We start from the raw sequence: 72089 nt of genomic DNA on the forward strand, positions 1-72089 counted from the left end.
GACCTATTTAATACGTTTTTAAATCGATTAGCGTGTTTTTATTCAATAAACATATTTTTTTTATTATTTGGAAAATAAATTATAATAAAAAAATGTTGAAAAAAATAATAAGTTAAAAATATAAATTTAAAAAAAAAATCACATTTATTTTAGTAATCTATTTCTAAGTAAGTTTATTTTATTTTTATAACTTTTAAATTTTATTATAATTTAATTAATGTGATTAAGGTTTATTTTGATTTAATGTGATTAATATTATTTAATAAATTATAAAATAATAAATAGGTTAAATATATTATTTAAAATAAATTATACAAAATTTATAAGTATAAAAAAAATTGTAATAATAATAATAATAATATTTTTGAGATGAATCGAGCGAACAATTGAACAATGAGAATTATATATATATTGCTTTATTTGCTAATAAAATATATAATTGGCTTGATCTGCAAGACTACTTACAGTTCCTTCTTCTTCTTCTTACCTCACGACCTGATTCCATCGGCGATTGAAAATTCACGATGAGTAGCGAGAATGAAGAAGCCGGCCGCCGCCGTATTGTAGTCACTGAGTATCGCAAAAAGCTTCTCCAGCATAAGGAACTCGAATCCAGAGTCCGTGGAGGTTTGATTTCCTCACCGAAACCCTAACTAATCAATCTCCTTCCATTTTGATGCGATTTTGATCGCTCTCTTGTTTTCTTTACTATTCTCCATTTTCTATGTCGTTTGAATTCCATTGATGTCTAAAACTTAACTAGTTCGAGTTCATTTGTCTAGGTTTTGCTTACTGAGAACTACATTTCAGTCATTTCTTCCTTCTCCTTCATATAACGATTGCTTCATCTGTATGAGCTGGTTTTATGTTACAGATGCTAAGATCTGGTATCAAAATCTTGTTTATGTTTTCGGATTTGTCCTTCTAAGATCATACTCTTAATGTTAAGAAGTAGAACCTAGAATCTTACAACTACTGCTGATTTCGAAAGCTAAGAATCTGTGTTAAGCTTTTCACCATTCTGTAGTTCTAAAGAACTAGATGTTTAGTTGAGACATTTAATTGCTTCTTCTGTATGATTTGGTTGTGTTCCATATGCTAAGACCTGGTTCTCAAAAGCTTGTTTATGTTTTCTGTTTTGCATTTCATATTGTGAAATTATTATACTCAAATGTTACAACTGCTGTTTCTGTATTTAAGCTATTGTTGATTTTGAAACTAAGGGGTTGTATTAAACCTTTCACCTTCTCAAAGTATTAACAATCCAGAGTTCTAAAGAACTTGATGTTTCAACATGAATGCTCTGGAAGCTGTTTTACTTTTAGCATGTGGTAGTCAATAGTTTGGTTTGTGTTCCAGATGCTAATCTGCTACTCAAAAGCTTGTTTATATTTTATGGTTTGCACTTCAGATTGTAAAATTATACTCCTAATGGTAACAAGTAGAACCTCTAATCCTACAAACTATTGGTTGTGTATTTAAGCTACTGCTGGTTTTGAGAATTAGAGGTTTTACTTCTAAGATGAGCATTCTAGAAGATGATTTTTTTTTTTTCATAAATGTTCTGGAGTTCTAAAGATTGAAGTGTTTTGTTTTTAACATACTCAACACGTACAAAATCAAGTACAAAATCAAGCGCTTTAGGTACAAAGGAAAGTTAGTCCCTTGAATAAGTGGTAATATAAGTTGTTTATAATATTAGATTTACTCATGCTGCACAAAATTTACATTTATGTTTTAGAAAATTCACTCATTTGGATTTACAAATTAAACATCATCAGAAAGGGATTCTATTTGTACTAGGGAACTTTTGACATTTTCGGTGGAGCCAATTTTCCTCATGTAAGCAATTGAGCCTAATTATGGTGTAGATAGTTCACTCATTTGGATTTGCAAATTAAAAACTGGTATTTTGTCACAATCAGTCACATAGGAAATTGCCAAAAGATACAATTGCAGAGTGATTTTTTTTCTTTTGATATAAGATTGTGTTCTCTTATCTAGTTTAGTGTGATTATTTTTTACTTTATTTGGTATATATATAATTTTATGGTAATGATTCAAATTATAGTGTGTAATTTTGGGGTTTATTTTGTATTATTATAACTTTTATGGATTATGATCCAAGTTATATTGTGATTTTTAGCTTCATTGGTTTAAAATATATAACTTTTTGGATCATGATCTAGATTATTTTGAAAAATTGTTGTGATTTTCCCATGTCATAACAATTATAGATTTTTTGGGACCATGACTGGATCATAAAATGTGATATAAATAGGCTCATTGCCATTATTCTTAATGGAAAAACCTATTACTTTGAGTAGTGTACATTTGAACTATTTTTTAATGATTGATTAGCTATTACCTTATTCATTAATCTTGTAGAGACTGCTAACATGTTTTTTTATTCCTTGTCTATAGTTAGGGACAGTTTAAGAGGGGTGAAAAAGGAATTTGCTAAAACAGAAGATGATCTGAAGTCTCTTCAAAGTGTTGGACAAATCATTGGCGAAGTCCTAAGGCCTCTTGATAATGAACGACGTAATACTACTTTCTTATACTCCACATATTATTTGGGCATGACCTCTAGCTGTTTTTTTTGACATATCTTGCCATTAACTACACGGCCAACACATTGCAGATTTCCTCACTAAACTATCTGACTAAATTGCAATTATGCTGGTTTTCATGGTCATGTGGTTTTATTTATTTCTTGTTTTATCTTGGATTATTTGAAAAAAAAATCATGTTTGATTTAAAAATTAAATTATTCAGGTTCACTTGCAAAACTAGCATTTTCTTTGTCACAAACACGATCTCAAAATCACCAAGTTAAAATTCGAAGTGGTTTTTTGTTTGTCTGGTATTTGATTTTTTTGGATCATGATCTAGATTATAGTGTGTTTGTTGTTTCATTTGATATACAAATTATTTTTTACATCATGATCCTAATTATGGTGTATTTTTTTTTGCTTCATTTGATATCTAAATTTGTTTTTCTCCATCACTATCATATTATCTTTTAGATCATTGTGATTTTTGACTAACATAGCAAATGTAGATTTTTCCGGATCATGAAAAACATGAAAAATTTATACAAAAACATCCACTATTTTAGTCTTCAAATTTATAATAAACAAAGTTTAAAAAATGAACTGTATCGTAGTTGATGTTTTGAATGACATAATTGAAAAAGTGATGTTTGATGAGAGAGGATTATTTCAAAAATAATCCCACATCAAACAAGCACTTAGCATCTAAAGACGTGTATACCATCATGAAATGTTGTTCTATCAAAAGCTCTTTGGTTGAAGAAAAGGGTATTTTAGAAATTTGTTCTTAGTTAAACCATTTCTGCATTTTCTTAGGGCAGATGGGGGAGGAAAGGGTGATACTAGGAATGGGTGATACTAATATGAAACTTTTTTATGCTGTTTCAGTGATAGTGAAAGCTAGTAGTGGACCTAGGTATGTCGTTGGTTGCCGTAGTAAAGTGGACAAGGAGAAGCTAACTTCAGGGACGAGAGTTGTCCTTGATATGACTACTCTCACAATTATGCGAGCTCTTCCTCGTGAGGTTAGTCCTTTTCAAATGCTTGAAATAGTTTATTTGTTTTCCTACAAGGGTGTGTTTAGAGAGGGCAATTCCAGTTATATTGTTTGTTTAAGGACATAGAATTGAATTCTTATGGAATTGATAAGCTTATATTTTCTAGTTTGAATTCCACTTATTAAGTAAGAAAAAAGGAGAAAATCAAACCAATCTCTTAAGAATTACAATTCTACAATTTTACAAACATAATAGAATTGGAGTTAGAAATCTAATTCTAATTTCCTCCATCCAAACACAGCTTAAGTATATCTCCCCTCTGGAAACTTATGGTCATTTGTACATGGCATACCTCTGAATTATGTAGGTTGATCCTGTAGTATACAACATGCTTCATGAAGATCCAGGTAATATTAGCTACTCTGCAGTTGGAGGGCTTTCTGATCAGATCAGAGAGCTAAGGGAATCTATTGAACTGCCTTTGATGAACCCTGAACTCTTCATCAGAGTTGGGATCAAGCCTCCAAAGGTATAATGTTGATTCAATTTAATCTTTTAGGGATTGTTTGATTTGTTTTTTTTTTTTTCAAAAAAAAAATATTGTTTAATCAAAAAAGTGGGTTATTATGGTTATTTGACCAAAACAAATATCCATAGTATTTAATATTTGAAAATGTTATAGAGTAAAGTAAGGGTATTTTGATTGATGTGGATTATTTGGAAATAATCCACTGTCCTATCAAACATCACTTTTTCAATCCTATCATTGTAATCATTAACTATAATACTTAAATATTATTTTCTTAAACTTTTTTTTATTATAAATTTAAGGTAAGGATTAATTTCAAATAACCCACTATCCAATTAACAATTTGCTCATCAATTGTATCATTCAATTCACCAACCAAATATATATATTATTTTTCAATATATATTTATACCCCAAATGTCTTTTTACCCAAATAACTTGATTTTCAATAACCTGCATCAAACAAGATTATTTGGAAATAGCCACTTGATTATTCAAATAACCTTATATCAAACAAGCTGTTCATGATTTGATGGAAGAAGTGAATGTTTATGAGATATTGAATCACATCAGACAATCCGTTAGATTATATATCAGATTGACACTTTTAACTGGTGGTAATCATTTCATCAGGGTGTGCTTCTGTATGGGCCTCCTGGAACAGGGAAGACATTGTTAGCAAGAGCAATAGCAAGCAACATCGATGCCAGCTTTCTTAAGGTACAATTTTGCTTTATTAATATGTTATCCTGTAAAATCCTTTATAGATGCTGACAAAAGCTTGTCCTAACTGTTTATTATTGATGTCAGGTCGTGTCAAGTGCCATCATCGACAAATACATTGGGGAGAGTGCTAGATTGATTCGAGAAATGTTTAACTATGCGCGTGAGCACCAAGTAAGAGAAAAGATCTTTCATTTGTCAAACATTCTTCTCCCATTTCAAGAATTCTTTTATTTTAGCAAAATATTTTCTTCCTTTTAACATGTTCAATGAAACCATTTATCATCTTTCTTTTGTATGGCTGTAAATGTAGCCCTGCATCATCTTCATGGATGAAATTGATGCCATTGGTGGACGCCGTTTTAGTGAAGGAACAAGTGCTGATCGTGAAATTCAAAGAACTCTTATGGAATTGCTTAACCAGCTTGATGGTTTTGATCAACTTGGGAAGGTTTGTCATTGTTCACATTTATCTCATCTAGGTGGTCGTTTGAAGTATGTTGTTAGTATTTTTAATAAACCATTCTTTTGAAAAATGAAAAAATGTATTATTTGGTTTAATCAAATGGCACATCAAAGAAGGCCTAATTCTATGGATTAGATTGGGTTTAATCCATGGTTTTAATAAGAATCGTATTCAGGGGTGGGGAGTGTTGGTGTACTTAAATTGATTTTAAATCTCCAGATATTTTTCTGTACTTTGTCAGGTGAAAATGATAATGGCGACAAACAGGCCAGATGTTCTGGATCCTGCACTTCTTAGGCCTGGTAGACTTGATAGGAAGATTGAGATTCCTTTGCCAAACGAACAGTCGAGAATGGAGATTCTCAAGATTCATGCTGCTGGAATCGCTAAACATGGTGAAATTGATTACGAGGCAGTTGTTAAGCTTGCTGAGGTACTACTGTCAACAATTATAAATTGGATTTACAGTCCGTCATTTTTACTTATATTTTATTTTATTCTATTATTATTATTATTGTTAGGGATTTAACGGGGCTGATCTTCGAAATGTATGCACTGAGGCTGGTATGTCTGCCATAAGAGCTGAGCGTGATTATGTCATCCATGAGGATTTCATGAAGGTATATTTTTTCCCCATATATCAGTTAGAATATTTATCAACTTTGGATTATATTAAAAGTAATTGAATTTTGATGGTATTATTTGTAGGCCGTCCGGAAGCTGAATGAAGCCAAGAAACTTGAATCAAGTGCTCATTACAATGCTGATTTTGGTAAAGATTAGAAGTGATTTATATTATTCATAGAGAAACAGCTCCAGTTGGTGTGGTTTGGTTTGGTCTGAAGTTGAAAAAGCAAAATCTCGACAAGATTCCTAACCTTTTTCTTTATATTAGTTGTTCAAGAATCGAAAAACTATTTTCCCCTCTTGTTTGTTTCTGATTTTCATTTTAAACATGTAATGAATCAAATCAAATCACTTTCATGAATTTTAAATGTTATTTATCCAAATCAAATTAGAAGAAAGGATTCAATTATTTATGAAATCTGGAACAAAATCAGAATTTGAGAAGATTAAATTAAAATTTGTTTCAAGCTACTACTGCCATTCTAATTCCTCTTGAGCCAACTTGTGAAGGTTCTTATCTCCAGATGCAATTATATTGAAACCTGTAAGCACAACAAAAAAATTTATTATGCAATTTTAAATGTTTAATAGTGTTTGTTTGTTATAAGTTATACTTTTTGGTTGTGATTCTGAAGAAGGTTCCCAATGAAGTTCTTTCCCACTCCAATCACTTATAATTCCACCTGCTCCTTCTATTACTGGTATTAGTGCAAGGAAATCATAGGGCTGAAAAACAAAATAAGAAAAAATAAATTAGTGCTTGTTTTTATTTATATTTTTTAAGAAGAAAAACACATTTATGGTTTACTACTAACCTTAAGACCAGATTCGATCACGAGATCGACAAAACCCGAAGCCAGGAGAGCATAGGCATAACAGTCGCAACCATAAAGGGGAACCTTTACCTTATTCCTAACTCTTTCAAATGCTACTACAGCTTCTCCGCTAAACAGGTGAGGGCTAGTTGTGTACCTGAAATTTCATCGAAAGGAAATTAAGCAACTGATTTTGGTACAACTTTATTCATCTAGATCATGATTCAGACAAGAAAAATGAACATACAGATAAGCTTGTGAAAGCTTAGAACAAGTTCGTGTGGAGATTTCTTCCCCATTTAATATAGTTTTCCTTCCCTTCATTCCAATCCATCTCTCCTTTAGAATAGGCTGATCAATTATGCCCATGATCTGAAACCATATAAATCAATGATAGAATGGTGACAGTTATAAAATATCCAAGATGTGTATTGTCTGTCCTTAGTAAATATATGAACCAGTTTAAAGAATTTAATACTCGGGATTGACCAAAAGAAACAGTCCATGCTATAGTATAGGGAAACTACAAGGCTCCTTTTGTAATTTTAACAATTGAATTGAGTGCATTTATTAAGTCGAGAAGTTATCATGAAAAATTACAAGGAAAAAACACTTCAGGCCTTGATGAGAATCTAGTCTTTTATACATTTTCTTTTTCATATAGATTATCATTGGAAAACTATGCACCTTAAATCACAATTTCTAGAAACCCACAAAAGTCTTGTCTTCGTGCTAAAAACAGAGAAGGTGACAATAACAGTTTCCAAATAGACTCGAGACAAACTTAAAGAACAAATCTTTACAGCAACACACATTTCATAACATTGTTACTTATTTGGTTTTCACACGGGAGAAATTGCTGTTAAAATAACAGAGGGCAAGTGAAACGTACCGGTTTACCTTTGTGTAACAAAGCAATGAGGGTTCCAAATAATGGCTTCCCTGTTGAAAATAGAAAAAGTTACCACACTCTTGTTCATTTATGAAATAAAACATCATTAAAAACCAAACATGAAATACCTGTGATGAAGCTTTTAGTACCATCTATTGGATCTAACACCCAAACATATTCTGCAAACTTCTCTTTACACCTCCAACCATTTTCCTCACCATAACTGCAATTTTAAACCTCCACAATTGTCACAGCCAATAAATTAAACCCTTTTCTCCCCTATTGCCTTTCCATACTTACAAATCAATGAATTCAAATGCATAATATTATCAATTGTAGTTCTAAACTTGAACACAGAATAGTAACAGTCAGCTTGTTCTTTCTTCTGAAATCAGTTTAAGAAATTGAAATTTTCTTGTATAAAATCTTACATTGCATGAGAAGGGAAGTGTTGTTGTATGAGGGAAATCATAGATTCTTCAGCAGCTTGATCCGCAATCGTCACAGGACCTGTGCAGTATTATTCATCACCATAATCAAATCAAATCAAATCAAATGAAATCAAATTAACTAAGTTATTCCCAATTGATCATATACTGACTCGAGTCTTCTTTATCCATAATATCAACACGCTTGCGGAAGTACTTTCGAATGACCTCGCCAGCGGCGTCGGCCAGCTCGTTACCCACTTCGAGGAATCGATCGAATTCGGAATCGACGGGAGAAATCTGAAGGGAGAGATCGGAATTTGAATTCATGATTGGTGAGATCTGACGGTGAAGAAGAGGACGGAAGGTGAGATTGGAGAGAGAAGGATTGGAAGGAAAGTGTATGGTTGTTCCGTTGAAGAGCGAGGGTGGAGACCTTGAAGAGAGGTGAAGAAATGAAGGATTTTGCGAGAGAATGTTGGATTGAGAGATCATTTTGTTGTTTAAATAGGCGGGAAAATGAAGAACCTGGAAGAAGAAGAAGAAAGATGCGGCTGAAGAAGGAAGAACAAGAAGGCAAGTGGAAGTCAGACGTGTTTTATAGTGAGTGACCTTAAAAGAAAATCTCAAGTTTGGTTCTTTATTTTTTTGTTAAATAAGTTTAATTTTACCCTTTAACTTTTTTTCCTATTTCTCAAATTTGGGATTTTTATTTGTCAATTGAATCTCATCAATTTGGAGTTTGAGGTTTTCACTACCGATTTTGTTGTGACGATTTCAAACGTCAATAACTCAGTATACAATTTCAACCAATCGAGAGTTTTGATACTAGATCCTTTAAAATTAGGTAGTCAAAATACTCAAAACCCTTCAATTCTCTAAAATTCGTAAGGTAAATCTTTTATTTATATATTTATAAATATTATATATATATATATATATAGTGTTTGAAATCGTTAAAACAAAATCTATTTTTCTTTTAAAAATTTAACCATAAAACCTCAAATTTTATAAAGGGAGACTCAAATTACAATTACTTAGAACCCATCTTTAAAAGAAATAAAATTGTATAGCTTTTTATCATAAATATTAATTTTAATAATTATTAACTTTTATTTTATTTATTTATTTAAAAAATAACTCACATGACTCACGAAAATAGCAAGTGCTAGCATCCTCTTTTTTTTAATTGCTTTCTCCCCCACTATAAAAAGTACTTATAAAAAAAATGATAAAAATATAAGTGTCCATTTAAAAACTCAAGTCATTCAATTTTTATTTCAACCAAACATTATTGAGGATGAATTTTACAAATTATTATTTTTTAATAAAAACTTTAAAAAGACTATCTCATTTAATTAATATTAATTCAGAATATTAAAAAATATTAGAGAAGACTATGGTGTAAGTTTTTGAATTACCTCAATTGTAATTAAAATGAAAAATTATTAACAAAATAAACAACATTTTCAAATAAATTAAAAATTAACCACGGAGTAAATTCTTGAAAAACATATTTTAATCTAGAAATGTAATTATTGAATTGCTTTGAATTATCTTGATAATTACTATGAATGATTAGAGCTTGTTAAGCACCTCTTACAAACCTAGGAAGTTATGTGTATGATCTATATGCTTAGTAACTTCCACACAAAAAAAACTTCATTTCAAGATAAAGACTAAATCGAACTTTTATGTGTAAACCCACGGAGATTGGGCCGTTTTGACGGATCACGATACCGATACCGTGAGAAAACGCTTTGATCTATTTATGGTAACTTATGTGCTTGATAAACTATTTAATTGCATGTAATTCATGCAAAGCCCATTAAGATTTGAGTCAAGTTAACTTAGGAATATATTGTAAAATAATTTGTATTAGGCAGTTAAAATCTCGAGTCAACTCTTAAAATCTTACGATTTCAGATAAGATTAACGAGTCTGATTTTAGGTAAATAATTTACGATAAAATAATTTTACGAGTTTATAAATAATTTTGATTTTACGATTTTATATTATTTACATTATAAAATAAATTTATATTTATAAATTTTTAAAAAAGTTATTATTTATTCAAATAAACTAATTAATATAATTAATTTTATAAATATATATTTTTTTAGTGTTATTTACTTATTATTATTTTTTAAATTTATTTTATATTTAAATATATAAAATTTTAAAGTTGATTAGGTATAATACTTAATTATATAATAATAATAATAATGTATATAATTAGTACTTTTCAAATTAAGGTATAACTAATTTAAGTAAATTTTAGATTTTACGAGTTTACGATTTTATGTAAACTCTCGATATAATATTTAAAATATAAATTTTAGGTTTATTTGCAATTTGTAACTATATTCAACTTGCAAATATTATTGATAGAAGAATGATTTAGTAAAATTTGTTTATATATATCTTATTTCTAAGATGCTATGCAACTTATTTTGCCTTTAATCTTTTATAGTTTTTATCCACCAACTAACTTTTACTCTAAAACAGAACTACTCTCCAACGATGAATCTCTCAAACAACACTATTTTAGTGAATTTTGAGTCAACTCTACGTTGTGAAGACAATGAAGTCTCTACAATATTTAGGTCCCTTGAAGTAACAGGCCTAAGACCCTTCCTTGAGAATCGTTATTCCATAAACAACGAAGTTGTTCTCGATTTCTTCAGAACCGCACAAGTAATTCGTGAGGATCTTATTCTTGTTACTGTTCGAGGTCAACAATTCGTATTTAGTGAGATAGACTTTGCACAAAGCTGTGAGCTACCCACTGAAGGCTTCTCCAACCTCTCTTTCTCCAACACTGTTATTAACGAGATACACCATCACTTTTCCAACACTCTAAATTCGGTTGAAACGTATGGAGCGAAAGCGTCCCTACAAACTGAATTTCAAAATCCTTAGTGAAATCATTGACAAAAATATTCTTGGCAAGGAATCCACTCAATCTTATCCCAAAAAAAACCTTCAAAAGGATGGTTGCCATCACAGAAGGAACTCATGTGAACTGGTCGAAGATCATCTTTGATAATTTGAAGAAAATGATCTCTTCGGACAAAATGATGACCGGATATGCTCCCCAGCTATGCGGTCTATTATTTGATATTGATATCTTTCTTGGTCGAGGGAATATATACTCTCTATCCAACTCAACTCCTTTCTAGGGAAAGACTGCAAGCATACATCGACCGTGTGGAAAAAGCTAGAGTCAGAAAAGAATCAACTCTTGGATCCTCAAACCGGCATAATTAGGATCAAATTTTATTAAGCTATTCCGAAAAACAAACCGATTATTTTGCTCCATAAATCGGTAATTAATGTCTTAATCTTTTTAATGAAATTTCGGCTTTAGTAAAATCTTAGTTTTTAAAAATGATTAACTCCAAAAATTTCAATATGCTTATCATATAAACCGGGCACACTCTCAGTGAGAAGCAATCGCTTCTCATAATCGGTCGTTTCAAACTTTGGCTCTATTTCAAAATTGGTTACTAAAATAACCTAGCGTTTTGAAACCAGTCAATTACTCTTGACTGGTCAGTTACTCCAACACCCTTCTCTTGATATTCTCTGAAAAAGATAAGCTCCTTTCCAATGCTCAAAAAGTGTCATTTCAGGGAATGTGAAAATATATCTCATAACGGGTAGATATCTCCATTCAATATACTTTTAAATACCTCTCAACCAACTCTCTGTTTATTGAGCAACTCATCCAAGATCAAACCACAACAAACTCAGATCATATCTCTCTTTCTCAATGTCTGAAGCCTCTTTCTTTAGAAATCCACCCCTCAAAATGAATCTGGCATCCATCCGCACATCTCTCATCGTCGATTTCGACTCTGTTCTAACTGTTGTCGATAATAAAGCTAGAGATATCGTTTTTGAATCTCTGGAGAGCTCTGGTTTGCGGAAGTTTCTTGAAGGATCCCGAATGATCCTTGAAGAAGAAGTCATTGAGTTCTTCTCTAATACTAGAATAATAGATGGTTCAATCGTATCCCGGGTAAGAGGAGAACCCATCACGATTGACGAAGAAGTACTCATTTAGTTCTTCGATCTTCCCTATGAAGGTTTTTCCGATTTTCCTCCATCACCAAACAACATCAACCAAGAAATGACCTTTTTCTTTTCAAACTCAATGATTCCGGTCGAAAATCATGGGATCAAGTCCAGATTATGTCCTCACATCCAGATTCTTAACGACATAATCGGTAGATCCATTCTGGCTAAGGAAATGACCCACTTCTACACTAGGAAAATCTTCGAAATGATGATCGCCATAGTATGCGGTCATCCGATCATCTTCGAAAATCTGAAAAAGATGATCTCCTCTCCTCAAAGGAAGATCGGATAAGCTCCTCAGATCAGCGGCTATCTTATCTCCCTTAATCTCAATTTCAGACCAGGATCTCTTGTGAGCCCATCCAACATTCTGACCAAGCAAAATGCGGAAAGTTGGATCCACAGGGTAGTTAGTTCCTAAGGACTGATTATTTTTCTTTATTGTATTAATCATCGGTGATGAAAATCGATTATTTTGTTCCAAAACCGGTTTTTACATCATAAAACCGAATGTTCTATCTCAGTAGTAATAAAATTAACACTTAGTCAAATTTATTAAATGTCCTTCCATACTTAGACTTTAAGTCGGCTTTGTTCAAAATCGTCATTTATCATATTGATTACTACTTACTCATTAAATCACCATTATTATTTTAACCGCCATTTTTACATTGAAAATGGACAAAATTTTGAATAACGCGCCTTTATTGCCTATTTTGGGGGAACGTGGGGTCGTACAACCATAAGTGACGGTTCGATGATCATTAGGAAAATAACCGACACTCCTATCCTTTAAAAAGGCAGAACCGTCGAATCTTAAATCATTATCTTCACTGTAGAAACCCTAGAAAACCGACTTTCCTCTACTCTCTCTATAAAATCTCCCTTATTGTCTTCAATCTATCACCATGAGAAGGGATAACGCATTATTTACCCATATTGTTCAGGTGGATTTCAATTGCATCGAGGATACAGGTTAAATTGAGATACGGAAGGTTATGGAGGGTATCAAGGAATCCGGATTGCAGCACTTTCTTGACGGACCGATGATATGCAAGAGGTTGTTTGAGAGTTCTTTAAAACAACGAAGCCAAAGAACAAGGTTATCAATGCAAAGGTAAATGGGGTAGAGTTCTCTATCTCTGAATGTGTGTTTGTCGATGCCTTAAAACATCCGACGACGGGCAGAGATTTTTCTGTGGCTCTATCAAACACATAAACATACAACTTTCAGATGATACTCTCAGACACTAGTGTGCTGGTACAGTTCAACGGAAAGAAGAAATACTTGGGATGCGATTACAGGGTTCTATGAGATGTCGTCTCTAAGGCGCTTCAGGCGAGATGAGGAAATTTTGACAGTCTTACTCGGTCAAAATTCGACATGATGGGTGGTATTCTGAGAGGCGACCGAATCAACTGGGGTCGTATTCTATTCGGAATCCTATGTGAAATGGTCACTCTTAAGTCCACTAGGAGTTTTGGCTATGCTATGCAGATCGACAAGATTCTAGGTCATCTGAACATCCTTACTGGTCCAGGTATTCCCTTCATGAACTGCAAAATCTTAAACTCCAGTAATATTGGGAAATACTTTGTTAAAGCCAGCAAGGGTAAAGACTTCGTGCCCGAGATACCTGTGAGAAAACCGGTTGTTGAAGGAACCGTTAATGAAAAGACCGATACCGGCTCCAAACTCCCTCCTCCAGAAAACCGCACGGAATCACTGCTCAACCTTCAGGCTAATGCCGAGTCCACTGCAGTGCTTTCAGTCTAAATAAGAAAAAAAATAAAAATACTCCCCTTCTTGAACAAACCGCTTCACTTGAGATAAATATACTCACTCCATCTCCTACTATCTCTCCTAAGGATGCCTTAATACTTCCACTTGAGCTTGTAGTTTTAGAAGCTCAACCGGTAGTATCTAACATTATAAATGATGTTGTGGTTGGGATCGATCAGTTGGATGAGACCGATCAGACAAATGATGTTGGTGAGACCGGTCGAATTGCTAAAACCGACCGGACATATTTTGTTAATGAAGCAGATCAGTTGGCCGATAATAATCAGGAAAGAGATGAAACCAAGCAGCCTACCGAGTTTGACACCGGTCATCAAGAGAACGATATCACTGATCACTCAAATAAAGGAAATTAATAAAAAGTCCAGACCAAAACTGGGGCCATTCCAAGTCTACATGAGGAGGAAATTGAAACAATTATTCTAGACTCTAATGAAGCATCGGGCCTCTGCAGAGACGAGAAAGAAGCTGAGAACATTGTGAATAATATTCTCAAAGAAGTCGATGAGAAGACAATTGAGACTACTGACTTCTTCTATACATGGGAAAATGAAAGATTGGAAACAAGTTTTAAAGAGGTACTCCCTGAAGTTCTAGAAGATAAGAAGTGGTCAGCCCTTCTGTCCCTAGAAGAGGTGGTTTTCGGTTTAACAAAAACAACATCTGTACATGAAGCTCTATCAAGAATCAATATTGCCGAAGAAAATGCCAAACGGAGAGCATTGTTGCCAATCATTGCAAAAAGGGAGGAGGATCTTATTTCGAGTGGGGCTACCACATGAGTGGATGATATTGTGCTCACATTGCTAAAAACCGTTATGGAGGACCTTCTGGAATCTATATCTAAGTTTGAAAGCATACCTGTAACGACTGAGGAAATACCGGTTGAAGAAGAGCATATTAACTAGGATAAAACACGACAGGTTGAGGTCGTAAAGCCATGCGTTGAAACAGGTCAATCCTCTAAACCTACATGGACTCCATTGGAAGAAAGAGAAATGTTTGACGGGTTCGAGGCTAAAGAAGAATGTCGAATTGAGTCAGAAGAAGAGCACAATTCCGGCTCACCGAGTTCAACTAACAATAAGTCTGAGAATGAAGAAGTGAGGGACAATGCAAACTCCAACCCATCTTTTTCTGGAAATGAAATGGATAAATCTCCATCGGGTAAGTCTTCTGACCACAATAAAACAAGAGAGAGCAATATTAACAGATTGGCCGACACCGAAATATCCCTCCGCGTCAACTCTCATGGGGAGATCCCTTTACAATCCCGAGCTCTCGCCTCACCGCGACACTTTTATGAAGAATTCCTAAGGGCGACCATTGAAGAGTTAATCCATAAGGCTCTAGCTCCATGGCAGACATCCATGGAAGCTTAAGTAACCGAAGCACTCAGAGAGCGTGCATCATCATCAAATCCCACTATCATAAATTGGTGCAAGTATGGGAGGAAGTAGGCCGGATACAGCCTATCGTCTCTAAGACACAACTCTATGAGCTAGTAAAATCTCAAGGTTCTGCCGATGTTGAAAGACTAAGGGTTCATGAAGAGGCTGTCCGTCGGTTCTAAGAGGAAGAAGATGTGAAAGTCAAGGCAGCTGAACTGGCCAATGAAGAAGCGACACGAAAAATTCAGTAGGACATCAATAAAGAAAATGATGTTCCTACTCCTACTACCAAGAAGACTAGGACGACTAAATGGAAAAGAACTAAGAAGTCTGAGACGGTAAATATGCAACCGAAAACTGACACACCGGTGAATACTCTTCCAGAAACTGAAAGGCCGAATTCCGAGGAATATGAAGAGGATGAAGAACCGCTGACTCGAAGAACAAGAATAATGTCCCAGCTTCTCCTAGTTGCAGCTCCACAAAATGTTCCCCACAGTTCTTGGTCAAACCAGAGAATCCGTAGAGGTGGTGGGAGCTTGGTTGATAATGCTAATACAAGTGAAAGAAATGTCGAGTTCAATGTTCCTAGTCAACCGAAAAGGAGTCCTGAACACAATACCCTTGGAAAACCAGCTATCGGTTTTATGCGCAGCTTCGTGAACGAAGTTCTGGCCAAACCAAATCAAGGGAGACACTAAATTCTATTCCTATGCTTATCCTTATTTTACAATGTTTCTTTTTACAGTTATGATTTTGGGATTAAATTAAAAACTTTCAATTATATTCACTAACTCTACTTATGACTATTAAACATGAATGTCACTTGATGATCCTGCTTTATTTTTAATATGCTGGTTTTGATAATTTTATAATTTAAAAATATCAAAAAGGGAGAAATTGCTAAAGAAATCAACTCACAAAATTTTCTGAATCAAATTTTGAACCAAAACTAAACTTAAGCGGCCAACAATTACAAGTTTTGAATATTTAAATTAAATAATCAAAAAGGGAGAAATTGTTAGATAAAATAGATAGTTAATTAGTAAGTAATTAACTATTTAAAGAACTTAACCAATTCCACCGTCTGTGCAGGATAAAAGAAATCCGGAAAGACCAAAGAAGTTCGGAAATATAGGAATCAGTTTTACTCCATATCTACAAATCGGTTCTTACCGCTTAAGCCCGGTTGACCGATATTAAAAAGATGACGCAAACCGGGATCATCTAAACAAACTCTTTATTCGGTTATCTTTACAAGAAACAGAACTAGTAGAGAATCAGCTCAGTAGTGAAAAACGGTTTTACCGCTCAACTTTATGATCGGTAAACTCATCAGTTATACCTCAGGAAGAGAAATCGGTTTCTATACTTTGACAGTGTGACCGGTTGACCGATATAAAAAAGACGGCGCAACCGGTGGTTTGTCCGATAAACTATTTGGTATAATCCTAAACTACTATACAAGACAATCTGTAAAATGATCGGTAGCTTGACCGATCAGATCCAAGAGACGAAACCAGTTTTATGCTAAGACTAATTTATACTGAGAGCGGCTGGCAGTTTCCATTTCAATGCAATACATAACACTTTTGGAAAATACAGAAGGGGGCCTTTAAACGTACAGACTGTATTATTGCCATTTTAATACAAGTCTGATAATATCTTTTGGGAAGTAGAAGATTGTCAAAATATTTAGATACCTATTTTGGTATAAGTCTAACAACAGTCCACTTAGAGAAAATATTTGTCACATTACTCTAGATAATCAAATCAGTAGAAGATAAAGATGCATGCTCCTTGGGAAGTATTAAACTCATTAAATGCCCTGTTGTACCTCCCTAATCAACCAATCAGAATCAAGAAACAAAGAGCTACCATGCAAGTATCCGTTGAAGATGAAAATATGATCGTTGTCATATTCACTATTTAAGAGATCAGATTACAACCAGAACAATAAATAACAACAATACGAACGAACACAGACAACCAACCTATGAACCGGACCAGAAATCTCAAATCACATCTTCTCATATATTGTGTAAAGAAGTTCAAAGTATGTTCTAGAACTTCACGTGTATTACAAGTTCATCTATTATGTGTGAGTAGTGAGTGTTGTAAGTCAAAACGAGCTGTAAATAAGTCTCAATTGTTCGACGTATTGTAAACTGTTTTGAATATTCTGAGTGAATATCCTTCTCAACGTTTGAGAAGAAGGGGTAACGTAGGAGCATTCTGAGTGAATATCCTATTCAACGTTTGAATATTGTGTAAGCATTCTCCCTAGCTAGACCCCCAGTCTCCTTCGACGATCCCGATCCTAATAGTAACAAACATTAGTGTGAATATTTAAGGGTTCATCCACGAAGGGTAAGTTAGAGCCTATATAATGCCAAAAAGTGTAGTCGAATGTTTAAGAATGTATCCTTGAAAACCACAATGTTTGTCCACTAAGGGTGAGTCAAGGCCTTAAATAAAATGCATAATCAAATGTTTAAGAATGCCATCCTTAAAGATAATGTATGGTGGGAATTGAGAATGGTAAGATGTTCATCCACGAAGAATGAGTCAGGGTCTAAGATTATATTGAAAGTCGTAGTCAAATATATGTCAAAAGGCATAATCGAATGTCATCCTTGAAAATAATGTATGGTGGGAATTGAGAATGGTGAGGGGGTTCATCCATGGAGGGTGAGTTAAAGTATAAGATCATGTCGAAATGCGTAATCGAATGTTTAATGATCTATCCTTTAAGACCGTAAGATTCGTCCATGGAGGGTGAGTTAAGGCCTAAAATAATGCCAAAATGTGTAATCGAATGTTTAAGAATGTCATCCTTGAAAATATTGTATGGTGAGAATTGAGAATAGTGAGAGGTTCATCTATGGAGAGTGAGTCAGGGACCTAAGATAATGTTGAAAGGCGTAGTTAAATGTATCTTTGAAGACAACAAGATTCATCCACGGAGGGTGAGTTAGAGCCTAAGATAATGACGGAAGGCGTAGTCAAATGTTTAAGAATGTATCCTTGAAGACCGCAAGGTTCGTCCACGGAAGGTGATTCAAGGCCTTTAATCATGCCAAAATGCATAATTGAATAATTAAGAATGTCATCTTGAAAAGATAATGTAGGGTGAGAATTGAAAATAGCTTGAAAAGATAATGTAGGGTGAGAATTGAAAATAGCGAGAAAATCGAATGTTTAAGATTGTTATTTTTAAATAAATGTATATCATGAGAATTGAGAAGATTACGATAATGTATGTGTATCAATTTTTATAGATTAATAATACTTTTTTTTTCCTTTTTAGTATTAAAAGTATTAATTATTTATATATATAAATTATAAAATACGACAACATGTCATTCATATCCAATGTAAGGTAACCTACTAGTTACATTTAAAAAAACAACCAACCCAATTGATCTTATCTTTTAAAAATAAAAACCACTATTTGTGACTTCTACTATTAAACAACCTTAATCGGTTAAATACTAAAATTAAAATATTATTACTTGAAAACATAGTCCTTTGAAAATATGAGCCCAAAATATACAAGTCACCAAAACATCATTATTCCAAAAACAGCTTTAAATGAACAATTCCATTTATTCCAAAAACAGCTTAACAACAATTTCACTTATTACAAAAACATAAAACTTACATTATATACACAAAATAGAAATTACAGTAAATTAAAGATCAACAAACAAGGCCAGCTACCTTCATATTATTATTATTATTTTTATTATTATTATTATTGATCTAGGTAGCTAGTGCCCATGGTGTCCTGGAAGCTTTTCCTTAATCTTCTCAAGCATACTCTTCTTCTCATGCAGTGGCTCCGCCGGATAAGTAGTAACCTTCGCCGCCGGAACAGTCGCCGGAAATGCAACCGGAGCAGCAAACGCTCCCTCTTCCTTCTCCTTCTCCTTTCCCAGATTCAGTTTCTCCCTCAGCTTCTCTTTCAGTCCCTTCTTCCTTCTTCCACCCATACCATCATCCTCCTCCGACTGCAATTAATTCCAAATTAATAAATTATTATTATTATCTAAAAAAATAAAGGGTTAGAGAATAATTTAAACTTGCCGAGCTAGAACTTGAACTGGATGAACGATCAAGCTTAGTCTTCATCGAGGAGGGCTTATCAATCTTCTCCACCGGATGACGACCGCCGCTTAGAGCGGCACCGCTCATAACGGCGGAAGACTCTTCTTTCTTAAAGAAATCTACGGGCTCATCTTTCTTAAACAAATCCACGGGCTCATCTTTCTTAAACATGTCTTTCAGTGTTCCTCCGGCGCCTACGGGGGTTGCAACTCCGGTGATATGAACTGGGTTGCCGTGTTCGTCGGTCAGTTTAACTGGATTGCCAAGTTCATCGGTTAGCTGAATTGGGTTTCCGAATTCGTCGCGTAATTCTGCCATTTGATCGAGAAATTAAGAAAATTAATTGTGTAATAGTTTGGATGAGGAGATGAGAAGAGGAAGAAGGATGTTTTATAACGGTGAGAAGAGAGAAAGTATGTCGGTGAAGAGATGAGGATTTTGATTTGCATGTAGATGGTAAGGTGAGAATGGGACACGTGTTGGAGAAAATAGGACACGTTTCAATATGTCTGGCAGATAACAATGATCTCGCGCCGATTATTTTATTCGGATTTAGACGATCAATTTCAATTTATTTATTTATTTTTTGAAATCAAGATTATTATATGATACAAATATTTGAGAACTATTTACCAACTAAATACAAGATTTGATTTTGAATTTAAATATATATGTAGAATATATTATTAGATTAAAGTCATGAGTTTAATGATTATTAAATGAATAATTATAGATACTCGTTTAGTATTTGTTTATTTGGTGACGTGACAGAACAAGTATTAATAATATGATGGACCTTCATATATTGTAGGCTTTGGTTTCAACTAGGGTGAGGTCCCTAAGACAAATATTATTTAAGAAACATGAGAGGGAGATTCAAAAAAGAACTCTCACGCATTCTCTCTCAACTCTCCTCCGTTTTCTTGTCCATTGATTTCCCCGTCAATATCATAGGAGAACGGATAATACTTAATCTTTGAAGACCTAGCCGTTCCTTTCAAAAACAGATCAATCCGGATCTACAATGAGATCATCTTCAGGTACGTTTCCGCTGCGTTATAATTATAGTTTATATTCATGATTAGGATAATGATAAACTTTTTATAATGATCATATTTAAATCTGGATTGATTTATTATTTTTTTAATTAATAATAAATAAAATATATTATTTTATTTTTATTATCATTACTATTAAATTACAAGATAAATAAGGAAATAATATTCTCTATTATTTATGAATCAATAATTTTTATAATGATCGTATTTGAATCTGGATTGGATTGGTTTATTTATTTATTTTTTAATTAATAATAAATAAAATATATTATTTTATTTTTATTATCGTTACTATTAAATTACAAATAATTATTAAGAAAATAAAATAAATAAGGAATTGATAATATAATATTTTATTATTATTATTAAATAAATAAGGAATTGATAATATAATAATTTTTTTATTATCATTAAATAAATAAGGAATTGGTAATATAATATTTATTTTTTTATCATCATTAATAAAGAATTTATATTATATTAAATAATATTAACGGCTAAGAAATGAATTATTAGAATCTGTTTTATTAAATTAGATAATAATATTAATAATCTAATATTTATTCTATTTAAATAAAATAATTTTATCTCATCAAATTGACCTTTATTTCGTAATTATTTTATTTAAATTTTTAAGAATGATTGTATATTTTTTTTTTATTTCATGTGTTTATTGATTTACCCAAAGGTTGATCAATACTTGACATAAATATAAATATACTCTGGTAATAAATGTGTGACAATTATTAAATTTTCATGTGAATTATACTTTTATCTAAAGATAAATTTATTAGTTTTACAGAATTTATTGTTAAGATTTTATTATTGCAACAAGAGTATCGTTTACAATTAAAATTATTATCCAAAGATTTGGTTTTAATGCTGTGTTTGGTATCTTGCGATGAGGTTAACCATAATTTGTTTATTATTTAAATATTTGTAATAATGTGAGTGTTTTTATTTCTTTGTTAACTTCAGGATCTGGTTCTTTGATATCTGCTAACTATTCAGTCCCCATTTTATTGGGGGACAACTTTAAGAACTGGAAAAAATCTATTTTGATTCATTTGGGCTGTATGGATCTGGACTTAGCATTAAGGATAGACCAACCCACTCCTCTTACGGATGTAAGCACTACTGATCAAAGGCAGATGTTTGAGAAGTGGGAAAGGTCTAATCGTTTAAGTCTGATGATCATAAAGAAAAGCATTCCAGAAATATTTCGAGGTACGATATCTGATGATATCACTAAGGCTGAAGAATTTCTTATCGAGATAGAAAAACGCTTTACTAAAAGCGATAAGGCGGAAATGAGTACTTTTCTTAAGTCACTCATTACCATGAGGTATCTCGGGAAGGGGAACATAAGGGAGTACATCCTTAATATGTCCAATGTCGCTTCAAAACTGAGAGCACTCAAGTTAGACCTTTCAAAGGACATGTTAGTCCTATTGGTCCTGCTCAATACGATTAGTTCAAAATTAGTTATAACTGTCAAAAGGAGAAATGAACTCTTAATGAACTCATTTCTCACTGTGTTGAAGAGGAAGAAAGAATGAAGCACAAAAGGACTGAGGAGGTACATATGATTGGAACCTCGAAATATGTCGGCGGTAATAAATGAAAGTTTAAGGCCATGAAGATTGAGACTGCTAAGGCTCCAGTTCCAGCTCCTCAGGCTCGTCCTATGGAGAAATCTTGCTTCTTTTGCAAGAAGACTGGACATGAAAGAAGGATTGTGCCAGCTATCACAATTGGTGTGTAAAGAAAGGTACTGTTCTTACTTTGTTTTATTCTGAAGTTAATCTAGCTTTAGTGTCTCGAAACACTTGGTGGTTAGATTCTGGTTCAACTACTAACATCAGTGTTTCAATGTAGGGTTGCCTAAGCCACCGAAGCCCAATTGATGCTGAAAGACGCATTTACTTTGGAAATGGGGAATCGGTCGAAGTGGAAGTAGTTGGCAATTTTAAATTGTTGCTAAGTACTGGGCATTTTCTTGAATTAAAAGACACTTTTACTATACCGTCATTTAGACAGAATTTGGTTTATGTTTCTTATTTGGACAAATTCGGTTATTATTGTTCGTTTGGAAACAATGAAGTTACATTGTCTTTGAATTCAAATTTGGTTGGTTTTGGTACTTTTATGTTGAATGACAATTTATACATGCTTGACACTTTCACTTCATATCATGAAACCCTAAATGTGCAAACAAGAGGTACTAAGCGAAAATTAAATAATTCAAGTTTATTATGGCACAAACGTTTAGGTCATATTTCGAAAAATCGAGTTGAAAGACTCATTAAGGATGGAATCCTTGATTCCATAGTTTTTTTCGGATATTGAGGTTTGTGTTAACTGCATTAAAGATAAACAGACCAAAGTGAAGAGGACAAGTGCTTATCGAGCTACAGAAGTCTTAGAGTTGATACATACAGACATTTGTGAGCCATTTTCCACACCTTCGTGGAATGGTCAACAATACTTTGTATCATTCACAGATGTTTATTCTCGATATGGCTATCTTTACCTCATAAGGGAAAAATATGAGGCAGTGGACATGTTCAAAGCATTTAAGGTTGAAGTTGAAAATCAACTCAACAAACGCATTAAGATCATCAGATATGACCGTGGAGGTGAATATTACGGTAGAAATGATAGATCGAGTGAACAACGTCCAGGCCCTTTTGCTGACTCCCTTAAAGAGTGTGGAGTAGTCCCTCAATACACCATGCCGGGTTCTCCTAGCATGAATGATGTTGCAGAGAGACGTAATCGCACATTAAAAGATATGGTTCGAAGTATGATATGTCAAACTACTTTGCCAAAATCTTTTTATGGGGAAGCATTGAAAACTGTAGTCTACATTCTTAATCGAGTACCGACTAATACGACAATCAAAACACCTTATGAACTCTGGACTGGGCGTAAACCCAACTTACGTCATTTTAGGGTGTGGGGATGTCCAACTGAGGCAAGGCGTGATATGCCAAATGAACCAAAGCTAGCATCTCGTACGATGAGTAGTCACTTTATTGGTTACTCGGAACGGTCAAAGGGGTATAAGTTTTATGATCCCACATCAAGAAACAATTTTGAGATGGGTACTACCACGTTCTTTGAGAATGTTGAGTTTGGGGGGAGAAATACAGTTTTAGACTTTTCTTTAGAGGATCAAGAAATCACCAAAGTGATTGACCTGACACCTCAAGAAGGATTAGTCATTCCGACTCCCATACAATTTCAATATACAATTGAGGAACCCATTCAAATTGAACGGGAACACCAAGTTGTAGCTGAAGAACAAACTCAAGAAACTCAAGAACATATTGTTCAAGAGCCAACGTTATTACGTAGATCCACTAGAGAATAGAGAAATGCCATTCCGAATGATTATGTGACATTTCTTCAAGAAAATGAGGACAATGGTGGCATGACCGAGGATGATCCTATCAACTTTTGTCATGCCATGAAGGGTCCTAATTCGGATAAATGGATCGAAGCAATGCGTGATGAGTATAAATCAATGCAAGACAATAAGGTTTGGGAACTTGTCCTATTACTAGAAGGTGCAAAACCCGTAGGTTGTAAATGGATTTTTAAAACCAAACGGGATGCTAATAGAAATGTGGAGAGGTATAAAGCACGTCTTGTAGCTAAAGGTTATATTCAGAAAAAGGGAATTGACTATAAAAAGACTTTCTCTCCGGTTTCTTCGAAAGAATCTTTTAGGACAATCATGACTCTAGTGGCACATTTTGATTTGGAGCTTCATCAGATGGATGTAAAGACAACGTTTTTGAATGGTGACATTGATGAAATAATCTATATGGTACAATCTGAAAGTTTTGAGGTCGATGACCTGAAACAAATGGTTTGTAAATTAAGAAAATCTATCTATGGACTAAAACAAGCGTCTCGCCAGTGGTATCACAAATTTCATCAAATAATTCTTTAATACGGTTTTGAAATGAATGTAGTTGATGATTGTGTTTATCAAAAGTTTAGTGAGAGTAAATTTATTTTTTTGGTTTTGTATGTGAATGACATTCTGCTTGCCACAAACGATATGAGCTTCTTGCACGAAACTAAGAAATTTCTTTCGAATAACTTTGAAATGAAAGATCTTGGTGAAGCATCTTTTGTATTAGGGATCCAAATATACCGTGAAAGATCTCAGTATATTCTTGGGTTATCTCAAAGGAGCTATATCGATAAAGTGTTTGAACGATTTGGCATGCAGAATTGCAAACCAGGAAATACCCCAGTTGCCAAAGGAGACAAATTCAGTTTAAATCAATGTCCAAAATCAAGTTTAGACATCCAGGAAATACAAAAGATTCCATATGCTTCTGCGGTTGGAAGTCTTATGTATGCACAAGTATGTACGCGTCCGGATATTGCGTTCATAGTTGGTGTGTTAGGCAAATATCTCAATAATTCTGGAATGGATCACTGGAAAGCAGCTAAAACGGTGATGAGATACCTAAAGAAAACAAAGGATTATATGCTCACATATAAGAGGTTAGACCATTTGGAGATCGTTGGGTATTCTGACTCCGATTTTGCGGGTTGCCCAGACAGTAGGAGATCTACATCTGGCTGCGTTTATACATTGGATGGAGGAGCCATTTCTTGGCGTAGTGCCAAACAGACACTTGTTACCAGCTCTACTATGGAGGCTGAATTTGTGGCATGTTTTGAAGCATCACATTAGGGAATTTGGTTAAAGAATTTTGTCACAAGGCTGCGCATTATTCCGAGGATCGAAAGACCTATTAAGATTTTTTGTGACAATAATATTTCAGCTGTTTTATATTCCAATAACAATAGGAGCTCGTCGAAGTCAAAGCATATTGACCATTAAGTTCATACGTGTGAAAGAAATGGTACAAAGTGGTCAGATTTGCATCGAGCATTTAGGAACAAAATCTATGTTAGCAGACCCCCTAACTAAAGGTGTAACACTTATGGTATTTTACGGGTATACTGCACGTATGAGTGTGTTACAATTTAAGGAAGCTTCATTATAGTGGGAGAGTATGCTACAATTTTTTTTTGTCAATTGCGCGATGTTTTCTAAAGCACTATTCTGATAAAAAATAAAGTTTATTTTTTGACACTTTTGTACATTATATTCATAGATAACGATCTCATTAAGTTTGTATCAGAGAAAATTGACATATTCAGGTCACATTAATGTGATTTTCTCTCTACATGTTTTATAATTGATCTATGTCATTTGATTGCTGTAGTATCAATGATTATTGTTAGTTTAGCCATAAATATAACGAATGCTTCTTTAGTCCTATATTGTTATGATTGATGGACCAGATTGTTATAAGCCATTTATTTTTATTGACTGATAAATTGAGCTTTTGAAGAATAATGTGTTCATTTGGATACATATTAATTCCAGTGGGAGATTATTGGATTTTGGATTTAAATATATATGTAGAACATATTATTAGATTAAAGTTATGGGCTTAATGATTATGAAATGAATAATTATAGATACCCGTTTAGTATTTGTTTATTTGGTGACGTGACAAAACAAGTATTAATAATATGGTGGACCTTCATATATTGTGGGCTTTAACAATATATGGGCTTCAACTAGGGTTAAGTCCCTGAGACAAGTATTATTTAAGAAACAGGAGAGGGAGATTCAAAGAAGAACTCTCACGCCTTCTCTCTCTCAACTCTCCTCCGTTTTCTTGTCCTTTGATTTCCCCCGTCAATATCAGAGAAGAACGGATAATACTTAGTCTTGGAAGACCTAGCCGTTCTTTTCAAGAACAGATCAATCCAGATCTACAATGGGATCATCTTCAGGTATGCTTCCGATGCGTTATAATTATAGTCTATATTCATGATTAGGATAATGATCATTGGTAAAAAAATGACCTTTACCGACAGATATTACCGAAGGTTTTCTAAAACTCTCCTAATTGATCCCGAGAGGACAAATCTTTCGTTATTGAAAATAGATTCCGAGAGGTGTTTAAAACTCTCGATTTTGATTATTAGTACCGAAAGTTATGCCAATAACTCTCGGTTTTGACATTCCCAAAAAATGAAAAAAAATTCTAAGTGTTGGGAGTTGGTTAATTGCGAAGATTATTCCAAAAACTTTCGGTTTTACATTTCCTCAAATGTTTAAATACGAAGGGTTTCCATTAAACCGTCGGAATTGACTAATCCCAAAAAATTACCTAAATATTCAAAGTTGGGGAATGATTAATTGTGAAGGTTATTTGAATAACTTTTGTTTTTACCTTTTCCTGAAATTGTTAATTGCGAAGGTTTATCCTATAAACCTTCGGTTTTGACTCATCCAAAAAAAGACAAAAAAAATTAAAACCCGTGATTCTTATTACCGAAGGTTTTTCAATAAACCTTTGGTTTTGACTGTTCTCAAAACCGAAGGTTTATTGAAAAACCTTCGGTAAATACCTTTATAAATACAAACCCTAACCCTTCTCTTTTCATTCTCCTCTCTCATTTCTCTCTCTCCCGCGCCGCAGACGCCTCCGACGCTCTTCTTCTTCTCCTCCGAGTTAGTTTTTTATTTCTTTTTTGTTTTTGTTCTTCTTTGCGTGATTTATTTGTTTTTTTTTGTTTTTGTTAATTATTAGATTTAGATTTGTTATCATTTAGTTTATATTATCTAGATTTATGCTAGTTTAGATTATTTGTTTGGTAGTTTGATTTAGATTTGTTATTGTTTAGATTAGATTTAGGTTAGTTTGTTAAATATATATGATTCTGTTAGATTTTGTTAAATGAATGATATATTTTGATTATTGTGTTTGATATATATATATATATGAAATGCATTTAGGATGGGTGAGTCATGGATGAGTATTCGGCGTACACCGGAGAAACTGTCCCGGTTATACCAGAATTTGCTAGCACAAACAGAAACTGCGGCACATGAGGAAGAGGTGAGAAAAATGACGCTGGAAATGGAGGAAATCCGATTGAGAGATGCGGAAAGAGGTCAAATGCTTACTGAAATTAAAGTGGACAGGGCTGAAATGACGCAAAAATTGGAGAATCTCGAACAACAAATTAAATTGTTGAAGAGGCAAATCAAACACCCTCTCCTCCCCCCACATCTACTAATTAATTTCTCGATTATATTGTTGATTAATTATGTATTATGTTTTCCGTACGAATGATGACATTTTGGTGTGTTTTGCATTCATAATTATGAATTATTATTATCCTTTAATTTGGTTTTGGTTTATTAATGTTGTTTAGGGTTTCTTTTCCTTTATTTATTATATTGCCTTTATTTGATAAAATTATAGAACATGGTATCTTTTAAACAAAAAAAATAGGGGTAATTTCGAAGGTTTTCAAATAAACCTTCGGTTTTGACCTTTGTTTAAAAAAATCCGAATGGTCAAAACCGAAGGTTTTCAAATAAACCTTCGGTTTTGACCATTTGTTTAAAAAAAAGAAAAAAATTATAAGTATGGGTAAGGATAAAAACTGAAGGTTTTCAAATAAACCTTCGGTTTTGACCCTTGTTTTAAAAAAACAAGAAATTTTCTAAGTGTTGGGAAGGGTCAAAACCGAAGGTTTTCAAATAAACCTTTGGTTTTGACCCTTGTTTAAAAAAGAAAAAAATTCTAAGTGTTGGGAAGGGTCAAAACCGAAGGTTTTCAAATAAACTTTCGGTTTTGACCCTTATTTTAAAAAAAGAAGAAAAAATTCTAAGTGTTGGAAAGGGTAAAAACCGAAGGTTTTCAAATAAACCATCGGTTTTGACCATTTTTTTAAAAAAACAGGAAATTTTCTAAGTGTTGGGAAGGGTCAAAACCGAAAGTTTTCAAATAAACCTTCGGTTTTGACCCTTGTTTAAAAAAAGAAGAAAAAATTCTAAGTGTTGGGAAGGGTCAAAACCGAAGGTTTTCAAATAAACTTTCGGTTTTGACCCTTGTTTAAAAAAAGAAGAAAAAATTCTAAGTGTTGGGAAGGGTAAAAACCGAAGGTTTTCAAATAAACCTTCGGTTTTGACCCTTGTTTAAAAAAAGAAGAAAAAATTCTAAGTGTTGGGAAGGGTCAAAACCGAAGGTTTTCAAATAAACCTTCGGTTTTGACCCTTGTTTAAAAAAAGAAGAAAAAATTCTAAGTGTTTAAAAATTTTAATTATCGGTAAGGGTAAAAACCGAAGGTATTCAAATAAACCTTCGGTTTTGACCCTTGTAAAAGAAGAAAAAATTCTAAGTATGGGTAAGGGTAAAAAAAGAAGGTTTTCAAATGAACCTTCGGTTTTGACCCTTGTTTAAAAAAAACAGAAAATTCTCTAAGTGTTGGGAAGGGTCAAAACCGAAGGTTTTCAAATAAACCTTCGGTTTTGTCCCTTCCCAAAAACATTCTGTTTAAGGTCAGGACCGAGAGGTTTATTCAAAACTTTCGGGAAAACCCATCAAAACCGAAAGTTTTATATAAAACTTTCGGTGTTACCATTTCATAATTTGTTAAATTAATTGGTTTTTTACCTACTAATCTAGACTCCTAAATAATCTAATCAAGTGTGTGTTGTTTTTTAAAAATTAAGATTGTGTTTAATGTCAAAATGTTTATGATTGTGTTTTATTATATAAAGAAGTGTATATATATGTTTGTGTTTGATGATCACATGAATGTGTATAAAGTTTGATCATATGGATTGTGTAATGTTTTAATGTTATCAAATGTGTTAAATTAATGTTGTTCAAGGTCATTAGAAGATTAAAAATCAATTAATTTAACAATTTGTGAAATGGTAATTCCGAGAGTTAATGGTAAAACTTTCGGAAATACCCATCAAAACCGAAAGTTTTACCATTAACTCTCGGAATTACTATTTCACAAATTGTTAAATTAATTGGTTTTATACTTTCCAATCTAGACTCCTAACTAATATTATCAAGTGTGTGTTTTATTTTAAAATTTTAGATTGTGTTTAATGTTAAAATGTTCATGAATGTGTTTGATCATATAGAGAAGTGTGTATGAATGTTTATGTAGGATTATCCTATGTATTTGTGTAATGTTTGATCATATGGATTATGAAATGTTTTAAGGATATCAAATGTGTTAAATTAATGTTGTTCAATGTTATTAGAAAGTCAGAAACCAAATAATTTAACAATTTGTCATGTTGTAAAACCGAAAGTTAAATATATAACTTTCGGAAATATGCATCAAAACTGACAGATATATCAAAACCTCTCGGTTTTGTGTATTTAAATTTAATTGTATATATGTCAAAACCGAGAGATTCCTAGACATCTCTCGGAAATTAAATAATCAAAACCGAGAGTTATATGAAAACTCTCGGAATTTAAATAATCAAAACCGAGAGTTTTCATATAACTCTCGGAATTCATTTATGTTAATAAAAACCGAGAGTTATATGAAAACTCTCGGAATTAATTAAGTAAAAACCGAGAGTTTTCATATAACTCTCGGAAATAACATATTTAATTAAAAAAGAAGACCTTCTTTCTCTCTTCCCCGTTTCTTTTCTCTAGTCTCTCTCTCCCCGCTTGTTTTCGCCCGCGCCGCCAACAACCATCCGACGACTCCCTCCCGCTGAAGAAGACGACACCGCCCGTAGAAGACAACGCCGCCAAGACGCCGCCCCTCTTGAAGCCGCCAAGACGCCTCTCCGCCTGAAGAAGACGCCGCGAATCCGGTTGAAGATCTGCCACCGCGCCTCCGCCGTGCCTCCGCCGCCCGTTTGATTGAAGGTCAGTTTCAAGATTTTAGGTTTATTTAGATTTATTAATTTTATATATGTTAGATTAGGTTGATTGATCATGTTAGAATTTGTTAAATTTGGTTTGGAATTGTTAGATTTAGGTTGATTAATGTTAAATTTAGGTTATATGTTCAATAATTTGGTTAGATGTAGTTAGATTTGGTTAGATTGTGTTTGAAATAGGTTGATTCATGTTAGATTTAGTTTGAAACTGGTTGATTAATGTTAGATTTGGTTTTTATATTGATTTGTTAGATTATGTTTATCAATGTTAGATTAGGTTGAATCATGTAGTTAGATTTGGTTAGATTGTGTTTGAAATAGGTTGATTATGTTCAATAATTTGGTTAGATGTAGTTAGATTTGGTTAGATTGTGTTTGAAATAGGTTGATTCATGTTAGATTTGGTTAGATTTGGTTTGAAATTGGTTGATTAATGTTAGATTTGGTTTTTATATTGATTTATTAGATTATGTTTATCAATGTTAGATTAGGTTTGTTAGATTATATTTTGTTTGTTATATGATTTTGGTTAGATAATTTGGTTTGATTTAAGTTTTATTTAGGTTAGTTTAGGTTTGAATTAGATTATATTTTCTTTGGTATATTATTTTTGTTTGATTTGGTTTGATTTTGTTTGATTTATGTTAGATTTTGTTTAATTTAGGATGATGGTTTGATTTGGTTTGATTTTGGTTTGATTGAGGTTTGATTGAGGTTTGATTTTGGTTTGATTTAGGTTAGAAGTTGTTTAATTTAGGGTTTTGGTTTGATTTTGGTTTGATTGAGGTTTTATTGTAGTTTGTTTTTGGTTATATTGAGTTTGATTTATGGATAATATGTTATATATTGAGTTTGATTATATTTATTGTTATTAGGTTTCATCCACCGTCTATTGAAGATCGTCGAGCTTCCTCCATCTCCAGCCGCCTCCTCCACCGTCATCGCGCCTCTCCACCATCGCCGCCGGCACAACTGCTAAATAAGGTAAGTTTTAAATGTTTTTAATAATATTAGAATTATATTATTATGTTGTTAGGATTATATTGGATTTTAGTTATGAATTGAATCATGTTGATTATGTTGAATTAGATTTGATTAGGTTAGATTTGGTTTATGTATGAATGAATTAGATTTTAGGTTAGAATTGAATTGTTTGGATTAGATTGGATTTTAGGTATGAATTGAATTGTTTGAATTGTGTATGATTGAAATAGTGTTGGATTAGATTTGATTTTATGTTAGATTTGGTTTATGTATGAATAAATTATATTTTAGGTTAAAATTGCATTGTTTTGATTAGATTGGATTTTAGGTATGAATTGAATTGTTTGAATTATGTATGATTGAAATAGTGTTGGATTAGATTTGATTTTAGGTTAGATTTATTGTAAGATAAATGGAAGCCTAATTATGTAAATAATAATGCGGGTTGTTTTCAATTTTATTAGAAATATGGAAGTACCCGATAAAAGTTGGATGACCTTACGTCGAGATCATCTAGATTACGAGGAAGGTGTTGACAAATTCCTCGAGTTTGACAAATCCCGACAAACTGTGAAATGTCCTTGCGTGAAATGCTTGAACACGCCGTTTATGGAAATAGACGAAGTGAAGACTCACCTCATCATTTATGGAATAAATGTTCATTATGAGTACTGGTATTGTCATGGAGAAAAGAGACGTACTACTCAAGTGGTTAATGACGATGTCGATGAAGATGCCGATGACTTCGATGATGATGATGATGATGACGATGATCAGTTAGAGGATGCCGTGCCGGAATTCAACGATGCGAGACCGGAGATGAATAATACAGTTAATGAAGAGGTCAATGAAGAACGTTATATGCATGAATTTATAAACGATATGTTCTCCAACGTTAATGATGTTCCGAACAACCATGAACCAGTCGAAGATGTGCATAGATTTTATAAATTGCTTAATGATTACAAACAACCATTGTATGAAGGTGCTCGAATAACGAAATCATCAGCACTATTGAAACTACTTCACATAAAAAATGTATGTCAATGGACAAATTCTTCGTTCGATATGTTGCCGCGTTTTCTTAAAGACTACATATTACCGATTGACGCTCAATTTCCAAACTCATACTACGAAAGTAAAAAATTCATTACTGATATCTGGCTTAAATATGACAAGATAGACGCATGTAAGAACAACTGTATGCTATTTTGGAAGGACGACAAAAATGAAGATTTTTGCAGAGTTTGCGGTCTTTCAAGATGGAAAGTCGACCAAACAAGTGGGGCAGTTCGAGAGAAGCAAAATGGGAAATTCATTCCAAAAAAGGCATTGAGATATTTCCCTCTAATACCAAGACTGCAAAGACTATACATATCCTCAAAAATGGCTCCAATGATGAGATGACATAAAGAAGGAAGAGTTGATAGTGATACGTTGAGACATCCCGCTGATTCCTTAACTTGGAAAACGCTTGATGAAAATTATAAAGATTTTGCGTCAGAATCTCGAAACGTAATACTGGGTTTATCAAGCGATGGGTTTCAACCATTTGCAAATGGAAAAAAATCATAAAGTGTTTGACTGGTTATTCTCATTCCTTATAATGTGTCACCCACTACTTGCATGAATTCTAGCAATTTTATTTTATCTATGTTAATTCCGGGTCCAAAGAGTCCGGGAGATGCAATTGATATATTTCTCCAGCCATTGATCGACGAGTTGACTGAACTGTGGCAAACTGGTGTGAGAACGTTTGATGCACACACCTCGCAATACTTTAACATGAGAGCGACGTTGTTGTGGACCATTAACGACTTTCCCACCTACGCGAATTTATCAGGCTGGAGTACGAAAGGTAAATTCGCTTGTCCTTGTTGTAACAACGACACAGTATCTCTTCGATTGGTTCATGGTTCCAAACAATGTTACATGGGTCATAAACGCTTCCTTCCACCAAAGCACAAATACAGAAGGGATAAAGAGTCGTTTGATGGTCGAACTGATTATAGAGAGCCCCCTAGATTGTTAACGGGGTAAGAAAGTTACGAGCAAGCACGAGACCTAGAATACATAATTCTTAGTACGGATCTGAGCAAGAAAACCAAGATATATCATGAAACGGGGGGAGACAATTGGAACAAATTGAGCATTTTCCTCCGTTTGCCTTATTGGAAATCACTATTATTGAGACATAATTTGGATTTGATGCATATTGAGAAAAATATTTGTGATAGCGTGTTGGGAACAATAATGAATGTGAAAGAGAAGAGTAAGGATGGTCCTAAAGCCCGTAAAGACTTACAACTTTTAGGCATAAAATCATGGTTATATCCTATAAATGATGAAGGAGTGGTTCATTATCCAGAAGCGCATTTCACTTTGACATCTGATAATAAAAAACGTCTTTGTAAATTTTTAAAAGATCTCAAGTTGCCTGATGGTTTTTGCTCAAATATCAGCGGTTGTGTAAATTTGGAAGAGAAAAAGATTTCGGGATTAAAGAGTCATGATTGTCACATTTTGTTGGAATATCTTATTCCTTTAGCAACCCGTGGATTACTTCCAGATAATGTGTATGATGCGTTAGTAAATTTGTCCCGGGTCTTTCGGTTGTTGTGTTTCAAAGAGTTGATTCAAGCGGACCTCGAACAATTGTACATGGATATTACATTGACACTTTGCAAATTTGAAATGATTTTTCCGCCGTCAATCTTCGACATCATGATGCATCTCTCGGTTCACTTGTCATTTGAGGCTTTGCTTGGGGGACCTGTTCAATATCGATGGATGTATCCGTTTGAACATTACATGGGTACAATGAAAAGATATTTGCGGAATAATAACCACCCTGAAGCCTCTATAAGCGAGAGTTATCTTGTAAATGAGAGTATTAGTTTATGTGCTAGGTATATGGAGGAAGAAGAGCAAGAAAATGCACAAACTGAAATCTCAGGCATTTCAATATTTTTATCGTTGGAAGACCTATCTAACAGAAAAATATACAACTTGGATTATATCGATCGAGTGACAGCTCATTCATACATTTTGAAAAATTGCCCCAAAGTAGAACATTTTTACATGTAAGATTCTATGTTGTTGTTATTAATTAGCATTAAAGAGTATGCTATTTAATATTCGATCTATTTGTAGAGATTATATGAAGTATTGCAATAACAACAAGTCCCGTGGAGAAATGTTTGCCGCATATTTCAAGCATAGAGTGAGTAAATTATAAACCATATATCCTAACTCTTTATATTTATTTTAACAACTATATTTCGGGTATATATATAGGTCGCTCAATTAGCAAAATTTAACGACATATCAAGAGACCTCAAGATCTTAGGAGAAGGTCCAAGTATGTACTCGTCTATGTATGTTTGGTGTAAAGTAAACGGATACAAATTCTGTACAGAAAAACACGAAGAAAGTTTGACCACTCAATACAGTGGGGTGGTTGTTGAAGGGTTCAACGGGTCTGAAACTATGTCATACTACGGAGTTTTAACGAATATAATCGAAGTGCAATACTTTTCTCACAAACGAGTTGTTTTATTCAAGTGTAAGTGGTTTGATACACACTCGGGGGAACTAGGAGTGAAAGTGGATAAATATGGTTTCGTAAGTATATATGTAAACCGAATTTTAAAAATCCAAAGTCAAGACCCGTATATATTGGCGAGTCAAGCAAAACAAGTATTCTACGCCCCTGATATGTCAGCCCGACCCGGTTGGAAGATTGTGACAAAAATAAAACTGCGGTTTACAAATATATAGTTCAGATTAATTAATTAGGTAGATTTATGTTTTTTACTTTATATTAATTCTTATTACTACTTTATTTCAATTATTCGCTCATTTATTAATAGTATGCATTAAGAATGTCTAAAGGTAGTAAAGAACCTTGGTGGAGTATGAGGAAAACACCCAGCAAACTATCTAAGCCGTACCAGAACCTCATTGCACAATCAGAAAACTTAAGGCTCCGAGAATCGTCTTTTAGAGATCAACCACCTATTGTTGTGGTCCCGATAGCTACTGCTCTCCCAGCAGACGAGGATGTTGATGCTGCTGAGGCTGAAGAGTTTGTAGAGAGTACGTTTGCTGATATGGGGGATGACGACGATGAGGCTGACGACGAGGGTCACGAGGAGCCTCAAGAGGAGGATGAAGAGGAGGAGCATGGATCCACTCCAGACCCATCATCGACAGGTAACTTGTTTACAATTAGTTATAGTTTGAATTGATTCACATATCTAATTATGAATTTGATAATTTTGAAGAATCTTGTGCCCGCAAGAGACGTGGGAAGAACAAGAATATTGCGCTATCTAAGAGACCAGCGGGGATAAGGATTCCACTGACTTTTAGAGAGGTAGATGGAAGGCCCGGCGGTGCTGACGAGGGAAGAACAAGGTGGTCTAGACATGTGGGGTCGGTTGTGCGGGATCCCTCAGCCGTCTCACACCGTCTTTTGAAGTGGAAGGCATTAAGTGCTGACCAATTTGATTACATTTGGACTGCTGTGAAGGTAATAATTAATAACTAATTATACATTAATCATTCAAATAAACCTTCGGTAACATTTGAATGTTTTTATTTTCAGGATCCGTTCGAGGCTACTAATGATCCTATTGATTCTTTTCGAAAGACCGGATTGGGACACGCCAAACAGATATGGGATAGATGGCACTCGGATTTGAACGAGGAATATATCCGCGTCCATTAAGGAGACGAGGCGGCGGTACTGGTCAATCCTCCACCAGACTACGATCGAGATGATTGGGAGTTTGTGTGTCGCAACCATTTCTTTACGGAAAAATTTAAGGTACAGTTTCATAATTCAAATAAAATCTGATAATAGTTATTCTAACTTTAATTTGTTTATTTGAAATTCAGAAAAATAGTAACACAAATATAGTTAACAAAAAGAAGCTGAAATTCTCGCATCATACGGGAAGTAGACCGTTTGCTCAAGTTGAAGAGGAGTTGGTAAGTACATTATTTGTAATAACTTAATATAAAGATTTTTATTAATTATATAAATTTTTTATGTCAACAGGCGATTGAAATGGGACGGACTCCATCTGTCGTTGAAGTGTTCAAGAGGACCCGTACCCCAAAACCGACAAAAGAAAACCCGACTCCCGTCCCGGACGAACGCGTGCAAGAGAAAATTGTAAGTGAATTGAATTTAAATAAATTACTTATAACTAGTTTATTTATTATTATATAAATGACAAATTATTTCAAATGTGCAGGTTGAGATGGAGGAAGTTCTAAGTAACGAACCGGAAATATCCGACTTTGAGTTGACGGAGAGAGTGTTCGGACGCCAAAAGCATGGGGAGTATTTGGTATGGGATCAGGCGTCCGACCCACACACTTTCGTGAGGATCTTCGAAGTTCCAACAATTCTCAACGAGCCACTGATCGATTGTTTGAGGAAAATCAAAGAATGGCGATGGAACTGGAGGAGTTGAAGAAAAGGGATGAAGAAAAAACTCAAACGATTAATTAAATACAAGCGGAAAAGGTAGAATTGATTTTAAGAATGGATATGGAAAGTGCAAAACAGGAGAAGGAAATGTTAGAATTGAATGAAAGATTAGAGAGTTTTAAAATGTTTATGCGGCAATATCAACCACCTCCTCCCCCCACCAGCTAGGGTTTGAGACGTTTCGACTGTATGAATTGATTGAATAGGTTTAATGGTTAATGTAAAACATGTTGTTTGGATGATTGGTTTGATAATTTGGGAATGATCATTTGTTTTATGAATGTATTTGTTTTATGAATTGATTGGTTTGGCTGAACAGGTTTCGGTTGAGCACAAAACAATCGGGCTATTTTGTAAATTTTGTAGGGAAAAACCGAAAGTTATATGGAATCTTTCGGTTTTTCTTCGAAGGGAAAAACCGTAATTTAATAACTCTCGGTTTTTCTTCAAAGGGAAAAACCGAAGGTTAATTGAATAACTCTCGGTTTTTTTTAAAAGGAAAAACCGAATGTTAATTGAATAACTCTCGGTTTTTCTTCAAAGTGAAAAACCGAATGTTAATTGAATAACTCTCGGTTTTTCTTCAAAGTGAAAAACCGAAGGTTAATTGAATAACTCTCGGTTTTTCTTCAAAGTGAAAAACCGAAGGTTAATTGAATAACTCTCGGTTTTTCTTCAAAGGGAAAAACTGAAGGTTAATTGAATAACTCTCGGTTTTTCTTCAAAGGGAAAAACCGAAAGTTAATTGAACACCTTTTGGTTTTTCTCTTTGAAGAAAAACCGAAAGTTTTCCATACAACTCTCGGTTTTTCTCTCGGTTATCTAAACCGAAAACTCTACGATATCTCTTAGTAAACGCCCAATTATTTTTAACGACATATTCAATACCGAAGGATGGCGAGAGTTACCTTAACTCTCGGAATTTGGTCTATATCGAAAGTTATAGGGTCAAATCCGAGAGTTTTTACACTCGGTTTTGACCCCTTTTTCACCAGTGGATAAACATTCTATCAAATGATTCTACAATGGTTCGGTTTGATTGGATTATAGCTCCTAAATATACAATTAAATTGTTGACGTCGATTTCCCTAAATTACAAACCACAAATTTCTCTTTACTATAGTCCGGTTCGATTTGGCGGTTGATTTATTTATTTTGGTCGTTTTAAAAAATCAGGTAAATTTTAAAAAATTACCTTTATTAATCTATTTAAAGTCATCAAAAATGAATATAATTTTTTTATTAAAAATCTAAGAGAATTTGCAACATATAAAAATAAATATCAAAAGTATTCACAAAAAAATCTCAAACAAGCACTCAAATATGATCACATGGCTCCAAAGTTTGAAGATCGATCAAAATTCTCCAATATACTAGCTAGCGTTGAAGTCGAAGAAGCGCAAGGAGAGTGAAGAAATGATCTGAAGAGCTCCATTTATGTTTAAATACAACCGGTGGGTGACACGGTTCGCAACTAAAGAACCGATGAACCGAATGGGTTTAATTCACGCTATTTCAGATAGTCGATTTTCTGTTTGACCGATTCGACTTAGATGTGGTTCCGTTGGGAATCTGTTCCCAATGGTTCCGTAAGTTTGCTTCCATGCCTACTATAAAGTTCAACATTATAAAAAAAATAGTTTTTTTAAACTTAAAATATCTGTTTAATATTAAAAATAATATTAAATTTATTCATGACATTGAGATAATTTCTTCTATTTCCCACCATTTAAAACTTTATCGTGCCTTACATGATTTTGTAAATTTTCTTAATTTATCCAAATGGATTAAAAAAAATAAAGTTAGTTAACTTTTGTCATATATGTATTCACATTCTTCTTTCTAATCTATTTGGTCTGATTTAATATTGTAGACACTATTTTTATAATTACAATTTTAAAATAATCCCGAGCTAACATGATTTTTATATAAGACTTTTTGAACCGGGATTATAATAATTAATTCAGAAACGACTCAATTTAATCGATTTTCGAATTAATCGAGTTTTAGGCATTGGATAGAAAACAAAATTATCAAAAGAATAAATAAATAGACCAAATAAAATAAGTTTATATGATTTTTGGTATAATATGATGTTTATTTATTGTGGAAGAAATTAAAAAAAATATTCCGGCCAAAACATTGAAAACCATCATGCACTATGGTCGGAAACAGGAGGAAGTGACATGACATGGCAGACCTGGGCTTGGGCAGACTGAACCCTTACTCGATGGTTCACGCATCCAGGCTAAATAGGCGCGCCTAGACTTAGTATTGACGTGGTCATCGTAGAAGGTCTTGTTAAGAAAATAAATAAGTTTTTATTAGTTATTTTTGTATAAGGAGATGTATAATTCCTTGTTCTTTCTTATTTATGTAGTAGTTGGTAGTGGTTAATAGTTGTTCTTATCTTATCTAATAGTTAATTGTAGTTACTAGTTAATTTATTACAGTTTATTTAACTTTTCAAATGTAAGATGATGGCTATATATAACCTTTTATTTCTTCAATAAACTTGGTCAGTTCTCTTTTACAAATTTCTCTTTTATAATTCTTTAACTCTATACGTTGCAACGAAGAAGAAAGGCGAAGTAATTCATGGCAATCGAAAATAATTATGTTCAAATTTCAATACCAAATTTGAATGATCACTACGAGCATTGGTGTATGTTAACGGAAAACTTCCTTCGATCCAAAGAGTATTGGGGGTTAATAGAAGAAGGATTTCTGACAATTGCGAGAGGATTTGAACCAACAGATGCAGAACAAAAAGTTATTAATAAGGTAAGGCTGGAAGATTTAAAGGTAAAAAGTTATCTCTTTCAAGATATTAATAGAACGATATTAGAAACCATTCTAAATAAGGATGCATCAAAGTATATTTGAGAATCTTTTAAATAAAAGTATAAATAATTTGTTAGAGGGCAAATAGCACAAAGTCAAGTTCTTCGTAAAGAGTATGAAATATTAAACATGAAGACAAAAGAATTTGTGAGTGATTATTTTTCTAGAACTCTTCTTATTGCAAATAAAATGAGAGTCATTGGTGAAAATATGGAAGATGTAATAGTTATTGAGAAAATTTTGAGATTTATGACATCTAGATTTGATTATGTTGTATGTTGATACTCTATCAATTGGTATGTTACAAAACAATTTGTTGGTTAATTAGTAGAGGATGAATGGACATGTTTTTGAATAAGAACATGCTCTAAAAGCTACATATGTTGATCAAGGAAGAGGAAGAGATCGAAGAAATGGTGCTATAGAGGAAGAGGTAGAGATTGAGGGAGACAATCATTTGATAAATATACTATTGAGTGTTACAATTACCACAAACTTGGACACTCTTCTTATGAGTGTCCAACTAAAGAAGGTGAGATTAAACACAGTTTACTGAAACTAGTGAATATGTTCTATTAATGACATATAAAGAAAACAATGTGAGTGATAAAGAAGAATCATGGTTTATTGACTCTAGCTATAACAATCACATTTGTGGAAAAAAGGAAATGTTTTGTAAACTCAATGAAAACATTCTTACAACCATCAGATTTGGAGATGATAGAAGTTTGGAGGCTTAGGGCAAAGGAGATGTACGGATCATTGTGGAAGGGACTATGCAGACCATTTAAGATGTTTTCTATTATCCTAGTCTAAAAGTAATCTACTTAATGTAGGCCAATTACTAGAAAAATATTTGATAGTTTTTCTTCAAGATGGAAAGTTCAAGATTCATTCCGAAAAAAGGAATAATTATGACAACTTAAATGGCAACAAATAGGACTTCATTATTCATTCTCAAAAGATAGAGAAAGAATAGACATATTTCTTATTTATAAAAAGTCAAACTTGGTTGTTGCATCAAATGTATGGTTATCTGAGTATTAGTGAATAAAAAACTCTTCAACAATTTGACATGGTGAAGGGAATTCCAAAGTTTTAAGCCCTTTCAGGTTTGTGTGAATATTGTTTGATAGGCAAATAGTAAAATAATTTATTCCCTAAAGTGAGCAAATGGAGAGCAAAACTAGTACTTTTAATTAGTACATAGTGATATGTGTGGTCATATCAATCATACATCAAATAGAAACAAAATGTATTTGATTACTTTCATTGATGATTTTAGTAGAAAAATTTGAGTGTGTTTTTTTATGGAAAATCAGAGGCTTTCAAGGTTTTTAAAAATTTTAAGCATCGAGTTAAAAAGGAAACTGAAATGAAACTCAAGTGTCTTAGAACTAATCGTGGAGGAGAATTCACATCTTATGAGTTTGTAAATTTTTGTCAAGATCATTGAATAAAGAAGCAACCTATTTCAGTTTATACTTCACAACAAAATGGAGTTGTTGAAAGGAAGAATCAAATGATTATGAACATGGTACGAATTACACTTTCAAGTAGAAAATTTTCAAAAATCTTCTGTCCAGAAGCTATCAATTGGGTTGTCTATGTTTTGAATAGAAGTCCAACATTCATGGTAAAAAATATAACACCATAAGAAGTTTGAAGTGGTTAAAATCTACAGTGGAATACTTCAAAGTATTTGGTTATATATCTTTTTTAAATGTTTCTGAAATTCTTCTAAATAATTCTCATCATTAAATTTTTGCTCATATGGCGTAACCTATAATGACATATCTCAGTGGTCTTCAAGTCGTCAACAACAGTAGCAATTGTGTCTCTACATGTTGATGTCATGTATAACATTCCAATTTTGTGACCACGATCAATAACTATGGATCATTTAGTTACCTTCCACGCACCGTTTCCACAATTGAAATTATAACCTTCATCATCAAATTGTGTAACATAAATCAAATTGCACATTAAACCTAAAATGTGTCTCACCTTATTAAATTTTTAAACATTACTGTTAGTCATCTTTAATTTAATGTCCTACATGCCCGTAATATCCAGTGGTTCACCATGAGTGAGATAAACTTTTTCACAGTTTCTAGTCATTTAGTTCTCTATTAATTCTTTATCAGTAGTGGTGTGGAAAGACGCTCCCGAGTTTAAAACTCATGATTCTATTGGGCTATCAATTAATAAAAGCATGCATCAGTGATAGTTTATATAACTACATTGGCTGCATCATTTTTATCATCGTCGTTTGTCTTCGTTGCTTTACAGTTCTTCTTCAAATGACCATACTTACCACAATTCTAGCAATCAAATATATGCCTACACTTGGATTGACTCCTCATGTTCCTCGACATATATCTGCATTTACCTTGATTAAAATTTATATAATTACTTCTATCTCTATTTTCAACATTTAGAGCAGAACCTTTGAACGTTTTACTATAATCAATTTTACAAACCTCTTCAGCAATAATACGATCTATGACTTCAATAAATTTCAATTTTATATTTCCAATAGAGTTACTAATTGTTGCTCTCATAGGGTTTCAACTATTCGGTATAGATTCTAATAAAAATAACGAGAGATATCCCAAAATGTCCTAAATGTCATTTGTGATCGGTCCCGAGCCTTCAATCCTAAATGTGTTCGCTCAAGATTTCATAATAATTATGGACAAAACTCTTAATGTCAATTTCAGGTGTTTCTAATGACCTAAATGTGTTTAAAATTGTGTAAGACCAGTTGTGTTGCGTTCTAAATTGCTTAACGAACAACCTGATACTCTTGTTTTTTGATTTGTTGAATTAAATCAAAATTCACAAAAAAAATCGACGACATGTTGACGTTTTTCATGTTTCTGTTTGAAATCCATGGATAGTCACCGAAAGTGATTAATGGCATAAGGCCGATGTAGATGAGTTCCCTAGGACACTAAGAGACGAATCCAATTCACGATTCAGGATTTGTTTAACTCTAAAAAAATTACCATTTCTATTTGAAGCTTCCATCGCTGGACCTTTTAAAGAAGAAGATGTAGGGAAGTCGCGACCGAGAAATGCGTTTCGCGACCAAAGAATTCAACCATGCGTTGTTCACAACCAAATAAATATAGCCACACTTAGCATCCGATCGAGAAACTAAAGTTAGACGCATGCGTTGAAGAAAACAAATTAAAATGAGCGTTGAGGGATTCATCCTCAAGACCTCCTGTCCCTCTAGCATTAGATTTTGGACCTCATAAAGCTAGGGGTGTGCAAATGGGTAAACCCAACCATATTACTCAACCCATATTCAACCCAAATTAAATTTGGTCAACCCATTATCCAACCCATATTAATGAATAATATGGGTTGGGTATGGGTTGAGTAACCCAAACTAAATTTTAGTTTATAACATATTTATTATATTTTTTTACTCGTTTAATATTTAATACGTTTTTATCCCGGTTAACATAGTTTGATTCATTTAACAGTTATTTAATTTGTTTCACATAATTTAATACGTTTTTGACTTATTCAACACGTTTTTAACTCATTTAACAAATATTTGAATCATTTAACATGTTTTTGACTCACTTAATACGTTTTTAGTTTTAATAAGTATGTAACTTGTTTTAATTCATTTCACACGTTTTGGCACGTTTAATATGTTTTAGCACGTTTAACACGTTTTGACACGTTTAACACGTTTTTAACATTCTTAACATATTTTTTGTACGTTTAACACGATTTAAACACGTTTCACACATTTTTCACATGTTTAACATGTTTTTCACATTTTTGGTACATTTAACACATTTTCACGTTTTTGACATGTTTAACACGTTTTTCACGTTTTTGGCATATTTAACACATTTTCATGTTTTTGACACATTTTTGGCATTTTTAACACATTTTTGACATGTTTAACATATTTTTCATGTTTTTGACACGTTTAATACGTTTTTTTTTACATTTTTGGCATGTTTAACATGTTTTTCACGTTTTTGGCACATTTAACACGTTTAACACATTTTTCACGTTTTTGACATGTTTAACACGTTTTTCACACATCTAACACATTTTTCATGTTTTTGGTATGTTTAACACATTTTTGACACGTGTAACATATTTTTCACACATTTAAAATATTTTTCATGTTTTTGGCACATTTAACACTTTTTTTACATGTTTAACACGTTTTAACACATTTTTCATGTTTTTCACGTTTTTGACACGTTTAACACGTTTTAGTATGTTTAACACGTTTTGGCATAGTTAACATATTTTGACATGTTTAATACGTTTTGGCCCGTTTAACACACTTGCGACACATTTAATATTTTCGGTACGTTTAATAAATTAATTTATTTCTGAAAATTAACAGAGTTTACCATATTCAAGACTTTATTTAGTATGAATGATTTAAATATTATTTAAATAATTTGTATTAATCTCACATATTATTTCTTCAACTAATTTAGTAATTAAAATATAAAAAAACTTCAAATAAATCAAAATTATGTTAAATGAATCAAAAAATCATATAATAATGTCAAAGACATATTAGACGGAGTAAAAAATAAATGTGCCAAAAATGTGACAAACGTGCCAAAACGTGTCAAAAACATGTTAAAAATTATCAAAATGTGTTAAACGTGCCAAAAACGTGTTATTTGTGCCAAAATATGTTAAACGTGTTAGAATGTCAAAAACGTGTTAAACATACTAGAAGCATGAAAAACGTGCCAAAAATGTGAAAAATGTGTTAAACGTGACAAAATATGTCAAAACGTTTTAAACCTGCTAAAAATGTGTAAAACGTATAAAAAAACATATTAAACATGTGAAAAAACATGTTAAACATGTCAAAAATGTGAAAAATATGTTAAACATGTGAAAAGCGTGTTAAATGTGTTAAACATGTCAAAAATGTGTTAAACGTGTCAAAAACATGAAAATGTGTTAAATTTGTCAAAATATGTTAAACGTATTTAAAATGTCAAAAACGTGTTAAACGTGCCAAAAATATGAAAAACGTATTAAACGTGTGAAAATGTGTTAAATGTGCTAAACATGTCAAAAATGTGTTAAACGTGTTAAACATGTCAAAATGTGTTAAACGTGTTAAACATATTAACTATGTTAAAAACGTGTTAAACGTATTCGATTGGAATGAAAATTTACGTAGTAAAAATCAAAAAATATATATTGAAGTTGAAAGATAGTTAGTTTATAATAGATTATTAAAAGAGAATTAAATTAAATTTATATAATTTGGGTAAGTTGGGTAAACCCAACCCAAATTAAACTCAACCCGAAGGTTGAGGTTTATACATCTCGTGGAGGGTTTTGTACATAGAAGCTTTTGGGTTCCATTTCGCTACCGTTGGTTTTAAAAGAATTGAATCTTCGAAGAAGATTTTGGGTTCCGTTTCGCTACCGTTGGTTTTAAAAGAATTGAATCTTCGAAGAAGATTTTGGGTTCTGTTTCGCTACCATTGAGTTTCAAAGTGATTTAATCTATGTTGAGACTTGAGACTTATTGTCTTTCGACTCGACATCGATTAAGAAATATTTTAAAACCATGTTAAATTTGAGAGTACAGGCGGAGTTAGATTCCATATTTGTGTTTCAGTTTGATGAAAACCTAATTAGCCCTAAATATTTCTTCAAACTAATGAAGAAGTTGTACAGTTCATTTGTAAATTTAATTAAAAAATAAATTAATTAAAATTCGGTTAGACCGGTCGAACCGAAATTTGTCAAAAAAACGGGTTAATGAACAAAACGATTTTCAAATCAATGTATTTTGGGTTTGGGTTAGGAATGGGGTTTGTGTCAACCCAAGATATGCTCACTCCCTACCTAAAAGTCATGGATCTCGTTCGAAACATTCTCGAACCTCTTTCCAAATCCGACTTAAGGACATGTTTGTTTGCCATTTAAATTGTTTTAAGTCACTTTCTATTTTAAATGCTTTAAATAATTTTCTAAAAATCCTAAAAACTTATATAAAATGGTTTAAAATAATTTTCTAAATTTAATTAAACATTTTCACAATGTTAAGAATCGATTGGGATATTCTCTCAATTTTTCTAAACTTTAAAAAGTTCATAACTTAAGTTATACAACTCCAAACAATTATGAGAAAAATTATCAAAATAATTCTATATCATTTATTCAACACTCTTATGCATTAATATTCAGATTTTGAACATGTATTACACCTCAAGTTTTAATTTTATAGTCTTTTCTAAATATCATGGATACCCTACACCTATGTTTATGAACAAATTGGGCATGATCTCTTAGAAAGATGTTACTTGACTTAGATATATGTTTATATTTGAATTTTAAAATAAAGTGTAATAATTATTCACATTAAAAAAATGTCAATTGTTTCGTATTACGTGTGAGTTATAACGCTGAAACTCTTTCTCACATATAACTCCAAAACCAAAGCAAGCTACCCCGATAGAAATAAATGAATTCCAAAGATCTTGGGCAAATCAAAAGAAGGTTTTTCTGTACGTTCATCAGAAAAAATTTCTAAATCACAATATACAAGAAGCACAAGCCAGAAAAAACAATATGTGCCCCAGCTACACCTTCAAAACTCCAAATACCTGGATTCCTAATCACCGAATCTTAAAATAAATTTTTAAATTTTTTTTCTAATTTCTTAAAGAGTAAATTAGGTGGCGAATCTTAAAAATTCTACGAGTCTAGACTGACGATCTTAGAGATGTGCTTTTTGAGTTTGTCTCTCGGCGCAGTCATTTATTCGACATTCTTAGAAACCAACTTGAGCATAATTTACCATTTTAATTTATCATCCTACTTGGGATTCGAGGGGAACGTAGAAATAAAGTTATTCGTTATCGAGTCGATTTCTCCGCATGAATTGATTTACACACATACAAATATAAAAATATTGACGGTATTCAACTTCTGAAGCACTAGCAAACAAGAATAATAATAAAAAAAATATAATTATATATCAAATTATATATCACGCTTCCTCTAAAAACATCTAAAATTCCCACAATAAAAGGTTAATAAAAGGTAATTTCGGCCAATATGGCATCCTCCAATTCTCTCGAGTCTGCTTTTCAAAATTCAAACTTCGATCCCCTTTATTATATTTGGCCGATCGATTTTTCTACTTAATTCCCACACTAACAATCAAGGGGGATTAAATGATAGATAAATTTTAGGTAAAATTCTTTAAAAAAAAACCCCTAAAAACTCAGATAAACAAGCTCCTACCTAGAGTGATGATCCTCAATTTAAGATGAATAGATTTTAATTAGGATCAAACTCTATGCTAGACAAATTTTGTTACTTGAGTCAATCTTTTTCAAACTTAAGAGTTTGAGTAGAAATTTAACTCAGATTGTTTTAACAGAAATAATTTCATTGAAAAAAAAGAGAAAATAAATATGTTATAAAGAAGATGACATCGAAAATTGAAATCATTCAGCATAGTCCTTCAAAAAACATTTGAGAAGAATCAATAATAAAGATGATCAAATATCTCTATAGATTAAAGTCATCTATCTCAACAATAACAGTAGTAAAGTAGTTTATATAGTTCCACAATCATGAATATTTTTCCATAAATCTTGCCCAACACACAAAGGCTTTAATTACACACCAAAACTCATCAACAGAGCATATAAACGGTGTCAAATTTTTCCCAAAAATAAAAAAAAAATATTAACAAATGACTAATCACAAATAAAAAGAGAAATCAAGATAATAAACAATTATTAATAATAAATATACCATCTACAAAGCACCACTTTGCTTATGTAATAATGGTTCTTACCCAGGATTTATCTGTTCCTGCAATCTGTCAAATGATGTTTTATTATATATTTGTATATATATATATATCTCCAGGAATTTAGCAAATGAAAAATCTCTTCTTCTTTTTCTTCATCTTTTTCTCAACAAATGCCAACAGTTCTTCTTGCTTAACAAGTGCGTCTTCAAGTGCCTGCACAATAAATAGGATTGAATTATTAACCGTGTTCTAAAACTCTTTTTTTAGTAGGTCAACACGACCTACACTAATCGAACTTAGACTTTTAGTCTATAAGACAAGACTATTTTCACTTAATCTACCCTATATGATTAATATGTCCTTAAACTTTTGTTTTCAAGACTCAATCATTGTGATTTAACTGAGAATCCAACTGAGACATAAACTCTTAAAATTCAACACTCTAGTCATTTGATCAACTCTAGTACTATTAAGTTTGAAAAGTCTTAAAATAACCCAATTTTAACGGCATTGATGGGCTTAATTTTAAAAAATAAGGTAAACAAGTGAGAGGGAAGATACTTGCCTTTTTGGTAGCGGAAAGCTCATGTTCTAAGGCATCAACCCGGGTCAAAGCAGCAGTTAAAATAGCCTCTTTTTCAGGTGGCATAATAGCCGGTTTGTTGTTAAGAACAGTAACTTTTTCCTCCAATTCAGCCATCCTCTTTAACGCAGTAAAATATTCAGCCTGAGAGATAGCATTTTCTTGTGGCTGCTGCTTGACTTCATTTGATTCGACGCCAAATACTGAGTTTGAATAGAAACTTGAATCAGTTAGCCTTTTGGGTATATTGCGACTCATACGGACCATCGCAAAAACTCCAACTACAACTGTCATTACACCACCAATTAGTTGGTTGCTTAGTCCTCCGGCTTGATACGGTTTTACTGGATTATAACAATCAGCTGTAGACATAATTCCAAAACTCGAGTCAATCAAACATATATATCATTAATAGGCTTTTATTATCAATGTTACCTTTAGAAATGTTATTAAATTTCTCATTTTGTTCATTCTTTTTAGGCCAGCTTGCATCCACAGCTTTGTCAACCATTGGAGTGTTGAAGCTATCAGGAAATCCAGAGCCAAACTGCACTCATTTGCATAAGGTATATTAAAAAAAGTGTTTTCAATTGATTAAAGATTAGGTAGAACTCAATATATGTTATGATAGCTTACTTCTTCATGGACCGGAGAGAGCAATGGATGTACAATTTGCTCTCTTGGAATCCTGTTAGGGAGGATTGATTGCATATTTTCCCCATTGGAAAATCTTCCTGATCGAAAGGAGTCGCTTCTCTTGGCAGCCTATTTTTGATAATTAGCATCACAGTTGTTAAATAAATTCCTGAAATTAATATCTAGGACAATTGTACCTTTGAATTACTCCTTTCAGTCTTAGAACAATTGTCCATGTCTGGGATACAGATCTTGGTGGAATATTTAGCATCGTCATTATTTATCTTCTGAAAAAAGAATGAAAAAAATAATAAAGAAAACATCTTCTGGGAAATTGAAATGATAATAAAAGAGATTATACCTTAAGTATCTCTGGATCATTCCATGGACCTTTATCAGATCGCATACACCCACCTTTGTCAGCACAAGTGCACTTACCACCCAAGAACTCAGGAAGCTCACTGCAAAAGACATAAAATAAAACCATGATAATCTAAAGCAAGAACTGTCTTGAATATCAAACACTGTCATAGAAGAGACAATACATCTAGTTTTTTCTAGATTTGATTTAGTAATATATTAAAGAGTACCTAGCATCAATAATTTCAAGCAGTTTGCTCTGATATTTGTTGCCAAGCACCTGTGAATGAAACCATAGATGCATCAAGCTTCATAAACAAAACTATCTTTTCTTTTGAATGGTCAACAATTAGGAAACAAGTGTTGACATTTGATAGGATCAGTCGTAAAGGATTCACAATGACCATTATATGTTATTTGTGTGAACAATCTAAAGAAACAACCCAAGTTAAATAGGATTGGAATAGAATGGTTGTTCTTTACCTCTTTTTCATCATTTATATTAGGAGAGAATGTCTCATATTGGGACATTTTCAATATAGTAGATGAGACAATCAATAGTTAGTTTTTTTGTTTTGTTTTGTTGCTCTAGAGGGGTAACTATTCCTTTTTTATTTTGGAAGAAAGCTTCAATTCAGTTAACAAGATCAGCATTATCTTTATCATGAGATACCTGAATCTTTGCAGTTGTCTTGGGATCCAAGAAGGACTTCACTGTGCTCCACAGAAGCCTAAATCCAGAACCTGCATTAATGATGTACATGCGGCACAAGGTCTGAAAAGTAACAAAAATATCAGTAACAGTTTCATCTATAAAAAGTTGTTGGGCAGAATGAACTTTGTTAAAAATATAAATTGTTTGACTATGTTTCGATGAGTGAAATTGAAATTAGAGTTGTATAATTCTATAAGAATTGACATTGTAAATTATTCTCTTTTAACTGCCTATAGTTGGAAGAATGGCCTTGGCTTGAATCATGTGTGAATATTATACTAGAACTGAAATTTGGAGATTTTATAGGGGAATTGTACATACACAAATTATACCCATTTTATTTCCACGAGAATTTCAGTTCCATTTAAGTCCTTAAGCAACCAACAAAATTGGAATTGGACCCCTACTCCAATTCCAATTCGAATTCAGCTTTCACCAAACATAGCCTGAATGGAATCAATATGCAGGTATTAGAGGTTGAAATCATGTACCTCAGGGTAATTGTCACCATCAATTTTTTGAAGGCACTGGATGAGTTCTCTAGCAGTCTTATTGAAATGTTTCAGCCCCTAAACACAAAAGCAGATTAACCAGAAATACAAAGATATTAATAAATTCACGCCTTCGCCAAGTAAAAGAAAAATATAAGTCTTACTTTGTTTTTCATTTTAATGAAATGAACTTTGTTCAAAAAGAAAATGATTTTTTTTGAGATTTTCAAACCTACCACTCCTTGAACATCCAGAATAGTTGTGCTTTGATCAATGTGTCTTTTGGAAGCAGCTGAACAAGCAGGGAACTTGACAGAAAATGTCCTCTCAAATTCTTGTACATGATATTTCACATAACGATCCAAGGATGTGACTTGAAGAAGCTTGGTTGCGTCAACTTTTCCCAGTTGTTCAATATAAACAGGCCTTCCATCTTTGTCAACTCCGTGGTGTCCATGAGGGTAGTATTGTAGAATCTCATCTTTTTCTTCAAACTTAAAATCCTACAAAGAACAAATGATTCGCAAAGATATTTAGTAAACAATAAAATAGTGTGATGCATTTGGAATGGGTATATTTTCAGAAAATACCTTCATGATTGTATCAGAGCCAAAGTCCTTCCTCCATTTGAGCATATCTGCCCACATTTGTTTTGCTTTCTCCACGTCAAATTTCCTCGCCTTCAAAAATCTGATCAACAGAAAGAATATTATCAAAGTGGTGATACAACATACTGGAATTCTGTTTTGTTTTGTTTGGTTTGGTTTCAAATCTAGCCAATTAACCATCAAAACATGGAGGCAATGCACATGGAAATGAAAAACTATGATTATTTGAAAAATGAAAGAGAATATCGAATAACCTAAGCATCATATGATAGTCATCATGCTTTGCTGGAAGAAGTTCTTCCAAAATAAGAGTTTGTCTAAATGCATCCACAGCTTGCAATTCTTCCGTATCAAGCTCCATTTCAAATGTAACTCTGCTCTGTCTCTTGCTCCTCTTTGTCACAGAACGCCTAAATCTGGCTGAGGCATTCAATGCCTTTTTCTTGAGAGACCCAAGTGATTTCTTCTTCTCATCTTCTGATGTACTCATGTCTGATTTCTCTAGTCCTACATACACATCCATTGAGTAAACACAATTTTCAGTAGTGAAAGCAAAATAGGAAACTGAATCATGAACTAAGAACAGATTATCAAGTATTGAAGATAAAACATACCGAGTTTAGGCGGCCTCTCAAGAGGTCCGGACATAATGATACTCATTGCTGAATTGTTCGCCCAATATGAGAATGGACGCTTAGAGATAAGGCAATGATATCTACAGTAAAAAAATAATAACTTATTAGCTAATTGTTCTTGCCATTATAAACTAAATTTCTAGCTCATATCAAATTAAGGCCTGATGAATACAGAGAAGAGAAAAAAAAAACATCTAGGGTTTGATAAACTTCATATAATCCAATCGAATTCACGTCATCACAAATCAATCAATGGAGATCACGAAGCTCAATTCGAATTGCGATCACAAGGACAATCGCGAAATTAAGAATATCAAAATCTTGTGATCAGGAATTTAGTTTTTTTTTTTTTTTTTTTCCAATTGCGGACAGAATACAAGCATTAGAATCGTAAATCGCGGAATAATTCAAATGAATATAAACATTTACAACAATCAAGGAATGAAAAAGGATAATCATCATCAGTGAAACCAATCGATCAATCGATCAATCGATGAAGAGAGCAAATTACCAAGCAAAAGATGTCTCGGACTAAGAGAGATAGAGAGAGAGAGAGAGAGAGAGAGAGGGAAGGAATGGAAAGAGTTTTTATATATTGAGGAAATTCTGAGCCTGAATCCGGCCTGAAATACTAAAGAAATTCGGCCTGGATACAGCGAACACGATAGCAATCTGACCAGGATTACTATAATCTCGATCGATCTTCAGAGAAGATTTGTTTCAACATACAGATTTTGATGAAAGAGAAACTGAGAGATGCAAGCCACTCCGTCAGAAATTCATACCCGTTTCCGCGGCAAAATTATCTCCTGCTTCGCACTCAATTCAATAAGAAATTAAATTATCCATATTTTCCATATATAATATCATGGTTAAGGTATTGGGATTAGTTTTTCATATTTATAAAATTATAATTAACTTTAATTTTTATTTTTGGAATTAAATTAATGCAATACGAGTAAATTCATTTTTCTTTCTTTTTGGGACAAATTTAAAACTTTAATTTTTTTTTATCTATAACCTTATTAAGTTTATTTCGTGTTATGAACCGATTTGAAGATTAACTCTCAAACATATATATTATTTCTCTCCGACTAATTTTTTTTTTTTTTTTTTGGATAGACGTTATAATATCAATATCGTACAAATATCTCAGTATATCACAAATATTTAGTATGATTGATAATGTTATTTTTGGTATCATACTGATATAATTTTCTTATGCCAAAAATTTTAATACGGATGAATAATTAGTAATATATGAAAAATTAATTTGTAAATAAGGTCAAATAAGATATACTAAAGTTTTAAAAATTATTTATATAATATGACATATTTATAAAATTTAAATTTATAATAAAAACATTTAACTATCATTAATTTTGTTTGAAAATCACTCTAAATATATGAATTTATTTAAGATTTATAAAATAAATAGAAAGTTGAATTATTCAATTAAATGTATTAATTTTTTTGTTCAGTAGTTGGATGACAAGTCATTCTTTTCTCATTCTCTTACTTTAATTCCCTCTTCCTATCCCTCTCTTTTAATATATAGAATTTTTGTTTTAATTATATATATATATAATCTATATATATATATAATGATACTTAATTTTTAAAGTGTCCGGATTGCCGGGTCGAGAACTGTGGTTAATTTGAATATATGTGAGAGTAAATGGATACTTGGGTCGGATTGTGGGTTGACCCTCCCATAAACTTAAAACGGTTAAAAATAAAATTAAAAATGCTATAGATATGATTCGAACTTGCAACCTAACAAAACAAGTATAACTTTTTTACTAACTAGGCTAATAACACTTTATATTTTAAATTCAACCCAAAATTTGATAAACGCGTGACATTTTAACAATATAAGTTCAACTTTTTAACTAACTAATATATATATATATATAATGATACTTAATTTTTAAAGTGTCCGGATTACCGGGTCGAGAGCTGTGGTTAATTTGAATATATGTGAGAGTAAATGGATACTTGGGTCGGATTGTGGGTTAACCCGCCCATAAACTTAAAACGGTTAAAAATAAAATTAAAAATGCTATAGGTATGGTTCGAACTTGCAACCTAACAAAACAAATACAACCTTTTAACCAACTAGAGTAATAACACTTTATATTTTAAATTCAACCCAATATTTGATAAACGCGTGACATTTTAACAATATAAGTTCAACTTTTTAACTAACTAATATATATATATATATATAATGATGCTTAATTTTTAAAGTGTCCGGATTGCCGGGTCGAGAGCTGTGGTTAATTTGAATATATGTGAGAGTAAATGGATACTTGAGTTGGATTGTGGGTTGACCCGCCCATAAAAAAATTATCGTAATTTTTTTCCACGATTTTTTATATTATTACTCGTGCAAATGCACGGGATACATGCTAGTTAAAATAGTGATCAATATAAATTATGAAAGGATATGTGTAAGCTAAAATAAAAATTCTTTAAAAACCGTTATTAACTATTCATAAAGTTTCTTATGTAATCTCTAATACAAATAATATCTCTCAAATCATATTTCTTTCTTAGGCCTGGGTTCTTATTCAGATTTTTTAAATAATCCAACAAAATCAGTTATCACATCATTCATTCTCTTATTCATCAAATCAATTAATTCATTAATCAAAATACTAAAATACCCTTTATTTTAAATTATTATTTATTTTATTTATATATATGAATACCCTTTAGGTCTTTTTACCAAAAAAAACATCATTATTTTTTCAAAATCATCACCCATAATCATTATTTTCTCCTTCCAAGTTATTTAAATAACCTGAACAATAAGGCCTTAGTTAGAAAAAAAAAACCAATCACACTTCATTAACAAAAATGTCAAACACTACCAAAAAAAAAAAAAAAGTTTTACAATATTACATATAAGGATTACAATTAAAATAACTACATAAAACAACAATTGAACTTTACAAATGATATTAATATTAATTAATTTTTTTTTACAAAATTGAGTAAAGAGTTACACAAATTCTTTTCAAAAATTAATCAATTTAGGATAATAGACGTGTTTTATTACTATTTAAAATATTTTAAATTAAAATAAAAGTAATGACAATAGATAATAATAATAATAATAAATTCATGTAAAAAATAACAAATTCATTCAAAGAATTCAGGTATGTTTTATGTTGTTTAAGATTACATAATAAATTTATTTATTTTTAATTTTTTTTGAAGAGTGACAACCTATTTTACTAAAATAATAAGGTTGTTAAAATACGGTTGCCAAAATATTCAATGTTAATATTTAAATTGAAATTTTGGGATTTTATATATTTGAAATGTTTAATCAATTAAGATAATTTAAGTGACTAGAGTCATTTTTTTCGTTAAGGAGAATTAGAATGACACAAATAGTTATGTCTCGCTTAACTTAAAACGCTTTCAGAAAAAATTGAACTCGTAATATTTTAACCCAATTCATTAATTAAGAGATTAAAAATTACGAATTTATTCTTATTTAAAATATCCTAAAATTCATAATAAGAATAATTAAAAAAATAAAAATAATATATATATATATATATATATATATATATATATATATATATATATATTAAAATGTTAGTCCAAGGTAAGTTTCTTCTCTTCTCTTGTAATTACTTTTTGTAAAATATTTTAATTTAAATTATATATGACTATTCATCTTATTTATAATTTTTTTAAATAAATTATAATAAGAGAGGTAATATAAAAAAAAAACTCACAAGTAAATTGAATATTATATATATATTTTTTTTTACATTTTTTTCTATTTAACCCATTTAGGGTGTACAAAGTAGTCTATGCATTTATTGCTTTCGGAATAATATCAATAAGTCTTGCTTGTCCACATGTTTTTGCCTAATTTTAATAATTAAAAAAAATGTGTTCAATTCATATATCTAACATATCAGTCTTTGCAATGTTTCTTTGCAATAATACCTTATTAAATAATGTGCAACCAAAAAACACATTCATAATTTTTCTAAATATGAGAGTGCAATACAAAAACACATTATAAATATGAAATCTACACTACCACATAAAGTATGAAATGTGAAACATATAAAGCAACAAAATTCTAAAGAAAAGTGTACAACATATACATTGAATTGCAACACATAAACCATCACATTTTCTCACTTTTCAAATAAGCTTAATTTCATATATAAATAAAAGCTGACCAAATAAATGTGTTATAACATTTTTAAAATCTTACACAACTTAACAAAATATTTTCAAGAACTCAAAAAGATTTTATCAATTTTTATGTTAAAAAAATTAATTCTCAATTAATCAGTAAATAATATCTATAAAATCAACCACAATTTTAGATATCAATTTATATAAATAATTTAAAAAACTAAAATTTGAATAGGGAATATTCAGCAATCATACAATTTGTTGATGATCGCTAAAAACGAACTCATTTGATTTAATAAACAATAATATTGAATTAGAATAAATTGAATCAACTTATGAGATTTTTTACCAAATATTATAAAAGACAATTGAAATTATTTTCTACCCAATATTATAAAAGACAATTGAAATTATTTTTAATTGAGAATTTGTAAGAACACCGGATTTTTTTTATCAAATAATAAATAATTATCTATATGACTGACTGAAAAAATAAAAAATACATACAAATTATGGATAAATACAAATATGTGATATTACCAACACATATATTTTCACTAATGATCCACCAAATTCTGAGGATATTATTGGGATTCTAAATTTTGAGACGAAAAATCCAAACCGACTAAACAAAATGTCACATCGAATAAAACAAACACCAACTTAAATCTAAGTGGTAAGAATAACAACAAGAAACACTTGTGATGTTAAAAAAATCTTTTAAAGATAAAATAAATGATTTTTTAATTTTTTTCATTATTTTTTGTAGACTTAATTCTTTTTTTTATATGAACACCTTTTTTTGCTACTAAATATTTTGTTGCCATATATTTTAATGTGTGATTTTTTTAATTATTAAATCCACTATTTAAGACATTTTAAGGTAAGAATCGAAGTCATACTCTCATCTTAATTGCAACCTAATTTATATTGTTTATATTTAATTTTGCGATTGATTTACAAACATATTTATCTCTGCAAGTCGCCAAAAACTAGTCAAAAACAGCTGCCAAAAACACATTTATATTTACACCTTTAGTTAATTATTTTATAATAAAAATATTTATTGATTTTTGTAGTTAATTGTTTTTAATCACTAAAAAAATATATACAAAGGAAAACAAATTTATAAATAAATTTACAGAATATATTGTAATAAATAAAGAAATTAATTAATTAAAGTACATTGTAGTACTGATCTATGTTGCAACATTTTCATGTCATGTTACATTATGTTTTGCAATATTTTGCTTGGAAGGTTGATTTATGAATTTTATATTTTATTTTAATTTATTCTAAGATGTGTGATTTTGTTTGAGACATTTGACATCACCTAGGAACATGTTTTGTTTTATTATGTTATTGTGTTGCTTAAGAGATTTTATATATATTTTAATAATACTTTGTTAAAAAAATATAAAAAGCATAAAATATAGCTAGTTGTTGGAAATATTATCTTAATTTCCTTAGAATAGGTTATGAGATGGAACATTCTTTATCCCCTTGAATTTGGTACAACATTATTAATTAAGTATTTGATTTGGTAATACAAATTAAGTAGGATGTCAACATCATTCAACAATTAATGTTGTGGTGGTTACCCACTATGCCTAATTAGACTATTTAGTTGTAACTGATTTTTAAAACTGATTCTTATTTAGAAAGTTGGGAAATGAGCTACCCACAATCTTGTATTTGTTTAAAAATTTAAATTTATTTTATTAGTAATTGAGTTTAATTGACCAAACCATTTAAGATATTTTTTTTTATAGATATTTAATTCATTAAATAGTTTGAGTTGTAATAGTAGGTGGGTAAGAGGAATGGTGGTCTAGTTAGATTGATTTTTTTATTTATTTAATTTAACAAATATTTTATATTAATAAATTATTTTCAATTAGTAAATATAACTTTTTTTTTATAAATAATTGAACTCTTATATATATAAAAAAATTAATGTATTGAATACATTGATTGAGCTGCCTATGTTAGTTTGTCTTAGCCCATGAACTTTTAGGCTTGGCCAGGTCAATCATGTCTAACAGTTCAAATCAAGGTCATTTATTTATAAATTTTAAAATATATATTATTTTTACAGTGTCATTTATTTAATATCATTATTAATTAATTTTATGTTTAAATATATATATATATAGATATATAAATGGTCAATTTATAAAATTCTATGTATATAATAATAATATATAATTATTTTTTTTTCAAATTAAATTGTTACGATTTTAAATAAACTTTTGATTTTATGCGTTTATATTTTGTCAATAATTTAAGTAATTTTTTTATTTTGACTCTTTAATTTAAATATAACATATTAGATTTGAACTTAAATTATCTTAAATTAAATTAAAATGAATCGAAATAATAATTTTAATTAAAAAATATATATATTTATTTCGAGATAGCAAAACTCATATAAGAGTTTAACATTTTTTAAATAAAAATTTGTAGATTAAGGTAACCAGCAATGAAAGCTTCTCTTAAGCTATTGTTAGTGGGAATTGAGACTTAAATTTTTTCTTTTTTTTGACCTAACTATCTCACAATTTACTATTATAAAGAAAACTAGTAATCAAATAAAGGAAATTAGCAAAAACTTTAAAAAGGGTTAAATTTATTTATGATTTTGACTGAATCTTAAATTTATTTATAGACTTGTCTTTGCTTGTACTTGGTAAATTTATGTCATATTTATTCAAATTGACAAAATAATAATAATAATGAAACTGTTTCCTAAGCATATTAAGACATTCAAACCCAAAACATCTATAGCAAAAAAATGATAGCTATACAACAAATATTTTTGTTAAAACGTTAATTATTTAAATCATTTTTTTAACATCAAAACCATCACACAAATTAGTATTTTTAATAAAATGTTTTAATACTATAATTAATTATCTTTACATAATTTTTTAATTAATAAAATAAATATTTATAATATTATTATAATTATTTATAATAAATTTATATATATCATTTTGAAAATTTAAAATTATTTAGGAGTTAATATGAGGATTTATAAAAATTGCTGAAATTTAAAAATTCTTACCCAATTTTGATCACTAATTACAGTGTTCCAATCCACTACGAATTCTCAAATTCACTAAATTTAAAATTAAAATGAATTTTTAAAATCTTATCATATATAATAAAGTAAAATTTTATTATAGTTCACAAATGCATTAGTTAACTCATTTTAATTTAATTTCTGTACTTGTATTATTTTCATTGTCACTGTATTTTTTTAATATATCCATATTAAACTGCAAACACTTTAAATACTAAAAATATTTTCCAACTTTTAAATAAGTCATATCTTCATACAAATAATATAAAATAAATTTTAGTTATTTATCAAAGTTTAAAAATAATATATATTTATTAAAATTTTCAAAATAACATATATAAATTTATTAAAAAGTTAAAAAATAATACATTATAAATTATTTATTTATAATTTTAAATAGATTAATAAATTATATTATAAAAAAATATATTTTTTTTAATGATTTATTGTTGAAATAATTATTATTTTAACAAAATATATTAGTTGGCTTGTTAAGAAATTCTTTTATATGGTTAGAAAGCAGCGTGAATTATAACAAAAATAAAAATAAAATAATACAACCTAAACGCAATAAATTAATTTAAGTGATTTTAAAAGAAAAAATTACAAATTTAATTATCACTTAAAAATAATTTAAGTTAAATAATTATTATTTCAATAAAATTGGAGTATTCAGTTAGCTTTAATTTTTACTAATTTAATTCAACTAAATACACTTTGAGTTGAAGCATACCTTGACTTTTGACGTGTCATATTTAGATCTTAATTTTTTTTGTCAGCTAAATAAATATTACACAAATTTAAAAGGTTATACACTTTTTCGTAATTATGGATAAATTTAAAATTCTCAACCAATATCATTTATAGGTATATTATTATATTTAACCATAAGAAAAAACTGTTTAGCAAAACAAAATGAATTAGTAAGAAATTAAGTGAAATAACCACTGTAGATAATCTTGCAGTTAAGAGTAGGCCAGCCCAAATGAAAAGAAATATCATGAAGCTTTATATAATTTTTATTTTTTTAATTTGTTTTAATATTATTTTAAATAATATAAAAATGTATAATAGTTTAATGTTAAAATTAAAAAATAAATATTTAAGTTAGTTTTATTTTTTTAATTTAATGATTATTGATGTAAGATTCAATATTTAAGAAAAATTTAATTTGTAAATATTTTTATTTTTTTTATTTTTTTATGCACTTGAACTCTCTAAAGGGTGGAACATATTCAAAAGATTCATAAACTGAAAATCACGTTAATATACACAGAGGAATATATATTTTTTTTTGTTTCTGTTGTTGTACTTAGGGTTGCTTCACTAGCTGAGCAAAACCAAACAAATGGTCTCAAAATTGTATGTATTTAATTGGGTTTACAAGTTGTTCGAATTCTGCTCTTTTATGACTTGTTAAGAAATTTCGTTAAGAGTTCATATACAACTTAGAGGAAAGTCTCACCTTAAATGAATAATTTAATTTTTTTTAGGTTATTAAATATTAATTTATTAAAGATAACAAAAATAATAAATAAATAATACAAATTTAATGTAATTCACCAAGGTAAACTCGATTACGTCAATTAGTTCAATAATATCATTGAAAAATAAGAAGAGAGGTTATGACATAAATATATAATACTCAGCCATTGAAAATCTTAACAAATACATAATTGGAAGTGATATTTGAACACAAAAATTTTAACTTTCTAAATGACTAATCACATTTAAATAAGTCTCAACAAATACAAAATTCCAACCATATATATATATAATTAAGTCAGTCCATTATTAAAAAACCAATATTCAAGTCTATTTAACAATATTAATAAATATTAAAGGAGGTTTTAAACTAAATGAACATATCCACGAGTCTAGCTAAACAAATATTTTAACAAATCTTTAAACGAACATGTTCGCGAACTGACGAACTAAATATCTAAAAGCTCTAACTTGACTCGTTTAAATTTTTAAGTTTTTAAACGAGTTCGAGCTCGGCTTGTTAAGACTAACGAACGAGCTCAATCAATTTTTTTATCGAGTCGAAATTTGAATAGCTCACGAGAATTCTATTAATTTACCTCCCTTGTAGTACTGTTTTTTAAACTCAATTTTTTTTTGGTATGATAACAAATTTTTTTTTTGACTAATTTGCTACTTTGAAATGAAGTTAATTTGATATTTTTGTTTTTCTTGTTAGTTTAAATTAAAAAATGTCTTATATGAGCTCGAATTTATCACAATTCTAATCATTTTTTAGTTTGATTATAAATCGTCAAGAAGTTCGTTTTCTTATTTTGACATATCATTTTCTTATTTATTAATTAATTTGTGGCGCCTGCAAATGATATGTCATTTACATAAGTATATGATGTATTTTTTTAACTAGATAAAATTAGGATTAAATTGATAATTGTATGCCAAAGTGAGACTTTTGGGGATATCATCCAATTTATATACAACATAGTTTGTTTTTCTTCTTTTTGTCCAATTCTTTTTTTTTATCGAAGTGCCACTAATTCATGCTGGTTAAGCCTATGATTTTTAATAATTTCACTTCTTTAAAATAGATTTTTAAATGAGAGTTTCATATCTCTATATTTTGAGGTCTTTTTTGGACAAATATAGAAATTCCAGCTTTGTACAAAAGTTTACAATTTCAGAAAAAAAAAAAAAAGTTCTTTATGAACCTTGAGTCTGATTTCCTTTTCCAGCACTATATACATCCATAACCATTTATGGGAAAAACATAGTAAGGAAGTACAAGAAAAAAGAAGAAGTTATGATTCGAGGGAGACCACTGCCGCCGGGAACTATTCCCGGAGAAACCTCTGCTGCCTCGCAATAAAAGCCTCCACCGTCTGCCGGAATTCCTCGCCGTTCATTTCCTTCTCAGGACACTTAACTTTCCGACAATTCTCAGTCGCCGACCGTCTCAACTGCCTGCCCATGTTTTCTCGATCAATCCTCTTCGTTATTTTCTCCGGTAAGCTCCTTTCAATCTTCCTCTCTTTCTTTTTGGGTATATCTTTAACTCTAGCAATATCTAAACTGCTCTGTTTTTGTTCATTAAATCTCACATTTTTCTCGCCGATTTTCACATACCCATGATAGAAATCTGTATCAATACTTTCATTCATATTTGAACTTGAAAAGAAACCGGATTTCATGAAGAGAACTGCGACGATGATATTTCCGATTAAAAAGACAATCTGAGGGCTCAGAATGATGCCGAAAAGTGACCGGAAGTACTCGCCGGAGATTTTATAGGTGGAGAAACTGGAAACGGCAAGGAGAAGGAGAATCATTTCGATGAGACGGAAGAGAGCTTCGATCTTTTTCTTGGTTTGGTAACGGAAGATTGGATTAGTCTTTTCGATATGGATGTTTGAGATTCCAAATGAATCCATTTGATTCAATTGTAAAAAGTGGATTTATATGTAGAGATATGAGTTGTTATGGGATAAAGATGAGTAGTGTTTATTGGTTTGCTCTACTCTTGTTTGTTTGTTAATGAAATGGGAGAGAGGATGAGAAATGTATATTTATAGAGAGACACCTTGATAGTGGAGAATAATTAATTATATAATGCTTCTTCTTTTATAATCTTTCCTTTTGTCACTTAGAATAGTATACGAGGAAGGATAGCAAGGACAACGACTCCCTGCGACCTCCCACTTGGGTGTTAGAGTGGAATAAAAAGGCCACGGTCGATTTTGAGAGAAAAAAATTAAAAAATATATGGCACGCTTTTGTTTTGATCAAATCATAGCCAAACTAGAATCAAATCATATTATTCTTCTATCGGAAAAAGCTCAAAAGTATGAGCTTTAGATTTCTCTCTCAATGAGTAACTCAAATCGAAGTAGACGACGACCTAGAAGACGACTACTGCGAAGAAGACCGCTGAGAAGACCACCGTAAAGTCCACTACGAAGAAGACGATTGCCGCGAAGAAGACAACCACCAGATTAAAATGTAATGTATTTTTTACTTAAACTTATGATTTTTTTGGGGGTAATATTGGTCTGTTTGGGATGAAATGCTCCCGAACATGTCCATGTTGGGTACGAAATGGTTCAATACATGATCATGTTGGGGACCAATATTCCTGAACATGATCAAGTTCGAGAGCAATATTCTTGAACATGATAATGTTGTAGATCATTTCGTCCCCAACATGACCATGTACGGGAGCACTTCTTCCCAAATATGATCATGTTCAGGACCATTTCTTCCCGAACATGATTATGTTCGGGGATTATTTCTTCCCAAACATGACCATGTTCGAGACCATTTCGTCCCCAACATGATCATGTTCGAGACCAATTGGTTGAAAACATGACCATGTTCTGGACCATTTCATCCAAAACATTATTCTTTTTCTTAATATAGTTTCTCTCTTATTCTTTAGCTTCATGGATCCCAAAGTTGAAATACACTATGTTCAAATCCTTAGTATTGGAATGACTTTTCCTTCCGAAAAGGAGCTTCGTGAATTTTATAACGTTTATGCCCAATCAAAGGGTTTTGGCATTTCTAAGCTAGGAGCAAGGAACGGTCCAGATGGTAAACAAATGTGGTTCTCTATCGCTTGTGCCAAAAGTGGTGCATGTTCTACAAAGGGGAAAAACATGACGAACATGGTTCTAGATGTTGTAAGGCTAAGATAAATTTTGCAGTTTGAAATGAAGGTGTCGTTGAGATAACTAGTGTCTTCCATGACCATAACCATATCTTGAGTCCTAGAAAGTCAAGACATCTTAGATCTCACAAGGTTCTAGATCCAAGTGCGAAGAGAAGATTGAATTTAAACGACGAAGCTGTAATTACTTTGTCAAAATCATATCAATCACTTGTAGTTGAAGCTGGTGGATATGATAATATGACTTTTGATGAAAAAAGCTGCATAAATTATATTTCACAAGCTAGACAATTGCGGTTAGGAACTGGTGATATTGAAGTGCTATGTCAGTATTTCTATTGAAGGCAAAGATGTTTAAATTATTATTATGTATATGATGTGGACGAGAAAAAACGGATAAAGAATGTCTTTTGGACTAATGGAAGATGCATAACTACTTACGTGTACTTCTCGAATGTCATCACATTTGACGCAACATATTTGACAAACCGCTATGATATGCACGCTATTTGCTACTTTTGTCGGTGTTAATCTTCATGGACAATCAATTTTACTAGGATACAAATTAATGTCCAGTGAGGATTCAGAATCATTTATCTGCTTTTCAAAGCATGGTTAACATGTATGAACGGACGTGCTTCAAATGAAATAATCACTGACCAATGTTGATTAATGACCATTGCAATTGAAAAGGTCTTTCCGAACACCCATCATCGCTTTTGTCTTTGACATATAATGAAGAAACTCCCCACCAAATTGTCTGTACATTCTCATTATAAAAGTATAAAAAGACATTGAAGAACATTGTCTATAACTCAATCACAATCGAGCAGTGTAAAGATAGTTGGCTAAAAATGATAGATGAGTTTCAGTTGCAAGACAACTATTAGCTGAACTCCTTGCACGTAGAACTTGCAAAATGGATTCCTATGTATGTTAAATGCCACTTTTGGGAAGGTATGTCAACATCTTAAAGAAGTGAATCCACGAATGTTTTTTTGATGACTTTTTCATTCTAAAACATTCATAAAACAATTTGTAGAGCAATATGACACAAAACCCTTAAGAGGAACATAGAAAAGGAAAAATAATTGGATTTTCATTCTTATAATTCTACTATTCCAATTATGAGTGGGTATTCATTGGAAAAGAAATTTCAGAGTGTATATACAAACGACATTTTTAAGTTGTTCTAGAATGAGATGAAAGGGTTGATGTTCTGTGATACATCCATACTTGAAGACGATGGGACAACAACTACATTTGGAGTGGTGAAGAACATACAAGGTAATACTGAAGAACATTGGAGAGATATTTATGTAAAGGTAAACTTCACCCCGACGGACACATATTTTATAAACTGTCAATGTCAAATGTTTGAGTTCAAAGGACTCACGTGTAGACATATTTTGGCGGTTTTGAGAAGAATGAAGGTGAATATGGTGCTGATAATTATATCTTTGACCGCTGGCGCAAAGATTTGAAAAGAGGTTATCAAAGTATCAATAACATTTATGATTCTAATATGGTGACATTGAAAGAAATCAGTATAACTATCTTACTCCAATGATGTAAGAGCTCCAACAGATTATAACACAATCTGATCATAATACTTCTTTTTTGTCTGAAGTGGTGAAAGAAGTGAAAGAAAAGTTTATTGCATATTTGACAACATCCGCTTCTACACCAACAACTTCTGCTCATATACCTTCTACACTAACACCTTCTTCATATACATCTTCTGCACCAACACCTTATGCATCAACACAATTGATCCACTCTCCCGTGAGAGAAAGGAATAGAGGTCGACCTCTAACCAAACGTGAACAATCTATAATAGAAAGAGTTATGAACAAAAGATGTCGAAATAAGGTTAGTTTCTGTTAGATAAATTCAGACCGGTTCAAATAAACCTAACTTAAATAAACTTTCCATGCAGGAACAAGGAACCGGACCGGATGAACAAGAGAACCGACTAAAGAAACCTAACTGGTCAAGCTACCAAACCGATCAAGAGTATTCGGAACGTGACCGCACAAAGAAAGGATCGGTCAAAGCTCAAAACCGGAATCATCAAACAACCGATCATCCACAAGACAAGAATAACCGGAAGAAGTCCGGTTACATCACTACCAAAAGACATTCGGCCAAGTCAAATAACCGACCAGTACAAGAAGACAATTTGGGTATCTGTTGAGAATGATACCAAAGGAGCAGACTGAATACTTCCATATCCATGCAAGTCTGAGGAAAGACTGTAGGCTGCAGAAAACAGTACTACCGGATCCTTCTACTTCGGGATAAGCCAGAAAGGAAATCTTCAAAGTACAGACAACTGTCCAAACAGACAGTGCCTACATTGAGTAAAAGACAAACCCAGCAGGTTTGTCTTACAAACCGGAAGAACAGACCGGCAGGTCTGAGACATAATGCCAGGTCTGAGCTTGACCATCAGGTCTGAGGAAACGACCGCAGGTCTGAAACACTGAATCACTGAATCACTGCACTTCTGATCAGCCAATCAGATTCAAGGCAGTGAAATATGACTGTTGGCATATTTCACCTATAAAAGGGGTAGCTGAAGAAGAGTAAATGTAGTGACTTAAGCGGGACATCAAGCTAGACAAGTGAAGCGTTGAGAGCATTTACTACAAGTGATAAAACTGTGTTACTCTAAGAAAGCCTAAGTGCTAAATTCTAAGTGTGTGTTACAATTTCGGTGTGAATTGTAAGAGTATTATCGAGCAGGAAATAAGTCTCGATCGGATTGTACTTGTATTCCTTAGTGAATATCCTTCTCGCGGCTTCGAGAGGAAGGGGTGACGTAGGAGTTTTATCTCCGAACATCCATAAAATCTGTCTTGTTATTTACTTTCTGTCGGCTTCATCATCTAACCGACTAACTTAACCACACCGCTCCAAACCGACTTTATACTAACCATACCGAATATCCAGATTACCGAAACCGACCCACCATTTCCAAATCTCCATCATCCGAAACCGATTCCGCCTATCATACAAGTGTGCCGCTTCAACCTGAAAGCAAACCTCTTCCGCGCTTGAACCTAGTTCAAGGGTTTGTGACAGGTTGTGTAGTATTGAAACCCCGGTGTTAATCTCTAACCGGATTAACCACCACCCTACGAGTAAGAACCGCTAACCGGTCCAACCCCCGGTCCATCAGCGGCGACCTAGATCCTAACAATTGGTATCAGAGCAGTTAGTTTCAATACTCAAGCAAACATGTATCAGGATAGGCCTCCAATGCTAGAAGGTGATGACTTTGCCAACTGGAAGGCACGCATGCACCTGCACCTAGTCACCTTGGATGATGAAATGGAATCCATTCTGACCGACGGACCGATATTCATTGATAAAGATAGAAAAGAATGGACGGCTGAAGATAGGAGAAGAAACAATCTGGACAACCATGCAAGAAACCGGATCTCCAACAGCGTAGACAGAAACACATATTGCAAGATCAGAGATTGCAAAACCGCGAAGGAGACATGGAACACGGTTATCCAGATCTTTGAAGGAAATGAAAGAACAAGGGAGAACAAGATAATGGTAGCCACACAGAAGTTTGAAAGCATCAAAATGAAACCAGGAGAAACTATGAAGGAATACAGTGACCGGTTCACTGGTGTGTTAGATGAGTTAGCTACTCTGGGCAAGAAGTATGACAACAAAGAGGTCATTATGAAGGCTTTGAGATCTCTTCCAAGTGCTTGGGACATAAAAACGATGGTCATGAGGGAATCAAAGAGCCTACGTAAGATGAAACTATACGACGTATTCGAAGATCTAAAGGCATACGAATTCGAGATGAGATCTAGGACTGAAGAGGAAGTCTCGGCCTCAACATCAACCAGAGCACTAATCACATCTACAGAACCGGTTGCACCTACTCCTGCACCTGCACCGATACCGGTTCCTGCACCCGCACCGATCAGAACCGCCGAACAGTTCACTGAGGATGCCATGGCAATGCTTGCACAGAAGTTTGGGAGGTTCATGAAAAGAAGCCAACCGACAAACAACTACTATGGTGACAAATCCAATGTAAGATACTATAACTGTAACTGTTTGGGACACTTTAAGTGGGAATGCAGGAAACCGAGGAGGGATACCCAGAAACCGGAATATCAAAATGACAGAAACAATTACCAACAAGCCGGTGAAGGAAGTGAGGTACCGAAAGCACTGATAGCCGATGATGGAGGAAGTCTATGGGCTCGCAGTGATAGTGACGATGAACTCACATGTCTCATGGCCAATGAGGAACAGGTATTTGACTCTCCTTGTGAGGAATTTACTAAAGATGAGTTATACAATGAATTAAATGACATGGTAGAAGAATATAAGAACCTATTGACCATGCTACCTAAGCACCTCAATATCAAGCCCGACTCCATAACACCTATTCAAATAGAACCAGAGGTACCCATCATAACCGAACCGGAGGACATACAATCTGATGATACCTATACTTTAGAAACCGAGTTAGATCCTAAGACCGAACAACCTAGTGAACCGACTAGAGAACTAACCAAGGAAGAAAATGCCAGACTTCAATATAAGATGGCCGCCTATAAGAGATCTAGCGATATAGTAAAGAATATGAATAAATACTACAGGCATCCTCGTTGTAAGCGTGGCCTAGGATACACAGAGAATAGCTCTAAAGACCGAAAACCCATAGAGAAAGCAAGGCTTACAAAAGGAAACCTTCCCTTTATAAAATTTCTTAAGAGCACCTATACCGCTGAAGAAGAGAAGACCGCATATTATAGGGAAGAGAAGTTAAAATACGACTATGTTGGTCCAACCGATTCATGGCTTGACCCTGAGAAAAGAAAAGCCGAAATCCTTAGATATAAGAAAAACTTCCCCGAACCGCGTAGGTCAAACTATAGATCACCAAATCAAAGACCATCACCATTTAGGACATTTGAAGGAAAACCGAAATACACCAGACCAAGTGTCAAAAGGACAGTTAAAACCCTAGCAAAGAAGACCGTCCGGTTTATCAAAGTTTGGGTACCTAAAGGACTAATCGCATGTGGACCCAAGTAAATGTGGGTACCAAACAGTTGTAAATATGTACATTTTGCAGGATCCAAAGAAACGGCTAGGAAACTCCGAATGGTTCTTGGACAGCGGTTGCTCCAGGCACATGACCGGAAATAGCAATTTGCTAACCGACATCAGATCAGTAACCGGTGCTCTAATTACCTTCGGTGACAACTCAAAAGGTAAAACTGTGGGCAAGGGTAAGATTGTCCATGGTAACCTAACCATTGATAATGTACTTCTAGTTGAAAACCTACGTTTTAATCTACTTAGCATTAGTCAGATGTGTGATGCCGGATACACGGTAGAATTCCTTAAACATGCATGCTTAGTTAAGAATTCTCAAGGCATCGTACTACTAACCGGAAATAGGATAGGTAACATCTATAAGGTAGACTGGAAAACTAGAGTAGAATATCCTATATGCATGATAGCTAAGACTGATCAAACCTGGCTGTGGCATAAGAGACTTAACCATCTAAACATGAAAACCTTAAACTACATTTGTGGTAAAAAGCTAGTTGAAGGTATTCCTGATATAGTATTTAACCAGGATAAGGTTTGTTCAGCATGCCAAATGGGTAAACAAACTAGGTCATCTTTTAAAAGTAAAGGAAACATTCAATCTAGCCGATGCTTAGACCTTCTTCACATGGATTTATTTGGACCGATTCAGGTCATTAGCCTAGGAGGTATGCTTTACACCATGGTAGTTATTGATGATTATTCTAGATATACATGGGTAATATTTCTACCATCTAAACGTGAAACTGTATCAAACCTGATTACACTTCTTAAGCGCCTGCAAAATGAAAAATCAACTCGCATTAATAGCATTCGAAGTGACCGAGGTACCGAATTTACCAATAGCACATTAACTGCATATCTTGATGAATCCGGCATTAGACACGAGTTGTCTAGTGCTAGGACTCCTCAACAAAATGGCCTGGTCGAGAGAAGAAACCGGACTCTCAAGGAAGCCGCACGGTCCATGATAGCCGACTCCGGCATTGCTCAGAAATTCTGGGCTGAGGCTATCAACACTGCATGCTATACACAAAACCGGTCTTTAATAAACAGATTTCACAACAAAACACCGTATGAGGTTTATTTTAACAGAGTTCCTAAACTCAAGTACCTCAGGATTTCGGCTGTAAATGTTATATTCATATAAATGGTAAAACCCAACTCACCGCTTTTGATGCAAAAACCGATACCGGCATCATGTTAGGGTATTCGGCAGTAAGTAAAGCATATAGAGTATATAATAATAGAACTGCAACCATGGAGGAAACAATTCACGTTGTTTTCGATGAATCGGTTGAAAGCAATACTGCTTCATGCTTTGATCTACACAACAGATTGGAAAATAACGATATTCATTCTGATAGTGAAGATGAGGCTCCGGTCTTCAGGCGGTTTGTCCATGACCAAATGGGTAATATTGATACCCAGCCGGATCAAGCTGTTCCACAACAGGAAGCTGACACTTCGGTCCAATCCGAGGGAGTCGGTCGGTCTGACAATCTCGTTCAGCCTACCAACATGTCTAGCCTTGGTCAAGTTACCGGTAATTTGGTAGACATCCCTGAACTGAATCTCAGAAGAAACAGTAAACATCCTCCTGAGCAAATTATAGGTGACCCTTCAGAACCTGTTCGAACTAAGAGTCAACTTCTGGAAGGATATTTTAACTCTGCTTTCATATCCCAGATTGAACCGAAAAGAATAGATGAAGCATTGTCAGATCCGGATTGGATCTTGGGAATGCAAGAAGAGCTAAACCAGTTCGAGAGTAGTAAAGTCTGGTACCTAGTCCCCAGACCAAAAGATCAATCGATCATAGGAACAAGATGGGTATTCAGAAACAAACTCAATGAGGACGGTTTGGTCACGAGGAACAAAGCCAGATTAGTGGCTCAAGGTTACAAACAGGAAGAAGACATTGATTTTGAAGAATCATTTGCTCCTGTAGCCAGGATAGAAGCCATTAGGATTTTTCTTGCGTTTGCTGCTTTCAAAAACTTTAAGGTTTTTCAAATGGATGTTAAAAGTGCATTTCTGAACGGTGATCTACGTGAAGAAGTGTACGTTGAACAACCACCCGGTTTCAAAAATGCTGCATTTCCAAACCATGTATACCGGCTAAACAAAGCTTTATACGGTCTAAAGCAAGCACCTAGAGCCTGGTATGATACACTAACCGCATTTTTATTAGAACATGATTTCACCATCGGTTCGGTGGATAAAACATTGTTCAAATTTGAAAAGAAGGAACATATCCTACTTATTCAAATCTATGTAGATGATATCATTTTTGGCTCAACCGATCCTAAATTATGTGATAAGTTCTCAAAAATAATGACAGACAAGTTTGAAATGAGTATGATGGGAGAATTAAGTTTCTTCCTAGGTCTTCAGGTTAAACAACTCAAGGAAAGAATATTCATCAGTCAACCTAAGTATACCAAGGAGCTACTGAAGAAATTCGGTATGGACACCTGCTCCTCGGCGGCTACTCCAATGAGCTCATCAGTTAAGCTGGACAGGGACGATGAGGGTCAATCAGTAGATCAAATTGCATACCGGGGCATGATCGGTTCCCTACTGTACCTGACAGCAAGTAGACCGGACATCCTGTTTGCAGTTGGTGTGTGTGGGAGATTCCAATCAAATCCAAAGCAATCCCACTACACAGCCGCAAAGAGGATACTGAAGTATCTAAAGGGCACACCTGATGTCGGTCTGTGGTACCCAAAGGACTCATCCTTTAATCTAACAAGCTACTCAGACGCAGATTATGCAGGGTGCAAGATCGACAGGAAAAGCACCAGTGGAACATGTCAGTTCCTAGGTGACCGACTGGTGTCATGGCACAGCAAGAAACAGACATCGGTGGCTACATCAACCGCGGAGGCTGAATACTTGGCGACCGGAAGCTGCTGCTCTCAACTCCTCTGGATCCAACAACAGCTGAAGGACTTCGGTGTCATAGCCGAAGAGTCACCGATCTTCTATGACAACACAAGTGCCATTGCGATCACCTACAACCCGGTTCTCCACTCCAGAACCAAGCACATCGACATAAGGCATCATTTCATCCGGGAGCATGTCACGCTGAAGCATATCCGGCTGGAATACGTATCGACCGATCAACAAGTAGCCGATATCTTCACGAAGCCGCTACAGGAAGCTAAGTTTTCTCAATTCAGGCTTACTCTCGGCTTAACCGACATTAACCAAATCCTTCCAAAGGATGCTTAAAGGGAAACCGGTTCAGACAGACAAACCGGTAACTCTTCCTAAGCTGTCGAACTTCGAATCTTCGGGGTGTCTGTGGAAGAACCGCCCAGTTCATCAGATAGAGTAAACCGACCGGCTACTTGGTGCATGCACCAAATAACCGCATCGGGATGAACAACTGATACCTGACCGGTTCGGAAGCAGGCTACCCTAGATTATTTGAATTTCAAACAGAAGAGGAATAGTTATCAGAGGTTAAGGATATCTGCTCTGCAACATTACCCTTTCAAAGTAAAACAGGTCACGCCTAAAAAGACGTGAAGATCTTTTGATATCTTTCACAGTTCAGGCCTATGACCGACACCTAGAACTGCAAACCTGCCTATTTCATGCAAAATCTCTTATCCTGCGGTTAATACATATCATCTCATTTAATGCCCGAATAATAGGTTAACTCCAAAACTAGTA

General features: G+C 32.6%; 6 protein-coding genes across 7 annotated transcripts; 2 read left to right on the top strand and 4 right to left on the bottom strand.

Moving 5' to 3' along the window:
* Positions 1–451: 451 nt before the first annotated feature.
* LOC124930784 (26S proteasome regulatory subunit 10B homolog A-like) lies at positions 452–6316 on the top strand. Its single transcript, XM_047471139.1, has 10 exons — positions 452–627; positions 2425–2544; positions 3444–3580; positions 3921–4082; positions 4716–4802; positions 4893–4979; positions 5119–5256; positions 5513–5704; positions 5793–5891; positions 5980–6316. Exons 1-10 carry the CDS (start codon positions 525–527, stop codon positions 6052–6054), a joined length of 1200 nt encoding a protein of 399 aa, XP_047327095.1. The 5' UTR covers positions 452–524; the 3' UTR covers positions 6055–6316.
* On the bottom strand, positions 6182–8603 carry LOC124930785 (bifunctional phosphatase IMPL2, chloroplastic). The gene is made up of 8 exons (XM_047471140.1): positions 8207–8603; positions 8037–8115; positions 7734–7828; positions 7606–7655; positions 6961–7085; positions 6714–6870; positions 6513–6624; positions 6182–6440 (listed from the first exon to the last, which is right to left on the bottom strand). The coding sequence occupies exons 1-8, from the start codon at positions 8526–8528 to the stop codon at positions 6370–6372; spliced, it is 1011 nt and encodes a 336-aa protein (XP_047327096.1). The 5' UTR covers positions 8529–8603; the 3' UTR covers positions 6182–6369.
* A 10386-nt stretch (positions 8604–18989) lies between these two features.
* Positions 18990–19771, bottom strand: LOC124932946 (embryogenic cell protein 40-like). The gene is made up of 2 exons (XM_047473661.1): positions 19398–19771; positions 18990–19321 (listed from the first exon to the last, which is right to left on the bottom strand). Exons 1-2 carry the CDS (start codon positions 19734–19736, stop codon positions 19082–19084), a joined length of 579 nt encoding a protein of 192 aa, XP_047329617.1. The 5' UTR covers positions 19737–19771; the 3' UTR covers positions 18990–19081.
* Positions 19772–20442: 671 nt separating this feature from the next.
* LOC124930359 lies at positions 20443–22035 on the top strand. The gene is made up of 2 exons (XM_047470711.1): positions 20443–20458; positions 21455–22035. Exons 1-2 carry the CDS (start codon positions 20443–20445, stop codon positions 22033–22035), a joined length of 597 nt encoding a protein of 198 aa, XP_047326667.1.
* Positions 22036–47332: 25297 nt separating this feature from the next.
* On the bottom strand, positions 47333–52208 carry LOC124932481 (phosphatidylinositol/phosphatidylcholine transfer protein SFH3-like). 2 transcript variants are annotated; one of them, XM_047473117.1, is made up of 14 exons: positions 51908–52208; positions 51376–51476; positions 51016–51268; positions 50744–50843; positions 50390–50656; positions 50154–50231; positions 49621–49722; positions 49178–49227; positions 48949–49048; positions 48785–48874; positions 48588–48716; positions 48387–48498; positions 47934–48313; positions 47333–47581 (listed from the first exon to the last, which is right to left on the bottom strand). In XM_047473117.1, exons 2-14 carry the CDS (start codon positions 51419–51421, stop codon positions 47489–47491), a joined length of 1800 nt encoding a protein of 599 aa, XP_047329073.1. In that variant the 5' UTR covers positions 51422–51476; positions 51908–52208; the 3' UTR covers positions 47333–47488. The 2 variants fall into 2 exon arrangements, with proteins under 2 accessions (XP_047329073.1, XP_047329074.1); XM_047473118.1 differs by having other exon boundaries at positions 52182–52206.
* Positions 52209–61470: 9262 nt separating this feature from the next.
* On the bottom strand, positions 61471–62067 carry LOC124930360. Its single transcript, XM_047470712.1, has one exon. It carries the CDS (start codon positions 62065–62067, stop codon positions 61471–61473), a length of 597 nt encoding a protein of 198 aa, XP_047326668.1.
* Positions 62068–72089: the final 10022 nt, after the last annotated feature.

Source organism: Impatiens glandulifera, chromosome 3, assembly GCF_907164915.1.
Source record: "Impatiens glandulifera chromosome 3, dImpGla2.1, whole genome shotgun sequence".
In the NCBI taxonomy this organism is placed as follows: domain Eukaryota; kingdom Viridiplantae; phylum Streptophyta; class Magnoliopsida; order Ericales; family Balsaminaceae; genus Impatiens; species Impatiens glandulifera.

What these genes read in the sequence shown, in the direction of transcription:
- LOC124930784 (XM_047471139.1), top strand. Translation starts at nt 525, where the DNA reads ATGAGTAGCGAGAATGAAGAAGCCGGCCGCCGCCGTATTGTAGTCACT. An exon ending in GCCTCTTGATAATGAACGAC is followed by an intron (nt 2,545 to 3,443) that starts GTAATACTACTT and finishes ATGCTGTTTCAG; the next exon opens with TGATAGTGAAAGCTAGTAGT. An exon ending in TTGGGATCAAGCCTCCAAAG is followed by an intron (nt 4,083 to 4,715) that starts GTATAATGTTGA and finishes TCATTTCATCAG; the next exon opens with GGTGTGCTTCTGTATGGGCC.
- LOC124930785 (XM_047471140.1), bottom strand. Translation starts at nt 8,528, where the DNA reads ATGATCTCTCAATCCAACATTCTCTCGCAAAATCCTTCATTTCTTCAC. An exon ending in TATGGATAAAGAAGACTCGA is followed by an intron (nt 8,116 to 8,206) that starts GTCAGTATATGA and finishes AATACTGCACAG; the next exon opens with GTCCTGTGACGATTGCGGAT. An exon ending in TTCAGAATCACAACCAAAAA is followed by an intron (nt 6,441 to 6,512) that starts GTATAACTTATA and finishes TTGTGCTTACAG; the next exon opens with GTTTCAATATAATTGCATCT.
- LOC124932946 (XM_047473661.1), bottom strand. Translation starts at nt 19,736, where the DNA reads ATGGCAGAATTACGCGACGAATTCGGAAACCCAATTCAGCTAACCGAT. An exon ending in CCAGTTCAAGTTCTAGCTCG is followed by an intron (nt 19,322 to 19,397) that starts GCAAGTTTAAAT and finishes AATTAATTGCAG; the next exon opens with TCGGAGGAGGATGATGGTAT.
- LOC124932481 (XM_047473117.1), bottom strand. Translation starts at nt 51,421, where the DNA reads ATGAGTATCATTATGTCCGGACCTCTTGAGAGGCCGCCTAAACTCG. An exon ending in ATGATCCAGAGATACTTAAG is followed by an intron (nt 48,875 to 48,948) that starts GTATAATCTCTT and finishes TTCTTTTTTCAG; the next exon opens with AAGATAAATAATGACGATGC. An exon ending in CTGAAAGGAGTAATTCAAAG is followed by an intron (nt 48,717 to 48,784) that starts GTACAATTGTCC and finishes TATCAAAAATAG; the next exon opens with GCTGCCAAGAGAAGCGACTC.
- LOC124930360 (XM_047470712.1), bottom strand. Translation starts at nt 62,067, where the DNA reads ATGGATTCATTTGGAATCTCAAACATCCATATCGAAAAGACTAATCCA.